The 72,089-nt window shown below is 39.8% G+C and overlaps 2 protein-coding genes and 1 long non-coding RNA gene across 3 annotated transcripts; all 3 read left to right on the top strand.

Moving 5' to 3' along the window:
* The first annotated feature begins 35,664 nt into the window (after positions 1-35,664).
* LOC117343663 lies at positions 35,665-39,300 on the top strand. Its single transcript, XR_004536055.1, has 3 exons — positions 35,665-35,954; positions 36,124-36,261; positions 39,194-39,300. It is a non-coding gene; the product is annotated as an uncharacterized LOC117343663 (long non-coding RNA).
* A 102-nt stretch (positions 39,301-39,402) lies between these two features.
* LOC117344116 (sushi, von Willebrand factor type A, EGF and pentraxin domain-containing protein 1-like) lies at positions 39,403-54,185 on the top strand. The gene is made up of 8 exons (XM_033906764.1): positions 39,403-39,406; positions 40,369-40,500; positions 41,889-42,112; positions 46,839-47,106; positions 47,848-48,063; positions 49,153-49,335; positions 50,416-50,592; positions 51,944-54,185. Exons 1-8 carry the CDS (start codon positions 39,403-39,405, stop codon positions 52,255-52,257), a joined length of 1,518 nt encoding a protein of 505 aa, XP_033762655.1. The 3' UTR covers positions 52,258-54,185.
* Positions 54,186-64,455: 10,270 nt separating this feature from the next.
* LOC117343662 (sodium-dependent glucose transporter 1A-like) lies at positions 64,456-69,668 on the top strand. The gene is made up of 3 exons (XM_033906118.1): positions 64,456-64,701; positions 65,426-65,711; positions 68,497-69,668. The coding sequence occupies exons 1-3, from the start codon at positions 64,549-64,551 to the stop codon at positions 69,510-69,512; spliced, it is 1,455 nt and encodes a 484-aa protein (XP_033762009.1). The 5' UTR covers positions 64,456-64,548; the 3' UTR covers positions 69,513-69,668.
* The last annotated feature ends 2,421 nt before the right edge of the window (positions 69,669-72,089 follow it).

The following is a 72,089-nucleotide window of genomic DNA, read 5'->3' as shown; positions in this document are numbered from 1 at the left end:
GACTACAGACCACCCCTTAGATACCTCCCCTGACAGACTACAGACCTCCCCTTACAGACCTCCCCTGACAGATTACAGACATCCCTTTACAGACCTCCCCTTACATACCTCCCCTGACAGACTACAGACTTCTCCTTACAGACATCCCTTTACAGACCTCCCCTGACAAACCTCCCCTTACAGACCTCCCCTTACAGACCTTCCCTTACAGACCTCTCCTTACAGACCTCTCCTACAGACCTCCCCTTACAGACCTTTACTTACAGACCTCCCCTTACAGACCTCTCCTTACAGACCTCCCCTTACAGACCTCCCCTTACAGACCTCCCTTTACATACTTCACCTTACAGACCTCCCCTAACATACCTCCCCTTACACACCTTCGATCCCCTTACAGACCTCCCCTTACGGACCTCCCCTTACAGACCTCCCCTTACAGACCTCCCCTTACAGACCGCCCCTTACAGACCTCCCCTTACAGACCTCCCCTTACAGACCTCCCCTTACAGACCTCCCCTTACAGACCTCCCCTTACAGACCTCCCCTTACAGACCTCCCTTTACACACCTTCCCTTACAGACCACCCCTTACAGACCTCCCCTGACAAACCTCCCCTTACAGACCACCTCCCCTTACAGAACTTCCCTTACAGAGCTCCCCTTACAGATCTTCCCTTACAGACCTCCTCTTACAGACCTCCCCTTACAGACCTCTCCTTACAGACCTTCCCTTACAGACCTCCCCTTACATACCTCCCCTTACATACCTCCCTTTACAGACCTCCCCTTACAGACCTCCCCTTACAGACCGCCCCTTACATACCTCCCCTTACAGACCTCCCCTTACATACCTCCCCTTACATACCTCCTCTTACAGACCGCCCCTTTACACACCTCCCCTTACAGACCTCCCCTTACAGACCTCCCCTTACAGACCTCCCCTTAAAGACCTCCCCTTACAGACCTCCCCTTACAGACCTCCCCTTACAGACCTCCCCTTACATACCTTTCCTTTAAGACCTCCCCTTACAGACCTCCCCTTAAAGACCTCCCCTTACAGACCTCCCCTTACAGACCTTCCCTTACATACCTTTCCTTTAAGACCTCCCCTTACAGACCTCCCCTTACATACCTCCCCTTACAGACCTCCCTTTACACACCTCCCTTTACATACCTCCCTTTACAGACCTCCCCTTACAGACCTCCCCTTACATACCTCCCTTTACAGACCTCCCCTTACATACCTCCCTTTACAGACCGCCCCTTACATACCTCCCCTTACAGACCTCCCCTTACATACCTCCCCTTACATACCTCCTCTTACAGACCGCCCCTTTACACACCTCCCCTTACAGACCTCCCCTTACAGACCTCCCCTTACATACCTCCCCTTACAGACCTCCCCTTACAGACCTCCCCTTACAGACCTCCCCTTACATACCTCCCTTTACAGACCTCCCTTTACATACCTCCCTTTACAGACCTCCCTTTACATACTTCCCCTTACAGACCTCCCCTTACAGACCTCCCCTTACAGACCTCCCCTTACACACCTCCCCTTACAGACCTCCCCTTACAGACCTCCCCTTACAGACCTCCCCTTACATACCTCCCTTTACATACTTCCCCTTACATACCTCCCCTTACATACTTCCCCTTACAGACCTCCCTTTACAGACCTCCCCTTACAGACCACCCCTTACAGACCTCCCCTTACAGACCACCCCTTACAGACCTCCCCTTACATACCTCCCCTTACATACTTCCCCTTACATACCTCCCCTTACATACTTCCCCTTACAGACCACCCCTTACATACCTCCCCTTACATACTTCCCCTTACAGACCTCCCTTTACAGACCTCCCCTTACAGACTTCCCCTTACAGACCTCCCATTACAGACCACCCCTTACAGACCTCCCCATACAGACCTCCCCTTACAGACCTCCCCTTACAGACCTCCCCTTACAGACCTCCCTTTACACACCTCCCCTTACATACCTCCCCTTACAGACTTCCCCTTACAGACCTCTTACATACCTCCTATTACAGACCTCCTATTACAGACCTCCCCTTACAGACCTCCCCTTACACACCTCCCCTTACAGACCTCCCCTTACAGACCTCCTATTACAGACCTCCCCTTACAGACCTCCCCTTACAGACCTCCCCTTACAGACCTCCCCTTACATACCTTCCCATGACAGACCTCCCCTTACACACCTCCCTTTACATACCTCCCCTTACAGACCTCCCCTTACAGACCTCCCCTTACAGACCTCCCCTTACACCCCTCCCCTTACAGACCTCCCCTTACACACCTCCCCTTACAGACCTCCCCTTACACACCTCCCCTTACAGACCTCCCCTTACACACCTCCCCTTACAGACCTCCCCTTACACACCTCCCCTTACAGACCTCCCCTTACAGACCTCCCCTTACAGACCTCCCCTTACACACCTCCCCTTACAGACCTCCCCTTACAGACCTCCCCTTACACACCTCCCCTTACAGACCTCCCCATACAGACCTCCCCTTACAGACCTCCCCTTACACACCTCCCCTTACAGACCTCCCCTTACACACCTCCCCTTACAGACCTCCCCATACAGACCTCCCCTAACAGACCTCCTTACAGACCTCCCCTTACAGACCTCCCCTTACAGACCTCCCCATACACACCTCCCCTTACAGACCTCCCCTTACACACCTCCCCTTACAGACCTCCCCATACAGACCTCCCCTAACAGACCTCCTTACAGACCTCCCCTTACACACCTCCCCTTACAGACCTCCCCATACAGACCTCCCCTAACAGACCTCCTTACAGACCTCCCCTTACACACCTCCCCTTACAGACCTCCCCTTACACACCTCCCCTTACAGACCTCCCCATACAGACCTCCCCTAACAGACCTCCTTACAGACCTCCCCTTACACACCTCCCCTTACAGACCTCCCCATACAGACCTCCCCTTACAGACCTCCCCTTACACACCTCCCCTTACAGACCTCCCCTTACACACCTCCCCTTACAGACCTCCCCATACAGACCTCCCCTAACAGACCTCCTTACAGACCTTCCCTTACAGACCTCCCCTTACATACCTCCCCTTACATACCTCCCCTAACAGACCTCCTTACAGACCTTCCCTTACACACCTCCCCTTACAGACCTCCCCTTACACACCTCCCCCTTACAGACCTCCCCATACAGACCTCCCCTTACAGACCTCCTTACAGACCTCCCTTTACACACCTCCCCTTACATACCTCCCTTTACATACCTCTCCTTACAGACCTCCCCTTACAGACCACCCCTTACAGACCGCCCCTTTACAGACCTCCCCTTACAGACCTTCCCTTACAGACCTCCCTTTACAGACCGCCCCTTACACACCTCCCTTACACACCTCCCCTTACAGACCTCCCCTTACAGACCTCCCTTTACACACCTCCCCTTTACATACCTCCCTTTACATACCTCCCTTTACATACCTCCCCTTACAGACCTCCCCTTACACACCTCCCCTTACACACCTCCCCTTACAGACCTCCCCTTACAGACCGCCCCTTACACACCTCCCCTTACACACCTCCCCTTACATACCTCCCCTTACAGACCTCCCTTTACACACCTCCCCTTACATACCTCCCTTTACATACCTCCCCTTACAGACCTCCCCTTACAGACCTCCCCTTACACACCTCCCCTTACAGACCTCCCCTTACAGACCTCCCCTTACAGACCTCCCCTTACAGACCTCCCCTTACATACCTCCCCTTACAGACCTCCCCTTACATACCTCCCTTTACATACCTCTCCTTACAGACCTCCCCTTACAGACCTCCCCTTACATACCTCCCCTTACATACCTCCCCTTACATACCTCCCCTTACATACCTCCCCTTACATACCTCCCCTTACATACCTCCCCTTACATACCTCCTCTTACAGACCTCCCTTTACAGACCTCCCCTTACACACCTCCCCTTACATACCTCCCCTTACAGACCACCCCTTACAGACCTCCCCTGACAAACCTCCCCTTACAGACCACCTCCCCTTACAGAACTTCCCTTACAGACCTCCCCTTACATACCTCCCCTTACAGACCTCCCCTTACAGACCTCCCCTTACAGACCTCCTTACATACCTCCCCTTACAGAACTTCCCTTACAGACCTCCCCTAACATACCTCCCCTTACACCTCCTTACAACCTCCCCTTACAGACCACCCCCTTACAGACCTCCCCTTACAGACCTCCCTTACATACCTCCCTTTACAGACCTCCCCTTACAGACCCCCCCTTACATACCTCCCTTACATACCTCCTTACAGACCTCCCCTTACAGACCTCCCCTTACATACCTTTCCTTTAAGACCTCCCCTTATTGACCTCCCCTTACAGACCTACCTTTACACACCTCCCCTTACATACCTCTCTTTACAGACCTCTCCTTACAGACCTCCCCTTACAGACCGCCCCTTACATACCTCCCCTTACAGACCTCCCCTTACAGACCGCCCCTTACATACCTCCCCTTACAGACCTCCCCTTACAAACCCTCCCTTACAGACCCCCTACAGACCTCCCTTTACAGACCGCCCTTACAAACCTCCCCTTAAAACCCCCCTCCCCTTACAGACCTCCTTACAGACCTCCCCTTACACACCCCCTTCCCAACCCTTACTGTCCCCTTAAGACCCCCTTACCCCCCCCTTTACAACCGCCCTTACAACCCCCCCTACAGGACCCCCCCTACAAACCCATTCAACCCCTACAACACCCCCTACATACCCCCCTTTACAGACCTCCCCTTACAGACCCCCCTACAACCTCCCTTACAACCTCCCCTTACCACCTCCCCTTACAGACCCCCCCTTTATACCCCCTTTAAAAAACCTCCCAAACAAAACCCTCCCTTACAGACCCCCCTTACACACCTCCCTACAGACCTCCCCTTACATACCTCCCTTAAACCCCCACATCCCTTCCTTTACACACCCCCTTACAACCCCCCTTACAGCCCCCCCCTTACATACCTCCCCCTTCAGCCCCCCCCTTACAACCCTCCCCTTACATACCCCCTTACAGACCTCCCCTTACAGCCCCTCCCTACATACCTCCCTTTACATACCTCCCTTTACATACCTCCCTTACAAACTCCCTTACATACTCCTTACAACCCCCCCTTACAGACTCCCTTACATACCTCCCTTTACATACTCCCTTACAACCTCCCCTTACAGACCTCCCCTTACATACCTCCATTACAACCCCCCCTTTACATACCCCCCTTACATACCTCCCCTTACATACCTCCCTTTACAACCTCCCTTTAAACCCTCCCCTACAGACCTCCCCCTACCCTTACATACCCCCTTTCCCAACACCCCCCTTACAGACCTCCCACACCCCTCCAAGCCCCCTTACAGACCCCCTACACATTCCCTTACACACTCTCTTACAGACCGCCCTACACACCTCCCCTTTACACACCTCCCTTACAGACCTCCCCTTACACACCTCCCTTTACAGCCCACCCCTTACAGACCTCCCCTACAACCTCCCTTTAACAACCTCCTTACAACCTCCCTTACAACCTCCCCTTACTACCTCCCTTACATACCTCCCCTACGACCCCCCAAAAACACCCCTTTACGACTCCACACCCAAAGACCCCCACATAACCCCCCTACAGACCCCCCCCCGCACAGCCCCTTTTACAACCTCCCCGTACATACTCCCCTTACAACCTCCCTTACAACCTCCCCTTAAACCCCCTACATACCCCCTTACATACCTCCCCTTTACATACCTCCCCTTTACATACCCCCCTTACATCCCTCCCCCTTACATACCTCCCCTTACAGACCCCCCTTTACACACCTCCCTTACAGACCTCCCTTTACAGACCTCCCCTTACAGCCCTCCCCTTACATACCTCCCCTTACAGACCTCCCTTTACAGACCTCCCCTTACAGACACCTCCCTTACATACCTCCCTTACACACCTCCCCTTACAGACCTCCCTTTACAGACCTCCCCTTACAGACCTCCCCTTACATACCTCCCCTTACAGACCTCCCTTTACAGACCTCCCCTTACAGCCCTCCCCTTACATACCCCCCCTTACACACCTCCCTTACATACCTCCCCTTTACAGACCGCCCCTTACAACACCTCCCTTACACGACCTCCCCTTACAGACCTCCCCTTACAGACCTCCCTCTTACACTACCTCCCTTTAACAGACCTCCCTGTTACACTACCTCCCCTTTACATACCTCCCCTACAGCACCCTCCCCTTTACATACTTCCCCTTACAGACCTCCCTTTACAAGCCCGCCCCTTTACACTACTCTCCCCTTACAGACCTCCCCTTTACATACCTTCCCCTTTCACAGCCTCCCCTTACATACCTCCCTTACAGGACCTCCCCTTACATACCTCCCTTACAGACCTCCACCCCTGACTACCCTCCCCTTACAGACCTTCCCTTTACAGACCTCCCCTTACAGACCTCCCTTACATACCCTCCCTTTACATCCCTTCCCCTTTACAGACCTACCCTTACAAGACCTCCGCTTTACACTACCTCCCCTTTACATACCTCCCCTTTACAGACCTCCCCGTTACACTACATCCCCTTTAACCCCTCCCCTACATACCTTCCCTTAACATACCTCCCCTTCCCAGACCTCCTTACATACTCCCCACTCCCCAAAAGACTTCTCCCCTTACAAACCATCAATTACACCCCCTTACAACCCCCCTAAAACCCCCTTACATACCTCCTAAACCCCCAAGAAACACCTCCCTTACAACCGCCCGTACAACCCCTTAACCTCCCCTTACATACCGCCCCTTTACACACCTCCCTTACAAACTCCCTTTACAACACCTCCCCTTACAACCTCCTTTTCCCGCCCCTTACATACCTCCCTTAAAACCCTCCCTTACAGAACCCCCAAGACTCCCTTACAGCACCCCTAAAACTCCCCAACCTCCCCTTACAACCCCCTTAATATCCCCTACATACGACCGGACAACCCCCAAAAACCCCCTACAACCACCCCCCACAACGCCCGGAAAACCCCGGTACACACCCCCCAACACCCCACAACCCCACACCCCAAACCCCCCACACCCGCCCAACAACCCGCCACAACCCCCCACAACCCCCCCACAACCCGCCCCAACATACCCCCAAAACCCGCCTACAACCGCCCCACAACCCCCTACCCCCACAACCCTTACAACCTCCCCTTACATACCTCCCTTTACAGACCTCCCCGGAAACCGCACGGGAACTCACAACCGCCCCGGACAACCCCCGTAAAACCCGGGGCCCCAACCTCCCACAACCCCCGGACAAAGCCCCGGTAAGACCCCCAACACCCCCCGTAAAGGGACAACCCCCGGGAAAACCCCCCACAACCCCCGACAACCCCCTTACATAACCTCCCTTAAAACCGCCCCATTACATACCTCCCCGGTAAATCCTTTCACCCCTTAAATACCTCCTCTACATACCCCTTACATACCTCCCCCTTTACATACCCCCTCACCCCTTAAACCCCCTTACAACCCCTACATACCCCCTTTACATACTCCCCTTAATACCCCTCACTTAAAACCTCCCTACATCCCCCCCTTACATACCTCCCCTACATACCTCCCCTTCAACCTCCCCTACCCTTACATACCCCTTACATACCTCCCCTTACATACCTCCCTTACATACCTCCCTTTACATACCTCCCCTTTACATCCCTCCCTTACATACCTCCCTTACATACCTCCCCTTACATACCTCCCCTTTACAGACCTCCCCTTACAGACCCCCCCTTTACATACCTCCCCTTTACACACCTCCCTTACAACCTCCTTACATACCTCCCTTAAAACCCTCCCTTAAACCTCCCCTTACAGCCCCCCCCCTACATACCTCCCTTTACATACCTCCCCTTTACATACCTCCCCTTTACATACCTCCCCTTACATACCTCCCTTACATACCCCCCCTTACAGACCTCCCCTTACAGACCTCCCCTTACTTTAACCCCCCTTTACTTTACCTCCCTTTACACACCCTCCCCTTAATACCTCCCTTACAAAACCTCCCCTTACAGACCTCCCTTTACATACCTCCCCTTACATACCTCCCCTTCAACCCCCCCTTACATACCTCCCCTTACATACCTCCCCTTACAGACCTCCCTTACATCCCTCCCCTTAATACCCCCTTACAGACCTCCTTTACAACCTCCTCTTAAAACACCCCTTTAAACCTTCCCCTACAGACCTCCCTTACATACCCCCTTTACATACCCCCCCTTACAACTCCCTTCCCATACCTCCCCTTACACACCCCCCTTAACGACCTCCCTTTCCCGACCTCCCCTTACAGACTCCCCTACAACCTCCCCTTTACACCCCTCCCCTTTACACCCCCTTTACATACCTCTCCTTACAGACCGCCCTTACATACCTCCCTACAGACCTCCCCTTACATACCTCCCCTTACATACCTCCCTTTACATACCTCCCCTTTACAGACCTCCCCTTACACACCTCCCCTTTACACACCTCCCCTTACATACCTCCCTTACACACCTCCCCTTACATACCTCCCCTTACATACCTCCCCTTACACACCTCCCCTTACATACCTCCCCTTACACACCTCCCCTTACATACCCCCCCTTACACACCTCCCCTTACACACCTCCCCCTACATACCTCCCACACAACCCCCTTACATACCTCCCCTTACATACCCCCCCTTACATACCTCCCCTTACACACCTCCCCTTACACACCTCCCCTTACATACCTCCCCTTACATACCTCCCCTTACATACCTCCCCTTACATACCCCCTTACAGACCTCCCCTTTACATACCTCCCCTTACATACCTCCCCTTTACACACCCCCTTACATACCTCCACAGACCCCCTTACAACCTCCCCTACACACCCCCAAAAACACACCTCCCCTTACATACCTCCCCTTACAACCCCCTACAACCCCCTTACAGACCTCCCCTTACATACCTCCCCTTACATACCTCCCCTTACACACCTCCCCTTACATACCTCCCTTTACAGACCTCCCCTACATACCCCCCCTTACCACCTCCCCTTACCCCTCCCTTACGGGACTCCCCTTACATACCCCTACATCCCTCCCCTTACATACCTCCCCTTTACACACCTCCCCTTACATACCCCCCCTTACATACCTCCCCTTACATACCTCCCCTTACATACCTCCCTTACATACCTCCCTTACATACCTCCCCTTACATACCCCCCCTTTACAGACCCCCCCTTACATCCCTCCCCTTACACACCTCCCCTTACAACCTCCTTACAGCCCCTCCCTTACAACCTCACAATACTCCCCTTACAACTCCGACACACCTCCCTTACAACCCCCCTACAACCCCCCTTACACACCTCCCTAATACCCCCGTACAACCTCCCCTACATAACCCTTAACATACCTCCCCTTTACATACCTCCCCCCTTTACACACCTCCCCTTACATACCTCCCCTTACAGACCTCCCCTTACCTACCTCCTCTTACATAACCTCCCTTACATACCTCCCTTTACAGACCTCCCCTTACATACCTCCCCTTACACACCTCCCCTTACATACCTCCCTTTACAGACCTCCCCTTACATACCTCCCTTTACACACCTCCCCTTACATACCTCCCCTTACACACCTCCCCTTACATACCTCCCTTTACAGACCTCCCCTTACATACCTCCCCTTACACACCTCCCCTTACAGACCTCCCCTTACAGACCTCCCCTTACATACCTCCCTTTACAGACCTCCCTTTACAGACCTCCCTTTACAGACCTCCCCTTACAGACCTCCCCTTACAGACCTCCCCTTACAGACCTCCCCTGACAGACTACAGACCTCCCCTTACAGACCTCCCCTGACATATTACAGACCTCCCCTGACAGATTACAGACCTCCCCTGACAGACTACAGACCCCAGCTTACAGACCTCCCCTGACAGACTACAGACCTCCCCTTACAGACCTCCCCTGACAGATTACAGACCTCCCCTGACATATTACAGACCTCCCCTTACAGACCTCCCCTGACAGACTACAGACCTCCCCTTACTGACCTCCCCTGACAGACTACAGACCTCCCCTTACATACCTCCCCTGACAGATTACAGACCTCCCCTGACAGACTACAGACCCCAGCTTACAGACCTCCCCTGATAGACTACAGACCTCCCCTTACAGACCTCCCCTGACAGATTACAGACCTCCCCTGACATATTACAGACCTCCCCTTACAGACCTCCCCTGACAGATTACAGACCTCCCCTTACATACCTCCCCTGACAGACTACAGACCTCCCCTTACAGACCTCCCTTGACAGATTACAGACCTCCCCTTACATACCTCCCCTGACAGATTACAGACCTTCCCTTACAGACCTCCCCTGACAGATTACAGACCTACCCTGACAGATGACAGACCTCCCCTTACAGACCTCCACTGACAGACTACAGACCACCCCTTAGAGACCTCCCCTGACAGACTACAGACCTCCCCTTACAGACCTCCCCTGACAGATTACAGACCTCCCTTTACAGACCTCCCCTTACATACCTCCCCTGACAAACCTCCCCTTACATACCTTCCCTTACAGACCTCTCCTTACAGACCTCTCCTACAGACCTCCCCTTACAGACCTTTACTTACAGACCTCCCCTTACAGACCTCTCCTTACAGACCTCCCCTTACAGACCTCCCCTAACATACCTCCCCTTACACACCTTCCATCCCCTTACATACCTCCCCTTAGGGACCTCCCCTTACGGATCTCCCCTTACAGACCCCCCCTTACAGACCTCCCCTTACACACCTTCCCTTACAGACCACCCCTTACATACCTTTACTTACAGACCTCCCTTACAGACCACCTCCCCTTACAGAACTTCCCTTACAGAGCTCCCCTTACAGATCTTCCCTTACAGACCTCCCCTTACAGACCTCCCCTTACATACCTCCCTTTACAGACCTCTCTCCTTACAGACCTTCCTTTACAGACCCCCCCCCCCCCCTTACAGACCTCCCCTTACAGACCTCCCCTTACAGACCTCCCCTTACAGACCTCCCCTTACAGACCTCCCTTTACACACCTCCCTTTACAGACCTCCCCTTACATACTTCCCCTTACAGACCTCCCTTTACAGACCTCCCCTTAGATACCTCCCTTTACAGACCTCCCTTTACAGACCTCCCCTTACAGACCTTCCCTTACAGACCTCCCTTTACAGACCTCCCCTTACAGACCTCCTTTTACAGACCTCCCTTTACAGACCTCCCCTTACATAATTCCCCTTACAGACCTCCCTTTACAGACCTCCCCTTACAGACCACCCCTTACAGACCTCCCCATACAGACCTCCCCTTACAGACCTCCCCTTACAGACCTCCCCTTACAGACCACCCCTTACAGACCACCCCTTACAGACCTCCCCATACAGACCTCCCCTTACAGACCTCCCCTTACAGACCACCCCTTACAGACCACCCCTTACAGACCACCCCTTACAGACCTCCCCTTACAGACCTCCCCTTACAGACCTCCCCTTACAGACCTCCCCATACAGACCTCCCCTTACAGACCTCCCATTACAGACATCCCCTTACAGACTTCCCCTTACAGACCTCCCCTTATAGACCTCCCTTTACACACCTCCCGTTACAGACCTCCCCTTACAGACCTCCCCTTACAGACCTCCCCTTACAGACCTCCCCTTATTGACCTCCCCTTACAGACCTCCCCTTACAGACCTCCCCTTACAGATCCTTACAAATTACCGGTAAATATACCTATACAGGTAACAAATTACCGGTAAATATACCTACACATGTAACAAATTACCGGTAAATATACCTACACAGGTAAGATATTACCGGTAAATATACCTAACACATGTAACAAATTACCGCTAAATATATCTATACAGGAAACAAATTACCAGTAAATATACCTAACACAGGTAACAAATTACCGTTAAGTATATCTACACAGGTAACAAATTACCGGTAAATATACCTACACAGGTAACAAATTACCGCTAAATATATCTATACAGGAAACAAATTACTGGTAAATATACCTACACAGGTAACAAATTACCGGTAAATATACCTACACAGGTAACAAATTACCGGTAAATATACCTACACATGTAACAAATTACCGGTAAATATACCTACACAGGTAACAAATTACCGGTAAATATACCTACACATGTAACAAATTACCGGTAAATATACCTATACATGTACCAATTACCGGTAAATATACCTACACATGTAACAAATTACCGGTAAATATACCTACAGGTAACAAATTACCGGTAAATATACCTATACATGTAACAAATTACCGGTAAATATACCTACAGGTAACAAATTACCGGTAAATATACCTATACATGTAACAAATTACCGGTAAATATACCTACACAGGTAACAAATTACCGGTAAATATACCTAACACAGGTAACAAATTACCGGTAAATATACTTATACAGGTAACAAATTACCGGTAAATATACTTATACAGGTAACAAATTACCGGTAAATATACCTACACAGGTAACAAATTACCGGTAAATATACTTATACAGGTAACAAATTACCGGTAAATATACTTATACAGGTAACAAATTACCGGTAAATATACCTATACAGGTAACAAATTACCGGTAAATATACCTATACAGGTAACAAATTACCGGTAAATATACTTATACAGGTAACAAATTACCGGTAAATATACTTATACAGGTAACAAATTACCGGTAAATATACTTATACAGGTAACAAATTACCGGTAAATATTCCTACACAGGTAACAAATTACCGGTAAATATACCGGTAAATATACTTATACAGGTAACAAATTACCGGTAAATATACCTACACAGGTAACAAATTACCGGTAAATATACCTACACAGGTAACAAATTACCGGTAAATATACTTATACAGGTAACAAATTACCGGTAAATATACCTACACAGGTAACAAATTACCGGTAAATATACCTACACATGTAACAAATTACCGGTAAATATACCTACACAGGTAACAAATTACCGGTAAATATACCTACACATGTAACAAATTATCGGTAAATATACCTACACATGTAACAAATTACCGGTAAATATACCTATACAGGTAACAAATTACCGGTAAATATACCTATACATGTAACAAATTACCGGTAAATATACCTAACACAGGTAACAAATTACCGGTAAATATACCTACACAGGTAACAAATTACCGGTAAATATACTTATACAGGTAACAAATTACCGGTAAATATACCTACACAGGTAACAAATTACCGGTAAATATACCTATACAGGTAACACATTACCGGTAAGTATACCTACAGGTAACAAATTACTGGTAAGCATACCTACACAGGTAACAAATTACCGGTAAATATACCTACACAGGTAACAAATTACCGGTAAATATACCTACAGGTAACAAATTACCGGTAAATATACCTATACAGGTAACAAATTACCGGTAAGTATACCTACACAGGTAACAAATTACCGGTAAATATACCTATACAGGTAACAAATTACCAGTAAATATACCTATACAGGTAACAAATTACCGGTAAATATACCTATACAGGTAACAAATTACCGGTAAATATACCTACAGGTAACAAATTACCGGAAAGTATACCTATACAGGTAACAAATTACCGGTAAATATACCTACACAGGTAACAAATTACCGGTAAATATACCTACACAGGTAACAAATTACCGGTAAATATACATACACAGGTAACAAATTACCGTAAATATACCTACAGGTAACGAATTACCGGTAAATATACCTACAGGTAACAAATTACTGGTAAATATACCTACAGGTAACAAATTACCGGTAAATATACCTACACATGTAACAAATTACCGGTAAATATACCTATACAGGTAACAAATTACCGGTAAATATACCTATACATGTAACAAATTACCGGTAAATATACCTACAGGTAACAAATTACCGGTAAATATACCTACACATGTAACAAATTACCGGTAAATATACCTATACAGGTAACAAATTACCGGTAAATATACCTATACAGGTAACAAATTACCGGTAAATATACCTATACATGTAACAAATTACCGGTAAATATACCTACAGGTAACAAATTACCGGTAAATATACCTACACATGTAACAAATTACCGGTAAATATACCTATACAGGTAACAAATTACCGGTAAATATACCTATACAGGTAACAAATTACCGGTAAATATACCTACACAGGTAACAAATTACCGGTAAATATACCTACACAGGTAACAAATTACCGGTAAATATACCTAACACAGGTAACAAATTACCGGTAAATATACATACACATGTAACAAATTACCGGTAAATTTACCTATACAGGTAACAAATTACCGGTAAATATACCTATACAGGTAACAAATTAACGGTAAGTATACCTACACAGGTAACAAATTACCGGTAAATATACCTATACAGGTAACAAATTACCGGTAAGTATACCTACAGGTAACAAATAAAGTAAAAAGAATAGAATTACTCACATAAAGTTATTGTATCATCGAGCGTTATTCGAAAGCGTTGTTTAAAGAACGTGAATTGTGAGCTATAAATATACTATGTATGTTGTTAGTAATTAAAAACAACTCATTTTTGAAGTAATTTTGTTCATAATCCTATTAGAAATATCTTTGACAATTGACGCTGTGCCAATACCAGGAGGTATGACCGGTTCCACGTCGGGTACACATTAACCACGATGATCATGTTATACAGCTGTAATTAATGTTGTTATTCAATCTACATATAAAAATAATATCTAAAATATTCAGTTGCTTCGACATTTTGTTCCTCGGGTCACGTTATACCTGATCTAAGATGATTCATTTTACACATCTGTTCACTTTTCCTTGTACGAATATGTATTAATCAATTAAATAATGACTCGAGGAGCACTGCTGCAATAAGAGTGATAAGTCTATCTTGTCTGTTCCGTCAACACATTTTCATATATACCTGAAATGTTACCTGATTGACAGTATACGATATTAAGCTTTCATGGCCACGGCATGTATGATGATAGCACAGTTCGGCTTCTGAGAGAATCAAGGTAAGCTCATGAATAAAAATACCATATGGTATTGCAAAATCGAACAAAACTAATATATGCAATATTATATAGAGTTTAATAGTGTCATATGTTCAATATAATATATGTATACACTATCAATACCCAGATCACCAACGGCTTTGATTTAATGTACCGAAACCACGCACAACACAAGCGTTGTCATAGAGCTTAGCTCAACGATACCAGTTTACAAGACAGGAAACGAAAAAAACGAAATATTTTAATTCAAAATTGAGATAACGAGGCAAATATTAACAAGATATAGATTTACATGCCGACTTTTGATACAATGATAATAACACCATGTCTTCCGAAAGGATGAGCATCTCTTGCTTCATCAACGCCATGAAAACCAAAACTAATGAAAACCAAATCCAACAACACCAAAACGTGTTACCGCGTCCTCAAAGTGAGAATCGAGGTTTTAGTTTAAACAATTTTTTTTTATTAACATTCAAGTACACACATCGATACTATAGGATAGGAAAACAAGCTAAAAGCTTATACTGGTTGGAGGTTTTGACAACGGAACCGCCAGATATACCAACGGGTATCAAATATTTCTTAATTTATATTGCCAATTGAAGAAGACAAGTTCCCGATAAGATGACGTCGACCATAAAAATGTCTGTGATCTTCGGCATCATTATCACGATAATGGTAACACCGAAAACAAGCCCTTGGATATCTATCAAGCTGGGAGAAATGAAAACAGGCTGGGTATGCGGGGATGTTACCAACAAAAATGGAACATTAGAAATAAGGAAATTGAAAACCTAGAGCTTACTCTGTATGGATTAGCTTAGTTTTGAGTTGGTAACGTTTCAACAAAATAAAAACTAGAGATAAAAGGTAAACAAAAACATTGATTGTTGTATCAAATTGGTTGTTAGGTGTCACAGCGGTAACATACATGCCTTTCACCCTTGCGGCCGGGGTTCGATTCACCGATCCGACATGAAAAGGTATGGGTTAAACTGCCCGCCCACGTTGGTTTTCTCTGGGTACTCCGGTTTTTCCCACAGTAAAACCCCTCGCGCACTTCCATCCGGGCCAACAAGAGAACTAGAAGTTGTTAACTTGTTTCGCAATTGTTGTAAAACAAATCAAGTTTACATTTTAACGTTTCGACTAAATAAAAGTCCGTTATAAGATGATGTTGTTGAGTCTGTAACACAACTGAATTCAAGTTTTTTAGGGTATATCTGTTCGGCATAGTAAATAAACATCTTTAGAATTTACCGACACATCATCAATATTTGAAAGGCTTTTATTAACGACGTCCTCTCCAGAAGAATTGTAGAAACACCACGAATTGTTGAAGTAAAATAGCATTAGGCTGTAGCTGCTGGCAGTGGATTCGTTATTCGAATCCCCAATAACGAATAACGAATCCGCTGCTAACTTCAGCCCAATAGGTAAACAAGTATGACCATTATAAAGCATTGGAATACATGCCTAATTACAATATAATTTAAATAGAGTTTGATAAGAAGGATAATACCTACTTTTTATAGGTCACATCCACCCATATCCCCAACAAAGTACATGTAACTGTCATCCATGGTTGTTAGTTACACGTAGTAAGTCAGACGTGTCAGTTAGTTAGTGTGGTTGGTTACCCAGTCAGTCAGTCGGTCAGTGTCAGTCAGTCAGTCAGTCAGTCAGTTAGTTAGTTAGTTAGTTAGTCAGTCAGTCAGTCGGTCAGTGTCAGTCAGTTAGTTAGTTAGTTAGTTAGTCAGTCAGTCAGTCGGTCAGTGTCAGTAAGTCAGTCAGTGTCAGTCAGTCAGTCAGTGTCAGTTAGTTAGTTAGTTAGTCAGTCAGTCAGTCGGTCAGTGTCAGTCAGTTAGTTAGTTAGTTAGTTAGTCAGTCAGTCAGTCAGTCGGTCAGTGTCAGTAAGTCAGTCAGTCAGTCAGTCGGTCAGTGTCAGTCAGTCAGTCAGTCAGTCGGTCAGTGTCAGTCAGTCGGTCAGTTAGTTAGTTAGTTAGTCAGTTAGTCAGTCAGTCAGTCAGTCAGTTAGTTAGTCAGTCAGTCAGTCGGTCAGTGTCAGTCGGTCAGTGTCAGTTAGTTAGTGTGGTTGGTTACTCAGTCAGTCAGTCGGTCAGTGTCAGTAAGTCAGTCAGTCAGTCAGTCAGTCAGTCAGTTAGTTAGTTAGTTAGTTAGTCAGTCAGTCAGTCAGTCGGTCAGTGTCAGTCAGTCAGTCAGTCAGTCAGTCAGTCAGTCAGTCCGTCAGTCAGTCGGTCTGTGTCAGTCAGTCAGTCAGTCAGTCGGTCAGTGTCAGTCAGTCAGTCAGTCAGTTAGTCAGTCAGTCGGTCAGTGTCAGTCAGTCAGTCAGTCAGTCAGTCAGTCGGTCGGTCAGTGTCAGTCAGTCGGTCAGTCAGTCGGTCAGTGTCAGTCAGTCAGTCAGTCGGTCAGTGTCAGTCAGTCAGTCAGTCGGTCAGTGTCAGTCAGTCAGTCAGTCAGTCGGTCAGTGTCAGTGTCAGTCAGTCGGTCAGTGTCAGTCAGTCAGTCAGTCAGTCGGTCAGTGTCAGTCAGTCGGTCAGTGTCAGTCAGTCAGTCAGTCAGTCGGTCAGTGTCAGTCAGTCGGTCAGTGTCAGTCAGTCGGTCAGTGTCAGTCAGTCGGTCAGTGTCAGTCAGTCAGTCAGTCAGTCGGTCAGTGTCAGTCAGTCGGTCAGTGTCAGTCAGTCGGTCAGTGTCAGTCAGTCGGTCAGTGTCAGTCAGTCAGTCGGTCAGTGTCAGTCAGTCGGTCAGTGTCAGTCAGTCAGTCAGTCAGTCAGTCAGTCAGTCAGTCGGTCAGTGTCAGTCAGTCAGTCAGTCAGAGTGTCAGTCAGTCAGTCAGTCAGTCAGTCGGTCAGTGTCAGTCAGTCAGTCAGTCAGTCATTAATGTCAGTTAGTCAGTCAGTTGATCAGTCGGACATGTCAGTTAGTAAGTTAGTTAGTCAGTTAGTAAGTCAGTCAGTCAATCGGACATATAATTATTCAGTCATGCCAGTATGTCAGCTAGTTAGTCAGTCGGACATATTAATTAGTCAGTCATGTCAATTAGTTAGTGTAATTGGTTACTCAGTCATTCAGTCAGTCGGTCTGTGTCAGTCAGTCAGTCAGTCAGTCAGTCGGACATGTCAGTTAGTAAGTTAGTCGGTCAGTCGGACATGTCAGTTAGTAAGTTAGTCGGTCAGTCGGACATGTCAGTTAGTAAGTTAGTCGGTCAGTCGGACATGTCAGTTAGTAAGTTAGTCGGTCAGTCGGACATGTCAGTCAGTCGGTCAGTCAGTCAGTCGGACATGTCAGTCAGTCGGTCAGTCAGTCAGTCGGACATGTCAGTTAGTAAGTTAGTCGGTCAGTCGGACATGTCAGTTAGTAAGTTAGTCGGTCAGTCAGACATGTCAGTTAGTAAGTTAGTCGGTCAGTCGGACATGTCAGTTAGTAAGTTAGTCCTCAGTCAGTCAGTGTGGTTGGTTGGTTACTCAGTCATGTCAGTAAGTTATTTAGTCAGTCAGCCGGGCATGTTAATTAGTCAGTCATGGTAGTTATTTATTTAGTCATCAGTCAATCAGTTAGTTAGTCATGTCAGTTATTTAGTCAGTTAGCCTGACATGTTAATTAGTCAGTCATGTCAGTTATTTAGTCAGTCAGCCGGGTATGTTAATTAGTCAGTCATGTCAGTTATTTAGTCAGTCGGTCGGTCGGACATGTTAATTAGTCAGTCATGTCAGTTATTTAGTCGGTCGGTCGGTCGGACATGTTAATTAGTCAGCCATGTTAGTTATTTAGCTAGTCATCAGTCAATCAGTGTAGCTGGTTACTCAGTCAGTAAGTCATGTCAGTAAGTTAGTTAGCCAGTAAGCTGGACATGTCAGTAAGTCAGTCATGTCAGTTAGTCAGTCAATCAGTCGGTCGGTCGGACATGTTAATTAGTCAGTCATGTCAGTTAGTCAGTCAGTCAGTCGGTCGGTCGGACATGTTAATTAGTCAGCCATGTTAGTTATTTAGCTAGCCATCAGTCAATCAGTGTAGCTGGTTACTCAGTCAGTCAGTCATGTCAGTAAGTTAGTTAGCCAGTAAGCTGGACATGTCAGTTAGTTTGTCAGACATGTATATTAATCAGTAATGTCAGTAACTTACATGTAGTCAGTCGAACATATCAGTTAGTCAGTTTTGTCAATTAGTCAGTCAGTCGGACATGTTAGTTAGTTAGTCAGTCGGTCATGTCAGTTAGTCAGTTAGTTGGTTAGTTAGTTGGTTATTTAGTTAGTCAGTTAGTCAGTCAGTCATCGGACATGTCAGTTAGTTATGTCAGTTTGTTAGTCAGTCGGATATGTCAGTAAATGAGTCATGTCAGTAAGTAAGTTGGTAAGTGAGTTTTTCGGACATGTCAGTTATTTAATTAGTCAGTCGGTTATGTCAGTTATTTAGTCAGTCAGTCGGTCAGATATATAAGTTAGTTTGTTAATTAGTTAGTTACCATGGTTTATTTATATGGACAGTAAAACGCAGCATACATATACCTTAATTTAATTCGCTTGGTTTTTTTAAAGTACCAAATGACATAAAGTGTATTCCCCGAGGAAACTTCTGCGATGAGGATTGGATCTCTTTCTAACTGGAATCAATTAGTCGATAGCATAAACTATCTGTTAGGTCTGCATCACCAAGTTTTGTCTAATTAGCATCACCACTCAGAAAATCTAAATATTGATTTTTCTTAACATTAAAGTAAGAAAAGGGTTTAAAAAAAACCCAACCAAAAGCTATTCCTTCCTGTCTGTAACATACAAATATGTACACACATACTAAAGTATTCATGATCTGGGTCGAATTCTCGTGATTGTCATTAAAATCATTACTTTGTACATGAATATTAACGAAAGCTGGTAAAAGTCAAGGCGCCGTGTACGATCAGTCCCAGTCCTAACTCGGTGTGTTCCGCGTGACAGAGCGACTCTGTCAGATGACAACACTAATCAGCAGACTTAGCTGTGAACATGATGACGAAGAAAGCACGTGTGATTGTGGTATTCCTTACGTTCTTTTTGTTTATGTATAGAGAAGGTAAGTTGACCTTGTCGTAAAATGTCTGTTGTTTTCCTTACGTTCTTCTTGTTTATGTATAGAGAAGGTAAGTTGACCTTGTCGTAAAATGTCTGTTGTTTTCCTTGCGTTCTTCTTGTTAATGTATAGAGAAGGTAAGTTGACCTTGTCGTAAAATGTCTGTTGTTTGATATGGTTCTAATATTTTGTATTATTTGAGATTGTTGGGTAGTAAGCTCTGATGGTGATCTTTAAGTCTCGAAAATTTTCTGGATGGTAAAATTTTCTCGATGGTAAGCTCTTTTGGCGGTCTGTAAGTCCCGGAAGTCTGCTGAATGACAAGCTCTGATGGTGGTCTATAAGTCCCGGAAGTTTGCTGGGTGGCGAGTTCTGATGGTGGTCTATAAGTCCCGAAAGTCTGCTGGGTGGCGAGTTCTGATGGTGGTCTATAAGTCCCGGAAGTTTGTTGGGTGGCGAGTTCTGATGGTGGTCTATAAGTCCCGGAAGTTTGCTGGGTGGCGAGCTCTGATGGTGGTCTATAAGTCCCGGAAGTTTGTTGGGTGGCGAGCTCTGATGGTGGTCTATAAGTCCCGGAAGTTTGCTGGGTGGCGAGCTCTGATGGTGGTCTATAAGTCCCGGAAGTTTGCTGGGTGGCGAGCTCTGATGGTGGTCTATAAGTCCCGGAAGTTTGCTGGGTGGCGAACTCTGATGGTGGTCTATAAGTCCCGGAAGTTTGCTGGGTGGCGAACTCTGATGGTGGTCTATAAGTCCCGGAAGTTTGCTGGGTGGCGAGCTCTGATGATGATCTTCAAGTCCCGAATATTAGCTGGATGGTAAAATTGTCCCGATGGTAAGCTCTACTGGCGGTATGTAAGTCCCGGAAGTTTCCTGGGCGATTTGCTATCACACCTTCCTACGAATAACGACACACAAACTAACATGTATTAAAACAATGCACCTAATCTTCTTTATTTTAACAAGAACCGTTGCGATATACCGGATTTTCTTTGTGTTGATGACCAGCACTTAAGAGATGTAGAAACACAGGTGTATGATGCTGTTTTATATCCACTATTCACTATATCATGTTTATGTCACTTTTTATCAATGAAATATCAAAAATTATCAACTTGATGAAAAACTTCTTACATTGTGCAACTGTTGGTATTGACAAAGGAGGTAGCTGCCTTCCATGTACCGCCTTGCCTTTTTGAGGGGTGCCGACATGGGCCAATGTGCGTCCCCTCGGTATTACATGCTGGACAGAAAGATATTTTAGGTCAGATACCTATTGGTATGCTAAATTTCATATAATGTAATTCAAATAATTTTGGGAGTACAAAGGGCAGAGGATGTAAATGAAATTCCACTTTTTGAAGTTCAAAAATTCAATATTGGAATAAAAAGATTGTTTTTGCAGTTTCTTTCATATACATATAAGGTTTTGAAAATTCAGATGATAAAACTGTTGTTTAAACAGGTCACAGCCACCAAGTTTTACGTCAGGTCGATTTTACTTTAGGAAACGAAATACTAATACTTTTCCCCTATGAAATAATAATATCAATTAACGGTTAGAAACTTTGTCGCCATACGGTAAAACACACTACCGCCGTGAAATAATATTCCCCTATCTATGTGAACTGTTCGAAGACATTGGTTTTGGTCATTCACCATATGTATGAAACGCTGATTCGATTTAAGTCCCCAATTTGACTTTAGAAATTGAATTTTTGGATATATCAGACATTTCTTGTTGTAAACTAGCGTATACTCAAGTCTGTACAATGGCAACCACAGGTGTATCAGGAATTGCGACACAAAGGTAAATTCCATCAACCATGACCAGGTAAACGTCAATAACGTGCATACCCAGTCATCGATATCGAGTTCATGATCAACGACACCCGTACACTCGAATACAGTAACATATCAACAGGCGCTCTTGCTTTCCTCGCCATTATTTGACACTGAAAGCAGATAATGCTTGATTATTGAAATATCACCTAACAATTCTTCTCAAACTTACCACAAGACATCATTTCCACACCAAAATCCTACCTCATCTGCAATGGCAGATTCTGTATATAAAGCTATTTCAACTCCACTTTTTTTAGAAAACATCTAATTCAAATGCTAGTCCTGACTGTAGCCAGCATGGCGACTTCTATTCTACAAAAAGCGTTACTTGAGGAGATCAATTTAATCATTGAAAAAAAATATGTCCAAATTAATAGGTGTTATTAAGTCATTTGATAAATCGGTCAAATGTTGCGTTTCGCTTAATGGTAAATGTTCTATTTTTTTCGAAAGCAATGTCGGATTAATGCAAGGGGAAATTCTATCACCTCTATTGTTTTCACTTTTCGTAACCGATTTTGAAACTTCTTTTAAAGAGAGTGGTGCTACAGCCTATGATTTCGGTGAATTAAGCTTATTTCTCCTTATGTACGCAGATGATCTTGTCATGTTTTCTAAATCGGTGAAAGGTCTTCAAAGTCTTTTAGATAGTCTATATGATTATTAAAACAAGTAGAAATTTACTGTAAATACAGAAAAAAAAACGAATATTGTAGTCTTTAGAAATGGGGATCGCTTAGAAGATATTGAAACTTGGACATATATTGATAAGGTAGTAGATTTTTTCCCCAGCTTTTTAGGAGTTCAGCTCAAGTATAATAATAAATTCAATGATGTGCAGAAGCAATAAGCTGATAAAGGCCTGAAAGCTATGTTTGACCTCCTTTCCAGTCGTTTTAATATGAGTTTTAACTGTAAAACCTTATTGTATCTGTTTGATACACATGTTTGTAGTATAATGAATAACGCTTGTAGAGTCTTGGGATCATCGAAGGCGATAGACATTGAAAAGGTATATTTGCTTTTTTTTTTTTAAATCTTAAAGTTAAAAAGAACGCTACATGATAGATTTATGTTGGTTTACACATTAAACCACTTAATCTAGAACCCACTATGGCTTCCTTGTCCTGAAAACTGATTGGTCATGCCAGTGTTGGTCTACATCGTAGTTCTAAATCTCCACGTCGACCATACCTAATATTTAGAGATATTGATTGGTAGCGAAATCTACATGACTTGGAGTTTGTCTTAGACCTTTTGACTATTAGATGCAAAGGCTTACTGATTTCCAAATGCATGCAGTATCCTAAATAGTATAGGTTACTGGGTATATGGGCACATACCGTAATTGTTTTCTGTCCTGTAGGAAACTGGCAATAACAATCCTTTATGGGTTAATGGTGTCGGACCTGTCACGCCTGATAAAAAAATAGTGCTTTACACTGCTCTAAACTGACAGTGATATTTGGTATGTGCCATAGGAAATCCGAAGGTATTCCATATCTAAATTTGGAAAGTCACAATTGCATCTATTTTGACAAATATCAACTTGGACCTTCTGATAAGATCTTGCTCATCTTTCGCACGTTGAGCTAAGGTATTTTGAAAACTAAGGCGCCCTTTCATTTTGTCAGCCACCGCCCTACCATTTGCGTCTTGCTCTGGTGTTCTAACATATATGGGTCCTCGGAATCCATTCAGACAGGCCCTGGGTCATCGGAATCCATCCAGACAGGCTCTTACTATTCTAACGAATCGAATGCCTCGATGCGTCAATAAGATAGTTGGGGACAAGTTGTGTTTTGAAAAGCAGCCATTGGTTGAAGCGTCTGTGATATAGCTCCACTTCATATCTGGATTTAGTTATAGAACTATCACTGTTAGCTTGTAGGTCGTCATATTGAGCCTGCACAGCTTTTAGATAAGATGACATCTTTGTTGTCAAACCGCATGATTCCAAAAATGGCAAAACATCCCTAAACCTCTATCAACAACGGCATTGTAATTTTTCTCCAGCCAAGAGAGACTATCCAAGATGGCTGATGAATATTCGCATTATCAAGCTTCAAATAGTTCCGCTTCTCTTCTTCTGGCCACAGTAGGAGATTCTCTGGAGCTTGTGATCAGAACTCTTAGGAAATAAGATAAATGTACCGCCAAGTATGACAGTCATCCGTTTGCCAAAATATGATCGCAGAACGCTGTGCTTTGCTCAGAATATTTTCTGTTGTAAGATGTTCTCGTCCAAGGAACAGTAAGACATTGGTTAAGTCTAATGTTTTTCTATGGAATGAAATGTTTTCGATATACTTGAAACTAAAATGTTAAAAAGAGTTGAACACTGTTTCCCCGATATGTGCGTCGTCACTTTTACCCATAATAACAGTAGTGCATCCTCGTGGTTCGGAGTGTAAATACCAGTGTGAACAGAGGACGAACAATGTGAAAGAATTTCTAGAAACTTTGGTCTTGTCCAGCCCGTCAATGCTTTTCAATCTGCATCATCGAGAGATGAGACACACATATTAACATTCAAAATATCATTGATGATTTTCATTGATCTGGAGGGTAGCTGGGAAGTCATCATTTCTCTTCCATCAGTGCGATTTTCAAGCTGCCGTCAGACGCGATTTATAAATAGGATAGAAGCACTTTATAATACATGTACTCTAATTATGGACATAAAAGCTGTTTATCTTTATTTAAGAAACATTAAGATTAATGTCAAAAGAACAATGGGATAGGGATATATGGGGTGGATTTGTTTTATTACTATCGGTCATGTAATGTATCGTATTTAACGCCCTAATTATAATTAACAGTGATGGTCTTTAAAGAACGTGGCCTTCAGTTGTCAGCATTACATGTATGCGGCTTGTTATATATTCGGAATAGGTACATGTGTACATTTATGTTTGGAGTGTACAGGGTGGTCTGTTATATATTAGGAACAAGTACATATGTACATTAATGTTTGGAGTGTGTCAGGGTTGTATGTTATGTCCATTATCGTTCAGCAAGTCATTGTCACAGCCAAGCCAAAAATCAACACCTTGAACAAATATTAGATTTTTGATCTTTGGGCAGGAGTAGGGTAAGTGATAAAGCTCTCTATACGCTAAATATTTTGAATGGACTGAATATGAAAGGCATTCAAAATGTAATTTGTTTAAAAAAAAAAACTCTTTCTCAAAATGCTTAAAAAATAAGTATTGTTGGCGATATACTACTGTGACCAATTCATTGAAATGTAGCATAACATATGTATATCCCTTGAAGAATGAAAGCATACATGTATTGTATTTTGTGATATTTCAAAAGCATTTGATCAGGTTCGGCATAACAGTGTGTATATAAGATTAAATTATAATGGCAAGGTACATGTATTGGTCTCGTTAAAGAATTATTTATATCAAAGGAAGCGACAAGTTTGTTTTAATGAGTCTTTCTCGAGATTAGGTTCTATTGATGCTGAGAATACACAAGGTTCTGTCCTAGGTCCTTTATTATTCTTTATCTATAGATGTCTTTGACTCAGCATCGCGTCTTTTCGCAGACAAATATTTTCTTCGGTACTCTTCCTGCCTAGGAATTCAAACTATATTCAAGAAATACCTCGCAGGTGGGCAAAAACTTAGCTTGTCTTAACTTTTCATCCCGATAAAACTGATATTATTTTATCTGAAATAGAAATGATATTAACAAACTGACTGAATCAGTTATGAAGAAAGTAAATTTCTTGAGAAAGATGGAATCTTTATTAAAGCGAGACGGTCTTTTATGGATATACTGAACTTGTATTTTATCCCATATGAGAATATGCATGTGAAGATTGGGACGGTTGCCCGAGTTCTGAATCTGAAAAATTAGAAAAAGCGCAACGTGAAGGTTTTAGAATCATAACGGTCATCCGTTCTTATGGCAGTACATATTCTTTACATTTTGAAACGGGACTAGAAAGGGTATCTGCCAGAAGGGGAAAAGCCACAACTCTTTTATAGAATAAATAATCATCACACAATAAATTATATGAAGAAATTGGCTGGGAATCTCTATCAGATAGAAGAAATAAACACAAACACATAATGATGTACAAAATAATTCATGGACTATCACCACAATACTTACAAGATATCCTTATTCCTTTTATTAACAACCAAAATGATAACCCGTATTCCCTAAGAAAATCACGACTCTTCAATCCTCCTCTATGCAGAACTAACAATTACTTTGACAGTTTCTTCCCCCAAATGTGCCGCATAACTAACAATGCTAATCCTGACCTCTTCAACTCTTCTTCTCTAGCAGCTTTTAAATGCAAACTTAATAATAATATTAATGCTGAATGCGAATCACTGCATATTTTCAAATTTGAAGGAAATAGAAAGGCTAATATCATTATTTGTCAGCTTAGAAATTCATGTAGCAATTTAAATTTTGATTTATTTAATGATCATTTGTTAAACTCTCCCACCTGTGCCTGTGATATTGAAAATGAAACTGTTTCACATTATTTCTTTGATTGTCCTAGGTATAATGCTATTAGACATTCTCTGTTTACCTCAGTAGATAGTTATGCAAATCATAACCATTCTAACATCAGCACTTTCTTACAAGGTTGCCCTGACTGTGATAAGTTTGTAAATATACAAATACTAAATGATGTTCAATTGTTCATTGGGAAATCGAGACGCTTTAATCTCTATATGCTTTAAATATATAAGTCATGATATAATATATTATATATTATATTGTATTGTACTATGTTATATTATTTATACCTTAAATTTTAATGAATATGGAGTATGTATGATTATACATGTCCTGAAATATCCCTTCATCTTCATTGGTCACATGTGTCAGCAGTTGAGTTAGTCAAGTCTTGTATATATATGAAGTATAGCGTCTGCTAAACATTTTGAGTGATAGTAATTTTTTCTGACAATTTTTGATATAATATTTTACATTTATATATATTATTTTCGCTTAATTATTGACAGGCACGACCTGTGCATACATGCACATGGACTTTTGGTCAATGCCTGTCAATGAATAATTCTTCTAGATAAAGTTCATCTTAAATATTATCAAATATTATGTATACATGTATATATAAGCAAAATGTATGAATGATGTGTGAATGTTTATGTTTGAGTTATCTCCCTTAAATGTTAGTTATACATGTAATTTTTTCATTTCATAGTAAATTTATATATTAATTTTATATTTATACATTCCAATTGCCACCATAGGAGAAAATTTATATAGGCTTGGCCTGTTATTTTATCCTTTTGACAAATAACATCAAATGTCAATAAAATTTGTTGAAATGAAAAAATGAAAAAAATAGTCATCTAACACACGACTATCTTTCTTCCGTACTTCCTTCCGAAGTACAAAATCAAGCTGTCTATTCACTAAGACATAGAGATAACCATAGAAACTCTTTTTTTCAGACTATCAACAAAAAACTCCTTCTTTTTACCTTCTACACTTCATTGTTGGAGTAATTTCGAAATTCTGTTAAGTCATCAATCTCGCTAAATATTTCTAAAAGGTCCTTGAAACCTGATGACACATCTTCTCTTTCCTATTTTGGCATGTTATACATACGAAGCTTAGACACCAGTTATGTCTCTCAGCTATGACTTATTACTGGTTAACCTTGTAGAAACCCTAGCTGTACTTGTTGACATTTAATGAAAAATGTTTATCACCGTTTCTTCCAATGTAGCCAATTAATTATTGAGAGAAACGTCCTGCTGGCGAACTTTGCACCGTTGACGGCGCTCCTGATATAAAGGAACAAAAACAAAAACTCGCGTGACTAGATATGTTAGGTAGAACGTTGATTTTGGTATCAAATTGACGATCGGGTGGCACAGCAGTAACACACTTGCCTGACTTTCACCTAGGCGGCCGGGGTTCGATTCCCCGATCGGACATAAACAGGTTTAATAGGGGTCATGCATCTGCCCGACCACGTGGGTTTTCTCTGGGTACTCCGTTTTCTTCCCACACGAAGACCCTGCGCGCGCTTCCATCTGGGCCAAGAAATGTAATAAATATAACTTGATATAACTTGTTTCGCAATAGTTGCAAAGTGAATAAAGTTTACAAATAGAAAGTTCAGCGCATATTGATGGACATTCATTACGTGAGCTGTTTGATAGTCTAAGCTGTGTGTTAGATCATCATTAACATGCTACGGTAGGCCTTTTCTCTACCTGTAGTAGCTGAACAAAAATATATACTCTGATCTTTTCTGTATTAAAAAAACCTTTTATGAACAACTGGCGACATGGCCATACAAATGTCGTATTTTAAATATCGGATTATGTTGTTAAAATATGTGATCCGAAAAGAATAATAAAAACAGCTTCCTTTGATTCGAACATGATACCTATACTGTGCGATGGAATATCTATATTTTATTGGATAAATAATACATATTGCTGCAGCTATGGTGACTCTAGTGAAACAATACAATATATTAATTGTTAGATTGGTATCCTATATCCAGGCCATACAGTTTTAGCTTCAAGGACAGATTCTCCCGTGAGGCTCCAGTTTGCTACGGTGTGATTCTAGTTGATATCGATTTAAAATGGGTCGTCAGATGCACACAAAAAGTAGTGTTGTTATTAATATGTAAAAGTTAAAGTTAGATAGCTCTAACATAATATTATTTGATAAAACTTCAAAATTCAGTACGACAGTTTGCAGTGTGACAGCAGTACACGGTTCTACCCATGATACGTTTATAAACATTACCTTATGTTATGGAGCTTCCAGTGTGTTCCACCCGCTCTGAGACTGCTAAATGATTCACGCGTTGAGATTAGATTTCTTAGACAAAAGTGTCATTTTACATATTTTTAATGTTCATGCGCTGTTAAATTCTCCGTTCTTCTGACTACTTAGGCGACATGCAGGCGAAATAGCAATGATGCATGAAGTAAACCGATAGTTTAAAGGCTTGAAAGTGGAGATCATATTCAAAGGGGAATTATTAATGTTCCATACAGATGTGTCATTTTTTTCGGACTCGTCAATTTGTGTTTGGGGTAAACGTCTTTCGAGAGTTACTGTAATATTTGGATGGGTACAGATACACAGGGGCCGCGGTGGCGGAGTGGTTAAGGTGTCCCGACACGTTAACACGAGCCCTCCACCTCTGGGTTGCGAGTTCGAAACCTACGTGGGGCAGTTGCCAGGTACTGACCGTAGGCCGGTGGTTTTTCTCCGGGTACTCCGGCTTTCCTCCACCTCCAAACCTGGCACGTCCTGAAATGACCCAGGCTGTTAATAGGACGTTAAACAAAAACAAACAAACAAACAAAAACAAACAATACAGATACACCAAACCAGTTGTGCGCGTCCCCTATTACATGACGGAAGACCACGTGACTATACAGGGCCCTGTTGCCTAAGATATGTAGTCAGATACAGAAATTTTCGTCCCGCACGAAATAACCGAAATAGTTATTAATTCATAACTGCGTACATGTATGACTTATGGTGTTGAGCTTGTAATGAAGCAAGACCTGGTGATTAGCTTGCCGTTTGTTTGATCGATACCCAGTGTCGCTTTTGTATGTTAGCCTGATAATACAACTATGGCGAACCCGACATAATTCAATTAATTATTAATAATATCTTAAAAATGATATGCAATGTTTGTTATAAACACACTACGTTTACGGGTATATCTTAAAAATGATATGCAATGTTTGTTATAAACACACTACGTTTACGGGTCATATGTTGCTATGTTGAAAAATACTTTGGCTATGTTTTTAGATTTTGTTTGTCGTAACTATATGTTGCTATGTCGTAACTATGTGTTGATATGTCGTAACTATGTGTTGATATGTAATAACGATGTGTTGTTATGTCATAACTATGTGTTGCTATGTCGTAACTATTTGTTGCTATGTCGTAACTATTTGCTGCTATGTCGTAACTATGTGTTGCTATGTCGTAACTATTTGTTGATATGTTGTAACTATGTGTTGCTATGTCGTAACTATGTTTTGCTATGTCATAACTATGTGTAGCTATGTCGTAACTATGTGTTGATATGTCGTAACTATGTGTTGATATGTAATAACTATGTGTTGTTATGTCATAACTATGTGTTGCTATGTCGTAACTATTTGTTGCTATGTCGTAACTATTTGCTGCTATGTCGTAACTATGTGTTGCTATGTCGTAACTATGTGTTGATATGTCGTAACTATGTGTTGCTATATCGTAACTATGTTTTGCTATGTCATAACTATGTGTAGCTATGTCGTAACTATGTGTTGATATGTCGTAACTATGTGTTGATATGTAATAACTATGTGTTGTTATGTCATAACTATGTGTTGCTATGTCGTAACTATTTGTTGCTATGTCGTAACTATTTGCTGCTATGTCGTAACTATGTGTTGCTATGTCGTAACTATTTGTTGATATGTCGTAACTATGTGTTGCTATGTCGTAACTATGTTTTGCTATGTCATAACTATGTGTAGCTATGTCGTAACTATTTGTTGCTATGTCGTAACTATGTGTTGCTATGTCGTAACTATGTGTTGCTATGTCGTAACTATGTGTTGCTGTGTCATAACTATGTGTTGCTATGTCATAACTATTTGTTGATATGCCGTAACTATTTGTTGCTATGTCATAACTATGTGTAGCTATGTCGTAACTATTTGTTGCTATGTCGTAACTATGTGTTGCTATGTCGTAACTATGTGTTGCTATGTCGTAACTATGTGTTGCTATGTCGTAACTATGTGTTGCTATGTCATAACTATTTGTTGATATGCCGTTACTATGTGTTGCTATGTCATAACTATGTGTTGCTATGTCGTAACTATTTGTTGCTATGTCGTAACTATGTGTTGCTATGTCGTAACTATGTGTTGCTATGTCATAACTATTTGTTGATATGTCATAACTATGTTTTGCTATGTCATAACTATGTGTTGCTATGTCGAAACTATTTGTTGCTATGTCGTAACTATGTTTTGCTATGTCATAACTATGTGTTGCTTTGTCGTAACTATGAGTGTTATGTCGTAACTATGTGTTGTTATGTCATAACTATGTGTTGCTATGTCGCAAATGTGTTGCTATGTCGTAACTATGTGTTGCTATGTCGTAACTATGTTGTGCTATGTCATAACTATGTGTTGTTATGTCATAACTATGTGTTGCTATGTCGTAAATATGTGTTGCTATGTCGTAACTATGTGTTGTTATGTCATAAGTATGTGTTGCTATGTCGTAACTATGTGTTGCTATGTCGTTACTATTTGTTGCTATGTCGTAGCTATGAGTGTTATGTCGTAACTATGTGTTGCTATGTCGTAAATATGCGTTGCTATGTCGTTACTATATGTTGCTATGTCGTAACTATGTGTTGCTATGTCGTAACTATGTGTTGCTATGTCGTAACTATGTGTTGCTTTGTCGTAACTATGAGTGTTATGTCGTAACTATGTGTTGTTATGTCATAACTATGTGTCGCTATGTCGCAAATGTGTTGCTATGTCGTAACTATGTGTTGCTATGTCGTAAATATTTGTTGCTATGTCGTAACTATGTGTTGCTATGTCGTAACTATGTGTTGCTATGTCGTAATTATGTGTTGCTATATCGAACATGTAATTATGTGGGTTTTTTTATGCTGTACGTATATTTGGCTATGTGGGAAAATGTGTTGCTATCTCTGCGATATGTGTCACTTTGTCAGAAATATGTATTTCTATGTCTGAAATATATGTTGCTATTCCTGCAATATGTGTTATGTCTGAAATGTGATTGTGTTGTTATGTCAGAAATAGGTGTGTCCATGTCTGTAATATGTCTTTTAATGTCAGAAATAGGTGTTTTATCAGAAATAAATGCTACTGATAGGAAAGATTTATCGGATGAAGTAGTAACAATTACAATTTTACAACACACGACTGGAGTAGTATTGCTGAAGTCGTCATGTTACATTCTTAAAGTTAACTATTTTTTCATCCAAGCTGGTGCGTAGGTATACAAGATAAGAGACGTGTGTACACTTGGTGACGCCTTGTAATATCATATGATACTTCAATACATGCCCAGACATATCTAGCATGGACAGCCAACCTGGATCTCGATAAAATAACAAATACACATACACTCATGTCCTAAGTTTGGTCTTCGGAATCTGTAGTGTCGTTCCTAACAACCGTAAACGCATAGTAAAACTTACGCCATATGGTTTCAAAGCTGCAGAAAGGAGATGTAAACTTCTGCAAAACATTTGAAATGATTGATGTCACAAATGAAATATCTTAGAAAGAGCATAAAGGAGGGACCTTAAAATGGTTCGTTTCTGTCCGAGGACACCAAATTCAGAGGACAAATCCTTCGAGCGGACTAGTCATGCTCACTGAATTACTCCTCAAAATGATTGCCTAATAAACGCTCTATGAAATTGAAATCTTCAAAAAAGGCACGAATGAGTTTAGAATATAGAAGATATTTCATAGTTAAGGACTTGAAGCTGAAACTTCATACTTCAGGGAATGACTACTTACTTTATTGTTTATCTATGTAGGGAATGGCTACTTAATGTTTTATTTATCTATGTAGGGGATTGCTACTTAATGTTTTATTTATCTATGTAGGGGATTACTACTTAATGTTTTATTTATCTATGTAGGGGATTACTACTTAATGTTTTATTTATCTATGTAGGGGATTACTACTTAATGTTTTATTTATCTATGTAGGGAATGGCTACTTAATGTATTATTTATCTATGTAGGGAATGGCTACTTAATGTATTATCTCTATATGTAGAGAATGGCTGCGTTATTATTTATATATGTAGGGAATGGCTACTTACTTTATTATTTTTAGCGGTAGGAAATAACTATTTATAATATTTATATATTTAGGGAATGGCTACAAGCCCTTACGTCCTATTCTGTGTTTTGTATGGAATGACTTCAAGTCCTTACGTCCTATTCTATGTTTTGTAGGGAATGACTTCAAACCCTTACGTCCTATTCTGTGTTTTGTATGGAATGGCTACAAACCCTTACGTCCTATTCTGTGTTCTGTATGGAATGGCTACAAACCCTTTCGTCCTATTCTGTGTTCTGTATGGAATGGCTTCAAACCCTTTCGTCCTATTCTGTGTTCTGTATGGAATGGCTTCAAACCCTTACGTCCTATTCTGTGTTCTGTATGGAATGGCTTCAAAACCTTACGTCCTATTCTGTGTTTTGTATGGAATGGCCTCAAGCCCCTTCGTCCTATTCTGTGTTTTGTAGAGAATGACTTCAAGTCCCTTCCTCCTATTCTGTGTTTTGTAGAGAATGGCTTCAAGTTCCTTCCTCCTATTCTGTGTTTTTGTAGAGAATGACTTCAAGCCCTTTCGTCCTATTCTGTGTTCTGGATGGAATGGCTTCAAAACCTTACGTCCTATTCTGTGTTTTGTATGGAATGGCCTCAAGCCCCTTCCTCCTATTTTGTGTTTTGTAGAGAATGACTTCAAGCTCTTACGTCCTATTCTGTGTTTTGTATGGAATGGCTACAAACCCTTTCGTCCTATTCTGTGTTTTGTATGGAATGGCCTCAAGCCCCTTCGTCCTATTCTGTGTTTTGTATGGAATGGCCTCAAGCCCCTTCGCCCTATTCTGTGTTTTTTTTGCAGATAATGGTTTCAATCCCTTTCGTCATATTCTGTGCTTTGTAGAGAATGATTACATTCCATTTTGTGCTATTCTGTGATATGAAGAGGATAATTACTTGCCCTTACGTCAATTCTGTGTTATATATGGAATGATGAACGTAGGGATGAGTTATTGCTGACTTTTAAATCAAACTTGAGAAAAAGACCTTTTTCAACAAAGGAAACTACAATAAAATCATGGAAGACTTAACTGGAAAAATATTTGTATTATTAGTATGAGAAAAACACACACCAGTGATCAAAGTTATCCGCGGTCGACCGAAGGAAACTATTACAAGACATGCGTGTACGGGACGCCATCAAAGAAAAATTGGAAAATGTTATAATTAGAAACACTGTAGAACAACAGGAACCTGGGACAAATATACAAGGTCAAGAAACAAAGAAACATCTTCACTATACATATAATACATTTTTTTAATTACAATTCAACATATGGAATAATATACTTATCTATTATCTACTTGAAATACAAAGTTTTTCTATATTTTTCAGGAAATGACTCACTCTAGATAATAATGACTTTTTACATATCTCAAACATACCTTCCATTTTAGTTAAACGTGGATTTATGTAGTAATAATTTGGAATGTATTTGTGTCTAAGCTCTGTTACTAAAATATTATTGCATTGAAAAAAATAGTGGTATTCATCACCAATACTGTTATGACATTATAAGTAATCACGATTATTACGTGGTATACCAATCCATCTACCAGTTTCAACAGGTAACTTTAAATTTGACATTCTAAATTTGCTGATAATAATGCACTCTTGGGAATTAAGCCTAATTAGATAGGACTCAATGCTAAACTGTTTTTTAAAGATAGAATAAAATTTTCCATGAGACGATGATTGGATAGTAGAAAACCAGTTTTGAATGAATTGGTCACATAAACGTCTTTTAAGCAATGTTTTAAAACAGTTTTATTTAATGCACAAGTGTTTTAGATATATCCAAATGTTGTTAAAACAAGTATCATTAAGTATTTGTTTTATATAACTAAGCCATTTAAAGTCTGCTACTTTATTTTCTTGCATTTGTAGTATTAAGCGGTAGAATGTAGTAGAAAGTTTGTCGCATCCTGTGATTAATTTATGCCAAAACATTAACATCTTTAATTTTATTTCAATTTCAAGTGAAAATTTTCCAAGTTCGCCATAAACCATGCAATTTGGTGTACTACTTCTAATATTTAAGATATAGTGCTCAGTTCGCCTCGTATTCATTGCCTCTGTTATTTGTGAGGACGATATTTCTGGCGTGGTCTTCAATCGAATACTTGTCCCGCAACTGCCACATACACTGACCGATAACAATAAATGTCTGCACAATCTAAACCGTTTTGTTGATTGCACTTTTAAACATAAATTTAATGGGTTTTTGTCGGGAATATTTTGAATTTGTGTTTTTTTGATACATATTCAAATTTTGCAATGTTGCATTAATAGTGCTCGACACGGAAAGCCGAGATCACTCGGTAAAGCATCGTCATCTCGGCTTTCCTAAGTCTCGCTCCAAATTAAACATTGTATTGTAACATACTAGCCATGCATTCTCTATATAGCTGTAGTTAACTTATATACAGTCAGAAAATGCATGTTTTATCGATAATGGCCGGAAATACCTGATCAATATTGGGTATTTACTGTGTCCTTTGGTATTACATACTGATGAAAATGATGTTTGGAATTTTAATGTGTGAAATATTGGTAGATCGGATCGTAGTTAGCATATTATCACGCTATCATTTGTATTCGTTTCAGCACATTGTGGCCTTCCTTTCAAACCGTCCTTCATTAGTCCATCCCTCACCATCAGCACCACCGCTCCTGTGATATCAATTCATCATGGTTTTAATGCAGTACCTGTCAAGGTGGTTGCAGAGGTCAAAGTAGCAATTGACAGCTCCAGCGAAGGGACCACATTTACTGCTTTTGGCTCGGCACAGCGGGATGCAACAACAAACGTGAAGCATGGCGGGATTGTTTGCTTGTACAACAGTACTGTTGTCACAGTGTATGCCCCCAATACAGACTAAGGGAGCTTGTTCTATCCCGGTAATACTATAATGTCTTCCTCAAAATGTAATAACAGATACATTGTTCTACCCTGGGAATAGTATAATGTAGTCTTTCAAATGTAACAACTTAAACTTGCACATAGATTGTTGAAAATATCAGTAATATTTTGAAATGGCTACAAATTACATGTTTTGTAATTTTATAGGAAGCATGCAAGCATTTGACGGTCCGGATGTCCTTGCGGACGTAAAAACAGGGTCAGTAATTGTGAAGGCATGGAGTGAATTCGACTTCCCAGAGCCAGATTTTGACGATGACTGGAAGAGTATTGATGTTAAAGATGGTAGGTACTGTCGTCATGCTACTAATACACTGACAAAAAAAGCCTAGAGGTAAATTGACCTAAAATTGACCTGAAAATAACATGAACCCGACCTTCAAATGAGGTCAATTTCATTTGAAGAAATTTCATGTCAATTTCAGGTCAATTTCTTGACATGAATTGGCTATTCTGGTCCTTTTAGGTAAATTTCACGTGAACATTTTCACATGAAATTGACCATAATTTGACCTGAGTTGACATGAAGACATTTTTCCTGTGTGCAAAGGGAAGTTACAAAGTCTAACCTAGCATGATAACATACAAATGACATAACTACGGTAGCTTGACGAATAAATATAGGCGCACAATGCTAGCATGTAGTTATAACAATGGTCATGGTAATGTAGTAAAATTTCGGATTTCTTCTTCTCAGTCAAGATAAACTTCATAATATCCTATTGGTTATCTCCATTGAATCTAAGAATAGAGCGCGAACCTTCCATGCGTGCGGCAAATTACATCCCCGGATGATAAACAGAGCTAAATGGTTTGTTTATCAAATGCCGAGGAGGTTGACTGCCAGTTTATGATGGCTTTTACGTTTAATTTATCTTTAATTTCTGTCCAACAGACTCACGTTGACTTGAAGTATGAATCCTTTTTATTGCCCGTTCGGTAGCAGTTTCTGATACGTGGCTTTGATTACCAGTCCGGCATTCTTCCAATCAAACCAGTTTGCGTATGCGTGCATGACACAGCTCATTTACATAAAGAGTATGGAACACCGCATCCGCGATATCCCGTAATCGGTGGATAGTTTCTAGTTAGTTATGGCCATTTTTGTAATTTTGTAATTATCAGTATGTTACGAAAACATAAGGAGGCTTAAATTCTTGTACGAAAGACAAAAAAAAAATAAAATAAAAGTGAATATCACCTTTAAATGTGCATTTGGTGACAGATACAGTATATATAAAAGAATGAGCATACAGCTGTTTATTCCGTCTAGGATTGGCAAGTGATGCTAGTTACATCATACAGCTGTTTAGTCCGTCTAGGATTGGCCAGCGATGTAAGTGACATCATACAGCTGTTTAGTCCGTCTAGGATTGGCAAGTGATGCTAGTGACATCATACAGCTGTTTAGTCCGTCTAGGATTGGCCAGTGATGTTAGTGACATCATACAGCTGTTTAGTCCGTCTAGGATTGGCCAGTGATGCTAGTGACATCATACAGCTGTTTAGTCCGTCTAGGATTGGCCAGCGATGTAAGTGACATCATACAGCTGTTTAGTCCGTCTAGGATTGGCAAGTGATGCTAGTGACATCATACAGCTGTTTAGTCCGTCTAGGATTGGCAAGTGATGCTAGTGACATCATACAGCTGTTTAGTCCGTCTAGGATTGGCCAGCGATGTAAGTGACATCATACAGCTGTTTAGTCCGTCTAGGATTGGCCAGCGATGTAAGTGACATCATACAGCTGTTTAGTCCGTCTAGGATTGGCAAGTGATGCTAGTGACATCATACAGCTGTTTAGTCCGTCTAGGATTGGCAAGTGATGCTAGTTACATCATACAGCTGTTTAGTCCGTCTAGGATTGGCAAGTGATGCTAGTGACATCATACAGCTGTTTAGTCCGTCTAGGATTGGCAAGTGATGCTAGTTACATACAGCTGTTTAGTCCGTCTAGGATTGGCCAGCGATGTAAGTGACATCATACAGCTGTTTAGTCCGTCTAGGATTGGCCAGCGATGTAAGTGACATCATACAGCTGTTTAGTCCGTCTAGGACTCGTCAGTGATCACTGACCACTCCTAGACGAACTAAATCGGCCGATCAAGGGCAACGCCTACATGAAAGACAAGTTATGTTCTCCATCGTTCCTCATACGTACATAAATTATTTCATTTCTAAACATTTTAATTGAAATAAGAACACAAGACTGGAATTCTTTTAACTCTATAATTAGCATCTGTGATTGTTACATTGCTAATAGTTTAGTTGGCTGTTCATAGATATGAAATGATAACATGAAATTAGTCTGAACCTCAAAATCAGAAACTAATTTTCTGGAAAACATGACGTATAAATTGAAATAATGAAGCACGTCCAGTGACCACTTAAGACCACGACTTTACAAGTCCACACACTGAAAGTCCTCTGGCGCGATCCCAAGAAAATCCTGGTGAGAAATTGTTCCAGTACAAATAACAATCAGATTCTACAACAGAAATATTATAATTAGCTACCTGAATAATATGCGTAACAGTCAAATTTAAACTTTTACTTACAACTTAACCTATTCCTTAAAAAAAAATAGAATGAGAAAAAAAATGCAAAATGTTGTACGTCCGCTGTGATCGGTAACAATCTCGTCGATGACGTAAACAGGTAACGACTCTTTACAGGTAAGGACCTACAATATCCTCACTCTGCACGTGCAAACCTGACTTTACAAAATTAAAATATAACGAAACGAAATTTATTGTGTTACTGCTCTGCCACTCGACCTCCACACACATATTGTAAACACTTCTTTGTTCTTTCACTGGGTCATATAGAAGCATTATGACTTCATGGTCAAAATGTTACTGTATTTCAATGAATAATTATTACTGATATTCAATAAAGAAGTAATATGCCTTCGCACACTATAACTGAAGTAATTCTTGGGTATGCATGATATCTACATTTCTATCACCACTCATAACTTCGCCAAAGTAACTTTGGAATTTGAGAGTGTCGTGTTTTAAACTGTTACAACTATTGGGTGTAGAGGTAAGGTGTGACTAAGTAAGAGTTAATCTGAGATATTCTGTTTGTTTTCTTTGTCTAACGACATATACATATATTTACAAGAGTGTGTTAGATTTTTGTTGTTTTTGTTTGTTTTTGTTTTTTTCTTATTTTCATTTTCAAATGACTATGTTATGTTATTTTTTTATTTGCAGAAGCAACGACTTTCCGACAACTAGAGCATGGGATCGACGGACTCCCACACCTTGTAGTGGTACAGATCAAGGGCGATGACTCCCCCGATGGCTTGATTTCGGAAGCTTCAGGCAGGAAAATTCTATTTATAGAGTTCTTAATGTGTCTTGCATATTAACTCGTGCATGTTTATATAAGATATGGTTGTTGCACTCACATGAAAAGCACGATGGGTACATAGAACGACTAAATTAAGATTATGCATTGTATAAAAAAAAACCCGATCCCTGAGCTATAACTTGCCTTTTACAAAGGCGGGGTATCAAAATAGCCTAAGAAGCTATTTATATATCTTGTATGCGCTATTGGTAGCCCTGTAGTCGACGTTTACAAATAGGCATTTAAGTCTAAACATGTACAAACGTAAGAATATAGCGCCATTTTTGTGTTTAAAATGATACTAAAGTTTAACATGCTGATAATAAACATGTTAGATAGCATATATTCAAAGCAAGAATTTACACTTTTGAATACATTAGGAACAACAGATAAAAATATGATGGATATTGAGTAAGAACATGTTCTTTTTTCTTTAAGTAAAAATTCTCTGATGGTCAAAATACAAATTCCTATAGTAGTCCATTCGTATTTATGCTCTTCAAACAGTATAAAATAAATTGCCCCTCAATAGTAATTAGGAGTTTTGTGCAAAGTTATTAAAATTAATTGACAATATTGCTATGGAGATGGTTAAGTATGGCTCACTAGCCTCGAGATAGTGTAAGGTGTAGTTCACAAGTCTCGAAATATTGTTAAGTATGGCCTCCTCGAAATATTGTTGTGTATAGCCCACTAGCCTTGAGACATTGTTAAATATGTCCATTAGTCTCGAACTTAGCAGTAGAATATCTTGTTAAATATGGCCAACTAGCCTTGAGATATTTTTTATATATTGTTGACTAGTCTCGAACTTAGCAGTAGAAAATATTGTTATGTATGGCCCACTAGCCTCGAAATATTGCAGGGTGTACCTCACTAGCCTCGAAATGTATTAAGGCGTTACTCACCAGCCTCGAAATATTGTTTGGTTTGGATCTTTTGCCTCAGATTTAGGTTAAGGTATATAGGCTCCTAATTAATACAACAGTAACGTGTTACCTGTAACCCTGATAATATTCACATATCCATTTTCCAGGCGCTATATCGGCATTGTCTACCAGAACAGATAGACCCCCAGCCGAAGTATACTTCGGCGGAGTGATGTTCGGTTACTCGGCCTCCCATATCCGCATCTGGGCTCCAAACCAGGCAACGTCAAACAACACAGGTGATGTCATTTTCACACATAAGCCGTTTAAAAATTCTATACTATATCATATCTCAATGATTACTACTTGAAAATCTTATTCTTTTCGGGTGTAGTGTGCTGCTGGGTGTCTTCGGCAGTATGCTTCAGTGAGGTAGCACTATAAATCGGCAAAAGTTCTGGCCTATCACAAGGAGACTTAACACGAAAATACCGCAGCCTCCCAAAACACACATACGCACTCACCACACGCATGCATGTCGCACGCACGGGAGGCCGTCCTTAAATGACCTTAGCTGTTAATAGGACGTTAAACAAAATAAACCAAACCAAACCAAATCTTTTTTAATAAATTCTTATATGCATTTGACCATATATCATGATATGAAATTGAAAACAATTCCATTCTTTCCTGCATTTCAATGTCTTTATCCTTTGATGTTTTTATCTTCATTCTATTGCTTGTCTATAGCATGTATTATATAAATGTATTGACGCGCTCTCATTGTTGATATGTATCTGTTGGAGTGAGGGATTCAGTATCTTGTGCCTATCCGTCTTGCTTAAATTATTGGAAACATAATAGAATATGTTTAAAACGAAAACCAAAGCGACAAATATGAATTCTGATAATTATAGTTATCTCAAGTTTAATTAGTGAAATCAAATTGAATATAATACAGTGAACATTCTTATATTGTAAATAACGATAAGATGATAGTCACAACCTTTTACGGGAGTTGTATGTGGAAATAGTTACGCATATCAAGAAAAGGCTTTAATACAGTCAAATTTTGACTTTGGTTTTGAGCTATTCACCACTATGACAATGCCATGACATAAACATCCATTGAACTATTTTATTGTAGTATTCAAAGTCGTTATACATGACACGAATTTCCAGACAAATTTACATGCAACATATACTGAGGCACATCGCCTTTTATTAGATTTATTCGGATTGTCTATGCATCGATTGAACAATTTATTATCTCGATAATTCCTGAGCTGAGTAATAGATTTTTCAAGTTAGTATACATCGTATCATGCTTATGTGAATCTAAATTAAATTCAGATATATATATTCACATTATAAATGACATAAAAATACAATTTATTGCTGTGATAAAAACTTTGTTCTATTAAAACTAAAAAAAGGTTGCATAGATTTGAATTAATCAGAACTATATTTCTCCATGTTGATATTTTTGTCCCTCGTTTATTTGATTTTCCATTTATCGTTTAGACCTATTTCTTTGTCGTTTTCGGATATGTAGGACCCATTTAGTAAAATTCAAATTTGTGACGCAAGCCGAATTACCTAAAGAAACAGTGCTTTATTCTTAAGTTAACAAAACGATAATTACGGGATTGTTTGAAATAATTGATATCATTCCGACACTTTACAGTGACATTGTTCTATGTGACGAACGGATGGGGACTTGCTGGTGTTACGAATATCGTAGAGACCTCCGGTAGGATTCGAGTGATGGCCTGGAAGTTTGATGGTGGAATACTTGGTGAAGTAGTGAATCAGAAGAGTGTTACGTTGGCAGCGAATAACGAATATACTGTTACCATTGGCGATGTCGACCCTCCTGTTCCGTATGATATGCAGCTTCTTCTAGTTCAGGTATTCTAGTATAGCATTTGTATGTATTTACATGATGAATATTTGTTCACTTTATTAACCTATCTACTGAAAACAACTGTTATTAGACTATAGATATAATATGAACACAGTATAAATACAGTATGAATACAAGGATTTTATTGCAATTCGTCAGTTGAGTACCGTTTTTGAGAAGTGTTATCTCCCCTTTTGAGAGATACATTGTAACGTAGTTACGAGATACATAATGCAAATTACAAAAATCATAGATGATGCACCATTGTACTATGATTTTATTTTATTATTTTATTTATTGTTTTTATGATATTGTCAAATCCAATACCGACTTTCGACACGATATTAAATCGTACGGAATCGTTGGCAACGATCACTTGTCATCTACTAGACTGTAAGATGAGGCTTATCTTAACCTAGTAAAAGATGGCGGACGGAGAAGGAAGCCGCCTAACAGATATCCTTATCAAGACTTATGGTGTCTTTCACAAACCAGACTTATTGGAATTTTTACGATGGTGTATTGGAGAATATATTACTGGAAATAAGCGTACCGTCCGACACAGGAAATCCGATTTCACTCATAGCAATGCCAAAAGGAGAATTCGGGATCTTACGGAAACCAACACTGCTACTCAGCTGAATAACCCCTCCCAAGGGTGTCCTATCCTCCAGTGGCAGAGCTAGGGACAGAAACCCGATTCCGCGGGAAATCAACACTATTATTTAGCTGAATAACCCCTCTCAGGGGTGTCTTTTCCCCTAGTTATAACGTCCGGGGAAGAAGCAACGACCCTGCTATAACAAATACTGCAACGAAGATGAAGAAGTAGGTTCAGAGGTGACTTTTCCCCCTAGTCAAAGAGAGATATCCCAACCGCACAGGGTACTAGCACTGCTAACGGGAAACAGGTACACAAATAAAATTATCAACATGAGTACTAACCTCGAAAATAACTTATTAAGTTGAATTTATTTCTCTTGAAATTAAAGGAATTAAAACAAAATTAAAAAAAAAAAAGTCAAGTAGACGTATGTTTCGAGTTTAAAATTTTAAACATTTGTTGAAAGAAAGCTGGCACGCGCACAACGACGTTATGACAATAAGCGCACTTCGCATTCGGTAACCTCTGACCTTTACGCAAACTACGACAAGTTGACATATAGCGTAAACAAGGCGGCAGACAATTTAAACATGGGCATTTTGGTGATATTGTGGACGTAGGTTGGAATTAAACAACGATGGGTTGATCCTTATAGCTGCTAAACACGAATTGGTAAAAGGCAGACAACGATTTCGGGTACACTAACAAACGTAGATATTCTTGCAGGAGGTACATGTATTTGATAGAACTGAAAACATAGTTCGAACGACACAAACTACACACGATCCCGACTCGAAAACTCTTGGAGATAATTTATCTCCAATGTTTCCTACTAGTTTCGCCATAAAAAACCACCTTCATCAAACTCTGATAATTCACACACACACTACCACGACTCCTTGACAAAACCCGGCCCATTCATAACATCCAACCAGATGATCTTAACAAGTATTTGTTGAAATTGTGCTCGACAGAAATTTGAGTTATTTGATGGGAATCAAAGGGTCATCGGAGAATTATCTTAAACGACACAGTTATGGTGTAAGGCTGGATATCAATTTCACGATCACGTGACTGTCTAAAGAATAAAAAAAAGGATCTGAAAAAAATAGCAACAAGCAAAAGGCAGCTGTTGCCATTTCCGAAACGGACATAAACATCCTCTATGAAAGCGGACAGTTTGGCAGGGAAACAGCACAATCTCTTTTAAACACAGTCTGGGTAAATAACATTTAGGGCACCGTTATCCACAATAAAACCCCTCACTCCGACGACCAGTGGTATTTGCATGCCCCTCTTGGACGGAACAAACTGTTTGAATTGATGCAGACGATGGCTGAAAAATGTGGTATCTATGACAAAAACAATGATACGACGGGGAAACGTACTGGAAACACAAGATATCTTCATAACGGACCACGAACATCTTCAAAATATTCGTAATAACAGAAAAGTGACCAACCAACAAAAGAGAAAAATGACATCTACAGTATCTAGATCTAGAGCAAATATGTGTGAAAATGCATCTATTTCATTAACCGCCTCTCAGTCGGTGAAACTATGTCCTTCACTAGAGACACATGTGTCTAACACGCAGCGGTATCCGCGCCGTCTCCAGTCATTTCGAATAGGCTTAACCGATACGCCTTATTTCAAGATTATTTTTTTTCAAGATTTTTCCCCCCAAGATTTGTTTATTCACTCAAGACACACTAAGTGTGTTACAAGAGGTCAATATGACAAAACAATGTACATGGCTTACTGGGTTTGGTTTGGTTTGTTTTTGTTTAACGTCCTATTAACAGCCAGGGTCATTTAACGACGTGCCAGGTTTTGGAGGTGGAGGAAAGCCGGAGTACCTGGAGAAAAACCACCGGCCTACGGTCAGTACCTGGCAACTGCCCCACGTAGATTTCGAACTCGCAACCCAGTGGTGGAGGGCTAGTGTTAAAGTGTCGGTACACCTTAACCACTCGGCTATCGTGACCCCTGGCTTACAGGGTAATAACGTGAAAATACAAGAGTGTATATACCAACGTAGTTATAAACAATGTTATCTCACTATACATATAATAACTGCAATACAACATATGAAATATTGTACTTATCTATTATCTACTTAAAATGCAAAGTTTTTCTACATTTTTCAGGAAATAACTAACTCTAGATAATAATGACTTGTTACATATTTCAAACATACCTTCCATTTTAGTTAAACTTGGATTTATATAGTAATAATTTGGAATGTATTTGTGTCTAAACTCTGTCACTAAAATGTTATTGCATTGAAATAAATAGTGGTATTCGTCACCAATACCGTTATGACATAATAAGCAATCACGATTATTACGTGGTATACCAATCCATCAAGGGGCAACGACTACAGGAGGCCAATTTCATGTAATGATTAATGCCCACCATGACGTTGACGATCACATTAAATGCAAGCGCCCACGTGTGACCTACTCAAGAAACAGCGAGTGAACTCGACCCCAAGTGAAGCACCGATACACAAATGACATGTCACAATATGGTTCCGGCGATTTTGCTTTAAGAAATATTGGAATTGTTCATTGATGAAGACTAAATCGTTTAAAAATAAATTATAAAAATGAAATAAAAAATTATCATTACTGAATGCGTTTTTTTTTTATGTATAATTTGTTGACATCGTGGATGTATTACAATAGGATGTGATAAGGTCAGTGACATGCTCATGGTTTTGGATTCTTACGCCGTGGGTTACCCAGTTCCTATGGAAGCACGTGTTGTTTGGCGGACGAAGTAAATATCATTTTTAATTCCTTTAGAATTTAAAACAAATAAACGTATGTATATGAGAAATAGTTATCGTGTATGAGCTTGGTCGGTCGGCAAGCTTCGTGCTGACTGGCCACTCCCTTCCACTTAGGTTGAGATATCCCTGTCCACGGAACATGCCCGTGTTAGGTTATACCATTCCTGAGGAGAGCGTCCTACATTTCATCAACGGCAGCCACTATAAAATCAAGGTCAAATCCGGATTCAGTCAAATCTAAAAATAAGAACAAGGATGGAGATACTGATAATGGATCCACAACTCACATCAATAAGCATCTAAGACGTCCTAAGATAAAGAATATTTCAAAGTCAGATCATCATGATGTCAACCATTAACCTACATATCTCGAAACCTGGTGTTGTTTATTTCCCCGACAGCAGTCAAACTCTGTCACGGAAAACATAACCGAGGGTCAATATTAGTGATAGATATAATGAACATTATATAAGAAACAGACTATATATTGACTATTTCCCTTTTATGATGCACGCTATACTTGCCATTTTCTGTGTTTTACTTTCTCTAATTCTTTGGTCGCAAAGACATATTTGAATACCATCTTGGTATGTCCTTGGGCGATAAACTTCGGAAATTAGGTATTCAGGCCAAAAATGTCCTAATCTTCAAATATAAACTACGAATCTCAAGTGTCTTGAATTCTAAGGGAAAGGCATTAATTCGTCCTAAATTTATTTCACAATTTCAAGTTCTTAATCACACGAAACAAAACCTTGCATGTTTGTGGTAAAATCAATACCATGACCCAGTTGTTCAAACAGTGATTAGGCTAATGACAGTAAAACAACAATTTTAAAATCCCGTTAAATAATTTCTGGTAGAACTACATGTAACTTGACCAAATTTTATGAACACTCTAGCACTCTTCATTCTCTTCCTACCTGCATATCTTAAGAAATATTATGACAAGCCAAGTTGTCAGTTATTCACGGAGCAACGTTGATCCAAAATTTTATCAAATTATATAAGATATCTTATAAACTTTTCTTTATAAGATATCTTATATAATATATATAATATGGTAAAATACTGGATAAACATTGCTCCGCGACTAAATGACAACATGATAAAATATACTCAAACAGGTTTTTAAGAACATGAGAAATGAAAGAAATTAATCAAGTGATTAAGCTTATCACTGTTTGAACAACTGGGCTTTGGTGTTGTTTTAGTGTTGTAAAATGTTTAGTATGAATAAAAGCGTTAATGTTTTACCACGGTAGATGATGCTGTTAGCATTTACTCATGTTTAATTGTTCATATCGTTCATATTTATTTTATATTTAAGTCCGAAGTAATGAGTTCACTCCTGCCAAACCATGGATTTCGGTTCACTGGGATAGGTTCTTCTATGACGGAAGGACACGATGGCACCTATGGCGGATTGATTTACGGTAGAAAGGCTAATACAGTATCTTTCTGGAAACCTAAAATGATTCACCAAGAATTCAAAGATGCTATCTGCATTCGTGAACCATGGTCCACGCCGTCAACAAAGCAATGTCAGTTTGGCGGTCTTACGATAACGTTCACCATATATCGTCTATTTACAATAGGTAAATATATTAATAGAAATATGTATTTTTTGTGTTTCATAAGCTTTTATTCTCATTTACATGAATCTAAATTACACCTACTGTGATCCGTGTCATATAATCTCAAACGTATGGTGACTTTTCACTGCCATTTTCCCCTTTTGCTTTTTTGGGGGTGGAAACGCGAAAACTTTATATGAAAATTTCGCGTTTTTGCTTAGAAAAAAAAAAAAAAAAAAAAAAAAAAAAAACAACAAAAAACTATCTTTGAACTGCATTCAATTCAAAAAATAAATTCAAATTCATATACTTCAACAAATAAATCGATTGCGCCTTTCGGGGGTAAATGGTTTTCCGGTGAATATAATGTTTGAATCCTTTTCACATACAAACACCTATCACGACCTGGATATATGTGAAGTGCACGTGCGCGCAAGAAAATCAGAATATTCGGTGAAGACCCCACGTGATCAGACAGACATTATTGGAATGTGAAACCCGCCCATTCTACCTTCTATACAGACAGATTTTTAAACATAAATCAGTTCATTTAGATAAAAAATAATTAGATAATTAAAGAATACAAAGGGTTTTATCTGGTAAATATCAACCGTTTACCAAGTGTCATCAGATCTTGCAAGTCAAAGCGAGTTGCTCATGATTATGTTTTGTTGGTATGTAACATCAATATCACTCCACCAAATAGCTGATATAACATTTTTTTGATTATCATCAATTTTAATAATTTGTGTTGTTTTCTAGATGACGTTACATGCGACATTGACGCAGACCTCCACGCATTTTTAAATCTCACACGATCAAAACTACAGACTTCACTACCTTTTGGATATTCGTCAGAATTCAATGATACGCTGGAACTCGCCTGTCAGTCAGGACTTGTACACACTTCTGGAGACAATTTCATGTACTGTTCAAGAGAAGGGGTATTCGTGAGTGACACCCCAATCGTATGCGGCGGTAGGTTTTATCTTCTGACGTACAGGAGTGGTAGCGGCCTTCTTATCATGTCCCGAAACAAGTGGGGGACATTTTGTTTTTTGCTCCGTGTCTTCTTCTTCTTATTATAATCATTGTTTCCTTTCATTTCTTCCACCGCTGAGGTTTCCTTTAAGTTTCTCAGAAACTACTGGGTTTATGAGCTAAACTGAACAACAAAGTAACATTTCTGAAAATTTTGGTTGCTATGATAACAAAACGGAGGTCTCTGATTGGTCGAAATTTAAAAAAAAATGTCAGATTAAAGCGGAAATACGTATCTATTGGTCACGAGGGATATCGAAAACAATAGTATGACTGCGGGGGTGTTTGGGGGACATCTGTAATGGTCCCCATTACAATTAGTATTAATTTAATATATTTCTGGTACAAGAAGCTGTATTTATTTTACTACCATATAAGTTAAGACATATATGTATATATCGGGCCGAACATGACTTCGCCATTGAAAAGTTATTTTTTTAAGAACATGGATGTGGTACAGTGGTATAAGCTGCAGGTATTTCTAGCTAGATGATTTGGTGCTGTAGGTCGTGAGTTCGAGACACGGTTAGAGCACGAGTCACACGATTATCGTCTTCGTCTGTTATGCTACTATGTTATCTATCAAATCATCAACACAACGTACCATATGCACTATGTTTTGTTGATCCGACGGTAAAGATTTAAATGTCCAGTCGTAGTAGTTCTGTGTTGAAGCCCTTGGTATACAAAATGACACATCGATGTATCTACAGGTAAAAGTTTACCTGTCTGAATCGGGTACTGTGGACGCTCTACGTAATACGCCCTCTAAGGAGGGTATAATATACAGAGTAGGGTCACACGGTGTCATGATAATTTGGCATGTAGACCAAATATTTGAAAAATCAGATTCGGGACAATCTGTTATTTTCCGATGTATTCGTTAAAGACTTTTCTTTGCTTGCGTTTAGTTAGATTTCAATAACATAGCTTTATGTGTTTAAGATAATATTTATGTCATATGAAACTAAGTGTTTACCTGCGTTGTCTGTAGTTAGCTTTATCCCTAATGGTGTTTATTGATAGTTCCGAGATGTCACAATCCAGATCCGATACAAAACGCACATAGTCCTTCTTTCGTCAATACCACTCTTGGAGACAACGTTACTTACGAATGCTTGCCAGGCTACAACATGGATGATCCTACGACAGCAACACGCACCTGCCTGAAGAATTCCTCATGGAGTGGCATGCTGCCCGTTTGTAGTCGTAAGTACATCAAGTTTATTATCGATTCATTAAAGGTGAATAGCTTAACTACAGTCTTTGTAAGTTGTCCCCCCCCCCCCCCCCCCCCCAAAAAAAACTACAGAAAATACCGATATGATAAAAAAAAGGTGTAACTGTAACTTTAAATCGATGAAAGAGGACAGTGGTAGCCGCTTTCAGCTTCATCAATGACGTCCGCCAAACAAACCTAGGTCACGTTACAACGAAACCAGAAAACATCTCACAAACATTTCTAAATCAAATCATGATGTCGACCATGGAATTTCCTCATGGTCAACCTGCATCTCTTTCGTGGCGACATCTAATGGAACAATCTTGATAGTTTGAACAAGACGTTGAATATAATATTGGTCTAGGAGAAGAATATATCTATCCTACCGAAAAAAAACCTCGCCCTGTTCCCCTTGAACGTCTTTCAAGTGTCTCTATGTGAAACATTTATCGTTTAAAACTGTCCTTTTTTCCCAGTAAGTTTAATTGTGACGACCTAAACTTTATTCATACGAAGGAATGCCCCCTTTAAATGTATAAATAGTTAATCATACACTGTGTATATAGCTACCCCTCCAGTTGTAGTCTGTCCTTCAGGAGTTCCTATCCCTCTAAACACTGACTTGTGTTGATAACACAGTGTTACTGTCTACCCCTCCAGTTGTCTGTCCGTCATCAGTTCTTGTCTACCTAAACACTGACTTGTGTTGATAACACTGTGTTACTGTCTACCCCTCCAGTTGTTGTCTGTCCGTCATCAGTTCTTGTCTACCTAAACACTGACTTGTGTTGATAACACAGTGTTACTGTCTACCCCTCCAGTTGTTGTCTGTCCGTCATCAGTTCTTGTCTACCTAAACACTGACTTGTGTTGATAACACTGTGTTACTGTCTTCCCCTCCAGTTGTTGTATGTCCGTCATCAGTTCTTGTCTACCTAAACACTGACTTGTGTTGATTAAACTGTGCATTTGTCTACCCATCCAGCTGCTGTCTGTCTGTCAGCAGCCTTTGTCTATCTAAACACTGACTCATGTTGATTACATTGTGTTAATGTCTACCTCTCCAGCTGTTGTGTGCCAGCCCAGCGGTCCAGTTATGTTCGCCACCCACACCTCCACGGGAAATCAATTCATGGACAACGTGACGTATTCGTGTGATGTAGGATTCCCACACCAGACAGGAAACCTATTCCGGACATGTATGGCGGACGGGGCATGGAGTGGCGTGGAACCAGTTTGCGAGTGTAAGTTTATCTTACTACTAAATGCATAGTAAATTTGTATAAATCGACTGAAAACCCGTATGTAGATTTGGCAAGATATGTTACCATCTTATTTGTGACAAAGAAATCTATAATGAAAAATATTAAGATTTGAAAAAAAAAGATGTTTTCAATACTTTGAAATTTGTTCATTTTGAAAAAAAAAACCCATATAATTTATGTTTTGTCCCGTTTAATGCTACCAAGAGGTTTTGATCAATATATCTTCATGTTGCTATATAATGACTATTTTTTATTATCAATTTCTGCAACTTTCCCGTAAGTCCTGTATCCTACATTTATTTTAGTATCTAGTGTCTTTGAACCCTTGGTAGAGGTAAACATATGTCGTTGATAAGCTTTTTAGATACACTGTACCGGTACATGCATGTTCAGAGCTCATCCTCGATTTTTGAGTGATAGTACCCTTCAATGTAAAAATTGCTTTCCTCAATCAGAACACATCACTTGTTGGTGAATAATTAGGAAGAATAAGAGTAAAAAAACCAAGAAAAAAAACAACAAAAAAAACAAAAACAATACCGACATTATAACGAAACCATAATTAAAACTCAAAATTGATTAAACGATGGCAAAATATATATAAAAAAAAATAATATTTACATGAGGACTCATATAATAGTACAGTGAGAATAAGACCAGGTGTTCCGGAAGAGTAAGCGTCTTCTGTTTCATTGACATACGAATCAAGGTCAAATTAGGGTGAAGTCACTATCTCTAATACAAGATAGGGAGGTGACTACAGAACCACTGGGCATCTTAACAAGTATCAAACATGTATGACTCAAATCGCATCAGGAAATATTTTCAAATGTGATCTTGATGTCGACTTAAATAATGTCCATGGTCTTCATCAACCGTCATATCTAGAAACCTAGTGTTGTTGATTTCTTCGTTAGTAGTCGACATCTGTCCAGGAAATCGTGATAAAGGTAATAAGTCCTTGAATATTCATCAACGGGGACATACAGACATCGTGGAATAGGAGATATAGGGATGCTGATATCAATGTTGCATTCTAGAAAAGGAAAGTAGCAACTGGGGTATTGAAATCATAACGCTTATCAACTTGGTTGTAAGCTGTTCTTGCTAGCTACGCAATAGGAAACATCAAGGCTAGCGGCTGATTGTGAAGAGACTGTAGACTAAAGTAACTTATAGATGCAATTTAATATGTTTTGTAGTATCAACCGTTAATTAGAATACATTGATTAACACTATAGGAACTCTGTTACTAACACTCAGTATACATAATGTTTCGTCAAATTAAGATAATTGTACTTGCCTGTTGATGGTATTTATTACTTTGCAGACTGTGATTGCCCTTGTAACGGCACCAATGCTACAATTAAACAATTAAACATGACCCTAGCGGAACTCTTGGCCGCTCTAACTGCGGAGCTGAAAGTTGACAAGAAAAAGACGTCCATAGCCGTGAGGAAGAAGATCAGCGTGTACGAAGACAGGCCGGTGGCGAAAGGACTCGGCAGTATCGGTGTAGCCATGTTGGTGTTTGTGTTTGCCTTCGTTATAATTCCAGATATCCCCAGGCTACTCAACGACATCCGGTTCGGATTCCAAAATCTGCTCTCATGCTGTGGGAAGGAAGGGCCTAAGAACAAGTGATCGTGGTCTGAACTGATCTGTGGTTGGTTTTTTCAGCTTTCGAAAGAAAGTTTTAGTGATGAATGTGTCGTTGGTTTTCAGCTTTCGACAGTGTTGACTTTCAGTGATGTAGATTTACAGAGCCCTGTGTCTGTTGTTTAGCAGTATTATATAATCACACACTAAAAGGACACAAGATGACTGGCTTTTGTTTTCCAAGACAGCCAGCATACTCGACGCACCCAAAAAACAAACATTATGTGTCGGAAAGGTCATTTGGAAACGTTCTTTATAGTTGCTTTAGTGACATCGCCATTTTGCGACCAATGTTAAGACAGTTGTAAACCTCGCAGTAGTGGTTCATTTTTCATGTTTGTTTGTTTGTGTTTGTTTTTTGTTTACATGTTGTTAACATATAATGTTATTTTGACACGTATTTATGATTATGACGAGCACAACGAAAATATTTCCGAAAACGTCATAGGAAAACTGTACTATTCATAGTGTCACAATCAAACACCTTGATAACATCAAAGGCTTCATGTGACAGCAAATCTGTTGTTCCGCCTTTAATGATGGACTCAATCTTTATTTTGTCATACCTAGATACCATTGTAACCGTGTTGTTTATAAAGTGATGTTAGGACAATTAGATTGGAGTTCATCTCTCAAAGACATGAGCTCCAGCCTGTGCTATGCCATTCGTATTCCCTCAGCCCTGCGGTACCTTTAATCTACCTGGTCTCATATTCATGAACTAATTTTCACATTTAAATTAGATATCTGTGATCAAATCAACTTTCTGTAAACCCTCTTAAACAATGAAATACCGGTTTAACAGAAAAGAAAATCATTGAAATTCTTTTCTTATAGGAAGCCTTTCCTAAATGCCTTCAAATCGTTGAAAAATATTAATTCAGATTTATCATCAAAAGTTTTTGAGTCTGAACACAAATTGTGTATTTAAGCATGATAACGGTTTCATGAATACGGGCACTCATGTTCGGCAGATGAAGCTGAGGGATTTCCGCACTATGATTTTACAGGCGACATCCTCAAAAGCGAAATAAGTGACAAATTCGCATGGAAATGAATTCCTGCTGTAGGTAACAGTAGTTCTGATACCCATGATCAAAAGACTTTGAATAAAAACAAATATTGACGAATATAATGTATTAACTTTGTTAAGAATCGGTGTTCATAACGAGTTCATAGTTTGTAACAAAATCGCGTTCCAGACGACATTGGTGTATAATACAGAAATGTGGATAGCATTTAGCATTAAGGTAAAAATATAAGCTCTGGTTACCAGTTATTTTCATAATGGGCAGATAACTCATCCTCATCCTTTAATTTAGCTTTGACTTAATTAATGCCACATAGAAAGGAGGTGTTGAAAATGATGTAAGAGTATACCTGAACAGGTAAAGCTAGTATTGAAGCCTTTGTATTGTTCTACACTGTCTACTTTCTTACATACAATAGAATACAACTATTGAATGGGTCTGAGGGCAACAGCGATTTTGTTAGCACCCAAGGTCCTGACTATTGCCCGACGCGAAAACGAAAAATTAACACCGTAAGAAGCAAATCGGGTTGATCCTTTCATGTACGTTTACACCGGTACTGGACTCTGAAACCATACATAAATACTAATTTATTTTGTCGAAAATTCTTCAAAACAAGCTTGAAAGAAAACACGGAATGCTTACCAAATCCATAGAATGCTTAGGAAGCGTTGAGCTGTATTTTTAGAGGGGTATGATATATTTGTAATGAGGTATGATGGTTGTGGTATTTCGGTAAGGTTATGATATGGAAAATGATATAATATAGATACTAAGCAAGTGATCAATGTCGATAGTATTGTAATATATTTTAAACACCTTTGTTTGCATGTTTATGACATCTTTTTTATTAATAGATTTGAAATAAAAAGAATTTTTTTATTTGAGTGTTCTGCGTTAATAATCAATAGGCTGAAAATTTGTCACGTTATTTAATGGTGTACGTATACCTACAAATAAAAACGGACTCTAGATTGTTTAAGTTCATCGTAGTTCACCTCTCCACTGTCCAAGTGAAATCCTTCGCAGTCCTCCTCTACATTGTCCAAATGGAATCCGGTTAAGTCCACCATTTCATCATCAAAGGGTACAACTATCGCAGTAGACCTTGTCAAAGTGAAAGCCCATCACAGTCCATCACAGCCCTTCTCTAAATTGTCCAAGTGTAAGTCCATCACAGTCCTTCTCTAAATTGCCCAAGTGTAAGTCCATCACAGTCCTCATCTTCATTGTCCAAGTGTAAGTCCATCACAGTCCATCACAGTCCTTCTCTATATTGTCCAAGTGTAAGTCCATCACAGTCCACATCTTCATTGTCCAAGTGTAAGTCCATCACAGTCCATCACAGTCCTTCTCTATATTGTCCAAGTGTAAGTCCATCACAGTCCACATCTTCATTGTCCAAGTGTAAGTCCATCACAGTCCATCACAGTCCTTCTCTATATTGTCCAAGTGTAAGTCCATCACAGTCCTTCTGTACATTGTCCAAGTGTAAGTCCATCACAGTCCTTCTCTAAATTGCCCAAGTGTAAGTCCATCACATTCCTTCTGTACATTGTCCAAATGTAAGTCCATCACAGTCCTTCTCTATATTGTCCAAGTCTAAGTCCATCACAGTCCTTCTGTACATTGTCCAAGTGTAAGTCCATCACATTCCTTCTGTACATTGTCCAAGTATAAGTCCATCACAGTCCTTCTCTATATTGCCCAAGTGTAAGTCCATCACAGTCCTTCTCTATATTGTCCAAGTGTAAGTCCATCACAGTCCTTCTCTAAATTGTCCAAGTGTAAGTCCATCACAGTCCTTCTCTATATTGTCCAAGTGTAAGTCCATCACAGTCCTTCTCTATATTGTCCAAGTGTAAGTCCATCACAGTCCTTCTCTATATTGTCCAAGTGTAAGTCCATCACAGTCCTTCTCTCAATTGTCCAAGTGTAAGTCCATCACAGTCCTTCTCTAAATTGCCCAAGTGTTAGTCCATCACAGTCCACATCTTCATTGTCCAAGTGTAAGTCCATCACAGCCCTTCTCTATATTGTCCAAGTGTAAGTCCATCACAGTCCTTCTGTACATTGTCCAAGTGTAAGTCCATCACATTCCTCCTCTTCATTGTCCAAGTGTAAGTCCATCACAGTCCTTCTCTATATTGTCCAAGTGTAAGTCCATCACAGTCCTTCTCTATATTGTCCAAGTGTAAGTCCATCACAGTCCTTCTCTATATTGTCCAAGTGTAAGTCCATCACAGCCCTTCTCTAAATTGCCCAAGTGTAAGTCCATCACAGTCCTTCTGTACATTGTCCAAGTCTAAGTCCATCACAGTCCTTCTGTACATTGTCGAAGTGTAAGTCCATCACAGCCCTTCTCTATATTGTCCGAGTGTAAGTCCATCACAACCCTTCTCTCAATTGTCCAAGTGTAAGTCCGTCCGAGTCCTTCTGTACATTGTCCAAGTGTTAGTCCATCACAGTCCATCTCTATATTGTCCAAGTGTAAGTCCATCACAGTCCTTCTCTATATTGTCCAAGTGTAAGTCCATCACAGTCCTTCTCTATATTGTCCAAGTGTAAGTCCATCCGAGTCCTTCTGTACATTGTCCAAGTGTAAGTCCATCACAGTCCTTCTGTACATTGTCCAAGTGTAAGTCCATCACAGTCCTTCTCTATATTGTCCAAGTGTAAGTCCATCACAGTCCTTCTGTACATTGTCCAAGTGTAAGTCCATCACAGTCCTTCTCTATATTGTCCAAGTGTAAGTCCATCACAGTCCTTCTCTATATTGTCCAAGTGTAAGTCCATCACAGTCCTTCTCTATATTGTCCAAGTGTAAGTCCATCACAGTCCTTCTCTAAATTGTCCAAGTGTAAGTCCATCACAGCCCTTCTGTACATTGTCCAAGTGTAAGTCCATCACAGTCCTTCTCTATATTGTCCAAGTGTAAGTCCATCACAGTCCTTCTGTATATTGTCCAAGTGTAAGTCCATCACAGCCCTTCTCTAAATTGTCCAAGTGTAAGTCCATCACAGCCCTTCTGTACATTGTCCAAGTGTAAGTCCATCACAGTCCTTCTCTATATTGTCCAAGTGTAAGTCCATCACAGTCCTTCTGTACATTGTCCAAGTGTAAGTCCATCACAGTCCTTCTCTATATTGTCCAAGTGTAAGTCCATCACAGTCCTTCTCTATATTGTCCAAGTGTAAGTCCATCACAGTCCATCTCTATATTGTCCAAGTGTAAGTCCATCACAGTCCTTCTGTACATTGTCCAAGTGTAAGTCCATCACAGTCCTCTTCTTTCTATTGTCGCTATAAAGAATAGGAAGAATCAATGTAAAGAATGAGACGACAACGATCTGTTAAATGATTTGGTTTAAATTAAAATTATATTGAAATGATACCAAAGTGTAATAAATGAAGTGAAACCAAGGAGTAATTCCTGACGTTATACCACAGTGTAATTACTGACGTGATACCACGGTATAATTACTGACGTGATACCACGGTGTCATTACTGACGTGATACAACGGTGTCATTACTGACATGATACCACGCGTACGGTTTAATTACTGACGTGATACCACGGTGTAATTACTGACGTGATACCACGCGTACGGTTTAATTACTGACGTGATACCACGGTGTAATTCCTGACGTGATACCACGGTGTAATTACTGACGTGATACCAAGGTGTAATTACTGACGTGATACCAAGGTGTAATTATTGAAGTGATACCACGGTATGATTACTGACGTGATACCACAGTATAATTACTGACGTGATACCACGGTGTAATTATTGACGTGATACCACAGTATAATTACTGACGTGATACCACGATGTTATTACTGACGTGATACCACAGTGTAATTAATTATGTGAAACCAAGGAATAATTACTGACATGATACCACGGTGTATTTACTGACGTGATACCATAGTGTAATTAATTACGTGAAACCAAAGAATAATTACTGACATGATACTATACTGTATTTACTGACCTGATACCATAGTGTAATTACTGACGTGATACCACGGTGTCATTCCTGACGTGATACCACGGTGTAATTACTGACGTGATACCACGGTGTAATTACTGACGTGATACCATAGTGTAATTAATTACGTGAAACCAAGGAATAATTACTGACATGATACCACGGTGTATTTACTGACGTGATACCATAGTGTAATTAATTACGTGAAACCAAAGAATAATTACTGACATGATACTATACTGTATTTACTGACCTGATACCATAGTGTAATTACTGACGTGATACCACGGTGTCATTCCTGACGTGATACCACGGTGTAATTACTGACGTGATACCACAGTGTAATTACTGACGTGATACCACGGTGTAATTTCTGACGTGATACCACGGTATGATTACTGACGTGATACCAAGGTGTGATTACTGACGTGAAATCAATGTGTCATTACTGACATGATACCACAGTGTAATTACTGACGTGATACCACGGTGTTATTACTGACGTGATACCAAGGTGTCATTCCTGACGTGATATCACAGTGGAATTATTGACGTGATACCAAGGTGTAATTACTGACGTGATACCATGGTGTAATTACTGACGTGATACCAAGGTGTAATTACTGACGTGATACCATGGTGTAATTACTGACGTGATACCAAGGTGTAATTACTGACGTGATACCACGGTGTAATTACTGACGTGATACCACGGTGTAATTACTGACGTGATACTACTGTGTAATTACTAACGTGATACCACGGTGTAATTATTGACGTGATACCACGGTGTCATTCCTGACGTGATACCATAGTGTAATTACTAACGTGATACCACGGTGTAATTATTGACGTGATACCACGTTGTAATTCCTGACGTGATACCATAGTGTAATTACTGACGTGATACCACAGTGTCATTCCTGACGTGATATCACAGTGTAATTACTGACGTGATACCATAGTGTAATTACTGACGTGATACCAAGGTGTAATTTTTGACGTGATACCACAGTATAATTACTGACGTGATACCACGGTGTAATTACTAACGTGATACCATAGTGTAATTACTGACGTGATACCAAGGTGTAATTTCTGACGTGATACCACAGTGTAATTACTGACGTGATACCACGGTGTTATTACTGACGTGATACCAAGGTGTCATCCCTGACGTGATATCACAGTGTAATTATTGACGTGATACCAAGGTGTAATTACTGACGTGATACCATGGTGTAATTACTGACGTGATACCAAGGTGTAATTACTAACGTGATACCACGGTGTAATTATTGACGTGATACCACGGTGTCATTCCTGACGTGATACCATAGTGTAATTACTAACGTGATACCACGGTGTAATTATTAAGGTGATACCACGGTGTAATTATTGACGTGATACCACGGTGTCATTCCTGACGTGATACCATAGTGTAATTACTGACGTGATACCACAGTGTCATTCCTGACGTGATATCAGTGTAATTACTGACGTGATACCATAGTGTAATTACTGACGTGATACCAAGGTGTAATTTTTGACGTGATACCACAGTATAATTACTGACGTGATACCACGGTGTAATTACTGACGTGATACCACAGTGTAATTACTGACGTGATACCACGGTGTAATTTCTGACGTGATACCACAGTGTAATTACTGACGTGATACCACGGTGTAATTACTGACGTGATACCACGGTATGATTACTGACGTGATACCAAGGTGTGATTACTGACGTGAAATCAATGTGTCATTACTGACATGATACCACAGTGTAATTACTGACGTGATACCACGGTGTTATTACTGACGTGATACCAAGGTTTCATTCCTGACGTGATATCACAGTGTTATTATTGACGTGATACCAAGGTGTCATCCCTGACGTGATATCACAGTGTAATTATTGACGTGATACCAAGGTGTAATTACTGACGTGATACCAAGGTGTAATTACTGACGTGATACCACGGTGTAATTACTGACGTAATACTACTGTGTAATTACTAACGTGATACCACGGTGTAATTATTGACGTGATACCACGGTGTCATTCCTGACGTGATACCATAGTGTAATTACTAACGTGATACTACGGTGTAATTATTGACGTGATACCACGTTGTAATTCCTGACGTGATACCATAGTGTAATTACTGACGTGATACCACAGTGTCATTCCTGACTTGATATCACAGTGTAATTACTGACGTGATACCATAGTGTAATTACTGACGTGATACCAAGGTGTAATTTTTGACGTGATACCACAGTATAATTACTGACGTGATACCACGGTGTAATTACTAACGTGATACCATAGTGTAATTACTGACGTGATACCAAGGTGTAATTTCTGACGTGATACCACAGTGTAATTACTGACGTGATACCACGGTGTTATTACTGACGTGATACCAAGGTGTCATCCCTGACGTGATATCACAGTGTAATTATTGACGTGATACCAAGGTGTAATTACTGACGTGATACCAAGGTGTAATTACTGACGTGATACCACGGTGTAATTACTGACGTAATACTACTGTGTAATTACTAACGTGATACCACGGTGTAATTATTGACGTGATACCACGGTGTCATTCCTGACGTGATACCATAGTGTAATTACTAACGTGATACCACGGTGTAATTATTGACGTGATACCACGGTGTCATTCCTGACGTGATACCATAGTGTAATTACTGACGTGATACCACAGTGTCATTCCTGACGTGATATCACAGTGTAATTACTGACGTGATACCATAGTGTAATTACTGACGTGATAACAAGGTGTAATTTTTGACGTGATACCACAGTATAATTACTGACGTGATACCACGGTGTAATTACTAACGTGATACCATAGTGTAATTACTGACGTGATACCAAGGTGTCATTACTGACATGATACCACGGTGTAATTACTGACGTGATACCACAGTGTAATTACTGACGTGATACCACGGTGTAAGTACTGACGTGATACCACAGTATAATTACTGACATTATTCCACAGTATAATTATTGACGATACCACAGTATAATTACTGACATGATACCACGTATAATTACTGACGTGATACCATGGTGGAAGAAATGAGAGTACATGTTAACAGATTTGATATATTTTAAACTTTGAATAAGTAAATAAACATTTTGAAATGTCGTGACACTTTTTGTCGTGACTGTTAACAATATTTGTCTGGTGACTTATTATCAACACAAACAAACGTCAGTTAAATATGCGACACAGACGTGGAACTTTATCCAAACACTGACGGATAAGTTACACGCATCTGTCCAACACATTGTAGAACACAACTTACCCCGTAATGGATTGGGTATTGTATATCTCGGAGGCCGCCTGGTATGTATTCGTGTAAGGAAAGATAAACCGTGAACAAAATACACCCTTACGCCTGCAACACGAGCTTGGCCTGGAAGTAAGGTACTGTACTTAACATGTTTTTATTTGAATCGAGACCTCATTTTTCAATAAATACCTTATTGAATAGCTATGTTAGTCAGTATTTAGATACGGATGTTATAGCAATAATTACATGGTAACAGGATTAGCACGAACCTTACACACGTGCATACATCAGTCGAGTGTGTTTGCATTACTGAATGGAGGGGGAGTAAAGTACAGTATTTGTTGTTGTTTTGTTTGTTTTGCTGAAATGAATCCTAAATTATCGAATATACAGTTACATATACTGTATGACCTATAGTATTCGTGTGTACTTTCTTTCGTGGTTTGGAGCTTTCACATGATTTAATATATAATTATTTAAGATAAGACTAAGGTAGCCATTTATATCATTCGTTAATTATTGATCGTTATAGTCGTGCTGTTACTACTGTTTTACACTGTACGTATGAGGTCACCATCAACTGTTTACACATCCATTATGTTTAACAGTGTAAATATTTTTCTGTACGGTACATAACTATCGCCATAGATGTATAACAATTATGCTGAAATTTGATTAAATTGAATCACTGAACTTGTCATAGCTTATTTCATCAAGTTATTAAGGTAGAGTTGGGTACTGGTCACCGGTCATGACACAGGATCCCCAACAGCCTTATTTGAGTTTCGGGTACCATTAGTAGATGATAGCGTTGGGAATTTATGTTTTGTTGGTTGTTTAGAACGGGCGCTCTGATGAGGTTGGATAGCGGTAGCCATCTTGGATTTACAGGATGACGGCTGGTAGTATCTGGATTAGGTTGCGCTGCTCGTGTGATCACAGTTTAGTCCGGATAGGCACGTATATATGACAGTACAGTTTCACAAGGACTGTTCTGCCGTCCACCGTCCATGTCACTGATACTTCTTTTAAAAGGAAATCTACACCTACCAACATTGTGGCACGTTTTTAAGTGAACGCCTCGTTTATATAAGAACAGGTGAGTCTGACCGGTTTGAAACTGTCCTCCCTACCACCTTCGTGTTTCAGTGTACAGTTCTCCAAACTTCCAGAAACTCCACAGCCTCGCCCTGTTGGTCAGCGATAATGCCCCGAGGATATTCGGGGGACTTTGGCCTTTTGCTGTGCTATGTATAGGAACGAAACCAGATATTGGTACATGTTGAAGTGGAAACCAGAAATACACACGGTAAGAAATGATGTTCTCACATACTTCACAGGGTTATCCGTCGGTTGCTAGACAAAGATAAATCAATCTTACACCGGGGGGTGAAGACAGCTGGCACGCGCTATATGACGCTGCTCACAATAACGTAACGTAATCATTTTACGTTGAATAACCAGCATGCTTAGCATGAGTTCCACACCTACCTGAGTTGACCGAGACACCATATAGTCCCCTATACTTGCCAAACCAGATTTGCAAACTCACCTGACAACATGTGCACTACACGTGTATGAATGACCTGTCACAGTTGAGTAACCTCAATAGTACACATTGTAGTAAGTATCCTGACAGCCAGCCCTCATCAAGTCGCGCCAGGACTGATTGACCTCCATATCCTGGTCGAAAGGCTGCAAGGAAAGGATGAAAACTATTTTTAAGATACCCAGTTAGTTGACCACACACAGTCCTTTTATCATTCAAGATCTTAGAGATGCAGGGTAAAATACAAATTGGTCAGGCGTTTTAATTATCTAAAATATTATTTTTCTTAAAAACAAGAACTACCTGTGCTTCCTTTAATCGTCTAGGGAACTCTGATACATAAAATGAGTGATTTATCATGTCGCTAAAAGGTGCACTGATATATGTAAAACCTCTCTAAAGAGTTCAGAATATGCCATCAATACCAATGGCCTTCCTGTCATTGACCTTAGACACAAGGCACTCCTGTACCAATATCGGAGGTTACATTGCCATAGAAATTGTTAGAAACGTTAGTGACTTCCATTTGATAATTGTTTCGTTTGCCTTTAAAATGTCATTATGAAAAACCAGCTGTGCCTTTACTTAAAAAAATGGTTTTGTGGTTCCTTAATTTTGTAACAATGTTCTATGTTTTCGATATATTTCTCAATTTGAGGCTGATTTGCAGCGGTTGTATACGTTTCTTGTATACAGCTTAGCGCACGTTTGAATTAAATTTTCTTTTCTATCTTGAAATGTCTTCCTTCACTAGAGCATATTCGTCTATAACATCATTGATGAGTTTTTCGTAAACTGGTTTACATTTACGTTTAAAAACGGTTCTTACCAGCGATCTCAGTTACTAAGATCACAGTTAAAAGCGAATTTGTTGCTTAAAATGAAACTAATAGAGGAAGTTTGCTAGTTTTTCATGAAACATGTGGATTATTTGATAGTATTTTTCATATAAAAAACATCAGATAGAATATTGTCACTAGAGTTCAAGTCCACATTTAAATCTTCCACAAGTATAACATGGTCATAATGTGTACTGATCAGTTTTATATCAATCATTGAAAACTAATGTCCTTTGGTGTAGCATTTTTGTTCAATGGATTGTATTAGAAAGATGGAAAAAATACAAGAAAGACCCATAATTATCACCACTATTTGCTCTGGCCAAGTCTATAGGCATTTTATCTTTTAACGTTTCTTTTTCTACATGTAACATTTTCAATTTCTTAGTGAGAGAGTAAGGTAAGAATTGTAATCCATATCACCTACTCTCTAAGCTATTAATTATTCTATATAAATTTGTAATTAGTACATATGTTAATTCAAATGACAACTTTTTGATATGAATTTATTACTCTTTTTAGTTTCAGTCAAAGTGTGTAGAGGTAAGTGAGTTTGGTAGGTAGAGGATTCCCAATCACCTGTTTTCTGTGCTATTAATAGTATAATCTTGATTTATAATTACAAATTATCTGTATTTGAAAGCTTTCCTGATAACATTTAATTCCGTTTATCTGGTAAGATAATATTATTTCATTTTTGGGATAATACTTTTATTCATATTGTATAAATAAAGGTTTATTTAAAATAATGCAATTTATGAGGAACTTTAAAAGCTATCTTAATTTACCTGTGATATATCTTGATATAGTATTTGCTATATCTACACTTTGTCTACATTTGATATCATACTACATTATACGAGCTAATGTTCTTTGTTTATATGAACGGTCATCTTAAATTTATCAGCAGGATTACAGGACGATTTCAATTTTCCTTTGGTAATTTTTCCATTTCTAGAGAGTAACATACTTGCTTCCGAACTTACAATGACCGAGGAATTCTTAACAAATGCTGAGTGGTCACACAAAGGCTTTCCATCCTGGGTTTCGAGAGATGCATCCGGATGAATATCACAAATTAAATCGGAAATATTATAATCCCTTCTGTGATATGATGTTAGTTTGTTTTCGATGTTTGTTGATATATCTTTTGGCTCGCTTTCTGAGGAAATGGCTAGATCTGCATTTTACCTAGATTTATATGGCAAGTGTTGTCGATGAAGTAGAATACTTCTATGTTATTGATAGCATGAAGATGTATATATTGCCAAATATGTGGACATAAGGTCCATTCCCAAAACACAATATACAAAATTTATTTACATCAACATGATACATCTCTCTCTCTCTCTCTCTCTCTCTCTCTCTCTCTCTCTCTCTCTCTCTGTTGTTATGAAGATCTGATGAATTTCTCCTATGAAAATATTAAAATATGTTTGTTTTCTCAAAAGATGTGTGAGGTGATAATGGCGTTGAAAGGAACAGTCGGTCGAGTGCTCCTGAAGTAATACAACACTGTACAACAATGTCGGACCAACACTCACGCGATGTACCTAACAGTGGATGTTGGTTTATCCCCCAGAGTGTCAAGAGAGTATGGAAGAGATACAGTCCAGATCAACAGTTCAGGGAAAACATTTCCTATACCATCTGTGTATATCTGGCGTTTTTTATCATCGTAAGTTCATTTGTTCCCCGCGTGTACACATTCACCATTGTTAAATGCTAGTAAACTCGATTCTGACATTGAAACCCTTTTATTAGATTTTTGAGTGACAGTTTCGATTCTACATGGTTAAATCATTATTTTACCTACATAAACTTAGTAGCGACAACAGATATATATATCTTCTGTAATCATCTTTCTGTGTTCTGATTACGTCCCCTTCTAGTGTGACTATAGGATTCCTATCCACCCGTCGTGTACGTTGCGTTTGTACGGACTATGTACGTGACGCCAAAGATTGTCAGCGCTCCAGCGCCTTCATTTCAGTTTCAGTGTTTTGGGTATTGGCCAAAGCCACTAAAACTATTTTATCGGGGACCGTTAGGCGACATGTATCGCTTTACCAATATACATCTTGCATGTTCATTTGGATTTTGTATTTGTGTATTGACAGTGTGTTATTTTTTGACGGCTTTGATTATGTTCACTTGCAGCTGACACTCTACCTTCCGGAGCACATGGTCTTTGTCTCCTTGTACGTTTTAAGGTTCTCCATACAAGTCTTTATATTTTTGTTCGTATTTCATCCTCGTTTCATCATTTTTGAGTAAAAGGTACGATTTTGTTAACATGTTCTCGAAATATTCATCTGCATTTAGATTGTTACTATCCTATCGTTAATAAATATGCTCTAACAAACTCAATCGTAACATCATACGTTTTCTGTATATTTTAGGGATGGAGGAAGGGTCAATTCGGACCATCTTACATTGATTTAAGGATGATCACCGACACTGATCTGGAACAAGGCTCTTGGATTATTACGACTATCTTCATTGGTTATACATCCGGGTCATTTGTTCATGGATTTCTGTACACTCGAGTAAACCGGAAGTTGATGCTGAGTACAGCACTTTTTATGATGAGTGCAGCCATTGCTATTGTGCCATGGTGTGTGATGATAGAGGTGATGTTACCTACCTATTTTGTTGTTGGACTCGTCCAAGGAGTCATAGACACAGGTAAGAGATCATGGAAACTGTCTTTTGAACTGTTAAGTCCCTATGGTAAAGCACGACAAAACAACTCGAGGCTCCTTTCTGCTAGATAGGCATTGTGTTGAAATAGTATCTGTTTTTGTATACATTTATTTATTGAAGAAAAATCGGATCGTGTAGTAAGAGTGTTGTAACGGTTGCGTGCCTACAGTCCGTTACCAAGTTCCATCTTAGACCCAGTATATATCTAACTGTTGTAAGAATACAAAAAAATGGCTAGTCTACCTGACTTCAATATATATGTAACAATTGCCTAATTTACGCCTGGTAAATATCTAACGCTGTGATAGCCTGAATACAACCTATTACCTAGATAAACCAACTGTATCACAATGTACCTACACCCGTACACCCTGTACCGCAACACTATGTGATCACGTCAACTTGACCGCGACACACGTACACCGTGACTGCGACTACCTTTACCGAGACACACTTTGACCGAGTCACCCGTTTACCAAAACACGGCAAACACTTGTCTCGGTACCTGTCACAGTCACCGTAACACAGTACGTCGCCCTGTACTGTGATACCCTGTAACGATACGTGATACCGGTACAACAGTGGAACCCTAACTTATACAGCTAGGCCCAAACTTATTCAGCTTGGTCACTGTTTACCTTTATTTACCTTTTTTGTAACGCTGTGTGTTCCTTCATCCGAGCGAGCTGGAGAACAAGTGAGCTAGCTGCGATAACGTAGCTCTGGACGACGGACGGACACTTTCTGACAGATGGTCGTCGTCAGAGCTACGATTCCCTCCCATTGCTCGTAATGTAGCAAAACAGTGAACCTCGAAAATGCTACAAATAGCGGATATCGTTTAACTTTGGAGTAATAGTTCGTATAATTAAACATTTCTAATACAATTTTGCAATGTATCAGCCTACCGTCTAATCTAGAAATCTTTAATTCGCATATTCTGATAACATACTGCTCGGAGTTGTCTCCGTGATCCGCCATGATACTTCTCGAAGAACTCTCGCGAGGATTCTAACCCAAATATGGAACCCGTGATCCATATATGGATGAAGCTACTACGATATATAAATACATAATCAGAGATATTTAACCACTCTTGTGTAACTCTTGTGAAGAAAGCGAATCTTACTTTGCGTAATTAAATAATTTCAGAATGAATTGACCTTCCTTACCGAGATATATTACTCCGAATCTGTTTTTCTGTTGAAATCTCGCGGGAAACCTCATTAGCATCAATTTATTTTGATTTCCTTATAAGGAAATTGACCTTTACACTTGTATCAAAGATGGCGGTATGTTTGAACTGATATCGCCGTGTGTCTTGCTCGTTTTGGATTTTACTATTTATTGTCAAACATTTGAAGTAATGTGCAGGTTTGTTGCTTGAATATTCATAATAGCTACCAGAATCATCAATTTACATGTGTTTTTTTATCCGAGAAAAATTTTACCACTGCTAATACTGCCCGATGTGAATCACATCGGGGCTTGCTACACTATCGACAATGGGAAGAACTTCATTCCCTGCCGGAGAGCAATGTAGGCAGGGTATGAATATTCGTTCTACAAGTGAGCCTGCCCGTCCGGGGTGACTGTTAGATGTTGTCAGTTGGTGATCCCCTCCTCCTTTCTCAACGCGGGCTTGGGACCGGCTACGGCGGAGTTAGCCTGCCCGTCTGATGTGGAGCCTCTATTTATACCCCCGGCCAGGATGGAATCAACCAATCAGAATCGCTCTTACAAAGACATATCTATGCAAGGACTTGAGCAAGACTATACAGATGCAAATTGTTTATTAATCACAATATTTACATTCATTCGCTGCAGTGTTTTTAGGCTTCAATACAAACGAGGTGTTTTGTACAATGGCCGTCTCTGACACATAAAGCATTGGTTCAACAACATCGCTTTTAATCCCTCAAAAAATGGACAGTTTGTGAAAGGATGGTTTCCCATTCGTCGGTCTGCGATAAGGAGAGATCCTAAAGGTTTTGAACTGTCATAGCAAAAATATGTATTTATTGAGTCAATATCACATGATGTATTAAGAGTGAGTCTTCTTACATGTACGTGGCTTCGTATTCCTTGCAGCAATAATCATCTCATTAGTCGGAATCTTTGGGTGTATACCGTACCGCGACCTCTGATCCATCATTAGTTAATCATATAATCGGATCTGTCTGAAATTGGCCAAAAACATCAAAGTGGCAAATGTCAAAAGAGCTTCTTTAACATAGTTATGCTCTCCAAGTATGTTGTCTCTGGCACGAAATAATGTTTTTTTGTGTGTTTTATCTGATGTTGTCAATGTTTGTATGTAAAATTTGTATATTACAATGTATGTACATGTATATGATACTGATGAGTCGGAAGACTCAAAGTCAATAACGAACTTGAACTTGAACTTGTATAATAATCAATGTCTTATATGTACACGTACCTATCTAAGCGGTTATCTTTTCAGCGTTTTTAGCGCTGGATTCATTAGTTAAGAAATATGAGTGCGCTAATTACACTTTCTATATTCAATATTTGCAAGTTATGGGCTTGCCAATTTATCTTTGTGTTAACCCGTTAAAATTTGCAAATGTGCTACAATTAGAATACGCCATAATTAGAATATTTAAAGTGATTTTCCACCGTTCTAACCGTAATATTAAATTGTATGTATTTTCCAGTAGACTATATATACAGATGATTAAATAATTAGCAATGACATGACGATTGAAGAACAATCCCAGTAACAATATCTTATTTCTTACAACAGGAGGGAATGCGGAAGTAGTATCGGTATGGAAACAAGAAGGTCGATTGGGTGTTCTTGGATTAAACTTTGTTTTTGCCTTCGGAAGTGTTCTTGCGCCACTTGTGATAACATCCTTCTTGGTGGAGATTGAAGATGAAAGCTTGAAAAATACTACAGTGCTTTCACCTGTGCAACGGTTGCCAAAACAACCGAACAACACATATATCAACGAAACATGTGTCACCAATACAACTTCGCTGAATTTACATGTTACTAAGCCAGAATCAAACATATACATACCATTCTCTATCCTCGCAGGACTTTCAGTGCTCGTGGCTTCATTGTTTGTTTATTCATATGTAAAATATGACAGGGGAAGTATCACGGGAGAGGCAGCACAAAGTCCGCGGCCGCTACCAAAATCCTCCAAAGCTGTGATGCTAAGTATCATCGGCACAATGTTCCTCATCCATAATGCTGTTGACGACACATTCGCGGGATTGCTGTCGTCATATTGCGTGGAATATTTTCATTGGACAAAAAAAGATGGGGGGTTTATTTCAACAATATTTTTTCTGTTTGTTCTTGGGGCGCGTTTTATTTCAACCACCCTTGAAAAGTACATGAATACTTTAATTTGTATCGGTATTAATTTGACTTTGATGTTAATCTCTGTTCTAGGCCTTTTATTGGTTTCGTTGTACACGTTAGAGACTGGTGTATGGGTGTTTGTGTCACTGTTTGGCTACTCGACGTCTTGTGTATTCGCCCTCATGTTAAGCTGGACAAATGAATACATCACCATGGTGACAGGGAGGATATCGTCGTTCCTGTTCGTAAGTGCTATGATCGGGAGTGCACTTAATCCATTACTCCTCAGTTTCCTGATGAAGAGATTCGGACTGATATGGTTTTGTTATCTATTTCTGATTGAACTAATAATACAATTCATAGTATTCGTCGTAGGTCTAATGGGTACGAAATACATTGTCAAGAACTTTGGCAAAACCTTCGATACAAGTCATAATAAACATTAAAATATCAACATATGTGCCTTAATAAATTATTCGCAGAAATATACACATATATTTAATAATTTTTATGAATACTTGTGCTAATTTTTACCTCTCAGGCTTCTTTGTCAGGTGAAAGCAAAATATGAAAATTCGATTAATTCAAACTAACCACGAAATCAACGAATATTAAATCACCCCAAAAATAAATTATTTAACAGTAAACATTGTTTAAAAGCTTGTATTTCAATACAGCATACATCACATATAATACCTACTATTTACAGTAGGTAGCGGATACATTTTATTGACTCTTCAACCAGTAGTACAGAGGCTACTGAATTTTTTTTTCGGTGGAGAGAATCAGTAAATCACATGTACTTTTGAGTCTCGCGGATGGATAAGCTTCGCCGAATTCCAGAGCATATACTCAGAACACAACACGAGATATCTAAATAGTTATAAGCTTGAACACGTACGGGAGGATGTGAGCAGAGCACATGAGCGCTAATGTTGCGCCCTATCTCTTTGCTATAGCAAACATATACATTGTTGTACATTATTGTAACTTGTATATTCCGATGACGTCACAGTGGCATTGTTTACATGTTCATCGGCCCATTGTGTCTGCAGTGCCTGATATGTACTACGTAGGATGTAGTCTAATACAACCTACATATTAATTCTAACAGTGCTATTTTTGTTGAGATAATGAAAACATCAAGCAATACTAGGTTGTAAGGGTCTTTCTGGTCGTTTATCAATGTAAATAAAAAGTAGATATTGTCATTGGATAATATGTAGGATGTTTCATCGTATAAAGCCTGGCCACATCTCATTAGGACATTTAAACGTTAATATTATTTTATTTCTGCTTTGTGTTTGATCCATTAATATAAACGTCAGATGAATGTGTAAAATACGATGTTGCTTGCGTGATTGCATATAATTTTGTATCCTTACTGCCGGAGTTATTTTGACCTATAAACACACTGATGGCATACATCAATAATGTTACCAAATCGACAAAAAGGGCACATGGGAAAAAGTAGAAAAAACAAGTACAATAATGGCGCGTATGTCTCATATCCCGAAAACGAATTATTTTTTTGACATTCCTGAATTGCTTTTGTTAAGTGATCGCGTTTATGAAAATATGTTCCCTTCTTAACCATTTCTCACCATTATTTCAATATCCCGATTGTTAATTTTCCATTGCTTGATTGTAGCGTTTCAGTGTCCCTTTTCTGCTAGGTTAACATGTCGCATTTGATATAATATTCATTGGGATGCTTACAATTTCACGATTTCCTTGACATATTACGACTTACAAAGGCAAATTAATAATAAAAATACATTTTTGCCTGAGATGCAGCCTAAAAAAGAACATGGCAAAGTTTGGCTTTCGACATCATGACGACGCAGGGAAATATCTTATTTCCTTGTGTGAATTGAGTCTGGATCGGTATATAATCTGCGAGTATGTACTTAGCCCTCTCTTTGTTTACTCAGGGTTAAACATTATTTCAATTGTTTCAATAACATTTTGGAAATTCAACATTGATCAGCTACATAACCATGAACTCTCTGTTAAAAAAGAAACAGAACACCAACATGATAGCAAAAATGTAATTCTAATTCTAGATCGATAAAAGTGGAAAATAAGTTAAAAAAAAGATTTTCTGTCAAGACAATCAAGAGACTTCATGAACAACCGGAGTAGGTGTACACAATGAGTAGGCGTCTCTGCGTTACCTACATCACCCGCCATGCAAATCTATATCAAATTCGCAAAATAATAACTAGAGTGTTGACACCTAATTCACTTGGATTATTAATAAGTATTGAACACATGATGTCGACCATTAAACTTCCCATGGTCTTTCCATCTCTCGAAACCAGGTCATGTTAATATTTATTTCGGTCGTCAACATCTGGTTGGAAAATCGTCATATTGGGAAAAGGTCCTTTAATATCGGATCACTGTACCTCAATACAGTACAATGCACTATATGGAAAGATTAACAGTTGGGGTAATTGAAGACATCATGCCTAGCATATGCCGTCCATGCTTGTTGTGTTGTAAGTAATTATCGAGGTAAGCGACTTCCATCATGTACATGATAACTACAAAATTTGATTGATTTGTGTAAATAATATACCTTTTTAACTGAACTTATCCACCTATCACCTACTGATATACCTTCAAAAGTATAAGAATATTAAGATTTAATGACATTTCTGCATAGATGTACATTTAGCATGGATAGCGTTCCAAAGCTCTGATTTCACAGATTACTGATTTCATCCATATAGATCCAATAAACGCAAAGCAAAAGATGGCATAAAATATCAATTTCGAATATCTCGGAGGGAGCAGCGATAATTACCAAAGGAAGAGAATCTTTAGTTTCATTATTGCTAAGAAAAGTATTTAGGTAAATTAAAGTCTCTCAACCAACACTAGATCTTGGTTTCTATTGGCGCGAAATGATGGTTTCTTTGGATACCAGGTCATGGTTTATAAAGAAAAATTATCTAGGTTCCTCTGGATAATATGTCTTGCTTTCTATTGATTCAGGATCGTGATTCCAATGGGCA

This window comes from Pecten maximus, chromosome 15 (assembly GCF_902652985.1).
Source record: "Pecten maximus chromosome 15, xPecMax1.1, whole genome shotgun sequence".
Taxonomy (NCBI): domain Eukaryota; kingdom Metazoa; phylum Mollusca; class Bivalvia; order Pectinida; family Pectinidae; genus Pecten; species Pecten maximus.
The sequence above is the reverse complement of the archived record's forward strand: the minus strand, read 5'-3'. Positions and strand labels throughout refer to the sequence as shown.

Coding starts and splice junctions, on each gene's coding strand:
- LOC117344116 (XM_033906764.1), top strand. Junction 40,501..41,888: donor GGCAACGTCAAACAACACAG/GTGATGTCATTT, acceptor GACACTTTACAG/TGACATTGTTCTATGTGACG. Junction 47,107..47,847: donor ATATCGTCTATTTACAATAG/GTAAATATATTA, acceptor GTTGTTTTCTAG/ATGACGTTACATGCGACATT.
- LOC117343662 (XM_033906118.1), top strand. CDS start 64,549: ATGTCGGACCAACACTCACGCGATGTACCTAACAGTGGATGTTGGTTT. Junction 64,702..65,425: donor ATCTGGCGTTTTTTATCATC/GTAAGTTCATTT, acceptor TGTATATTTTAG/GGATGGAGGAAGGGTCAATT. Junction 65,712..68,496: donor CCAAGGAGTCATAGACACAG/GTAAGAGATCAT, acceptor TTCTTACAACAG/GAGGGAATGCGGAAGTAGTA.